General features: G+C 38.8%; 1 protein-coding gene across 1 annotated transcript; it reads left to right on the forward strand.

Moving 5' to 3' along the window:
• The first annotated feature begins 7,009 nt into the window (after positions 1-7,009).
• Positions 7,010-52,705, forward strand: MMP20 (matrix metallopeptidase 20). The gene is made up of 10 exons (XM_032285766.1): positions 7,010-7,273; positions 15,358-15,605; positions 20,157-20,305; positions 22,160-22,285; positions 23,076-23,237; positions 25,492-25,633; positions 36,753-36,889; positions 37,919-38,075; positions 50,604-50,707; positions 52,009-52,705. Exons 1-10 carry the CDS (start codon positions 7,148-7,150, stop codon positions 52,107-52,109), a joined length of 1,452 nt encoding a protein of 483 aa, XP_032141657.1. The 5' UTR covers positions 7,010-7,147; the 3' UTR covers positions 52,110-52,705.
• Positions 52,706-72,089: the final 19,384 nt, after the last annotated feature.

A 72,089-nucleotide genomic window follows, 5' to 3' on the forward strand; every position in this document is an offset into this window, starting at 1 on the left:
CATACTTTCTAAAGCCGTTATCCTTTCTACATTTATTTATCAGTTAGCTTTTTACCATAAGGAAGAGCTTTCTCTTCTCCCCATTATTGCTTGTTTATATCAGTATAGATTCATGAGTTTTTATTTCATTAAATGGACAAAACCCATTACTATCATTATGGATTTTGATGCTCAGAGTGTCTTAGATTAGGCCAGAGAAGGCTCCAACAAGCTGGCTAGTGTCCTTTAAACATTCCTTCATCATTCTACTACCTGGCACCACAATATGCTCCAGGTTTATTTGGGCCGCTATAACAAAATACCATAAACCAGGTGGCCCATAAACAACAAAAATTTACTTCTCACAGTTCTGGAGCCTGGGACCCCCAAGATTAAGGGAGCTTTCCCTGATACATAGATGGTGCCTTTCTGCTTTGTCCTTGCTTGCTGGAAGGGGCAAGGCATCTCTCTGGAGCCTCTTTAATAAGGACACTTACTAAAATCATGAGGCCTGCACCCTCATAACCTAACCACTTCCCAAAGGCCCCACCTACTAGTGCTAGAACCTTGGGAGTGAGAATTTCAACATATGAATTTAGGGGGGACACAAACATTCAGACCACAGCACTGGGAATATGGTAGATCTTTCAAAATAGTCAAATTGATTTTATCTGTAGACAAATTCTTTTTTTTTTTTTTTTTTGCAATGGAGTCTCACTCTATGGCCCAAGCTGTAGTGCAATCTCAGTGGAGTGCAATCTCAACTCACTGCAACCTCTGCCTCCTGGGTTCAAGGGATTCTCCTGCTTCAGCTTCCCGAGTAGCTGGGATTCCACATGCCCACCACCATGCCCAGCTAATTTTTGTATTTTTTGGAAGAGATGAGGTTTTGCCATGTTGGTAAGGCTGGTTTTGAACTCCTGAACTCAGGTGATCTACCCACCTTGCCCTCCAAAATGCTGGGATTTCAGGAGTGAACCACCATGCCCAGCCTACCTGTAGACCAATTCTAAAGGAAAAAATGGACATGTTCAAAAGAAGCTGCCAGGCAAACTATCAGCTTCCAGAATTGCTGATTTGTATACTGAAATAAGTCTATAATTTAGCAAATTGACTCACTAAAATGATTGGGCAAGTGGAATGTGCTCTAATGGGACTTTTGACATCCCTCCCTCTACAGAGGCAGCTGTAAACACATTTACTACCCAATCTTGAACACTCACATTGGTGATCATTGCAATATAGGCCAGAGATTTTACAAGAATAAACAAAATGCTATTTATCCTGACAGCTTGTCTCTCACAGTTCATGACCTAAGATAAACATAGTGGTAAGCCTTCTGACTGGACCTCCTATAACCCTCCTCTCGGTGCACCCGGCAGCCTCCATCCTCACTTCTCTCCAATTCATGCCAAATGTTCCTTTCAGAGCAATCCTTGTGTAACTGCAAATCTCATCATGTCATTGCTGGGGAAAAAGCTCTCCAGTGGTTTCCCATCACAAACCATTAACGTCTAGATGCCTTAGCCTGGCACATAAGGTGCCTGTGACGTTGCCCAGCACACTCCTCTCCAGGCCCTTTAAATAAAACCCCACCAGTCCTCAAAGCCTCTGCTGCACTGTGGCTGCTCCAGACTTGTTCCATGCCATTCTTCCCATCTTCTACCTTCTCTGTTTTGCCAGCCATATTCCAGCTCTGCACCCTGGAGCCTCACTTCAGTCCTGCCCTTTGGATCAGCAGCTTGGGCTGGAAATTGCTCTCTGGCTTTCCCCTTTGACCAAGGTTTACCCAGCAAACAACTCCTGGCCTCTGCTTTTCTGTGTCAGTACCTGAAATTATGGGTGAGAGCCTTCTCCAACAGACCCGTCTCTGCCTTTCTTTTCTGCCCGCCTCCTGTTGGCTGCCCCCAAACTGCCTTGTACATAGCAGTATCTTCAGTTTTTTAAGAACAAATGCTCTTAACAGCTCCTCACCTCATTGCTTCCTCTGCTTGGAATTTCCCCCTCCCCACTACCTGTCACTCTACTTCCTTCTCACCTCACCCTTCTTGCAGGTGAGCTCTAACTCCATTGGCAATCAGCCCTCAGCTAAAGCCCCATCCCCATGGAAAGTTCACCATGGCCCCTCCTTTCCTACGTTTTACTCTCATTCTCAACTGCCCAGGCAGAGATGAGCTTTCCCTCTTCTGCTCTCATTTGGACCTTTAAATACCTTTCTTATTTCACTAATTACACTGTAAGGTATTTTGAGTTTATATCTGAGACTTTCTCTGGAGATTCTGACTGTGATGGGCAAGTACAGGTTTTTATTTGCCTTTTGTACCTCCAGCACTAAGTCTAGTGCCAGCATACAAAATAAATACAAGAGTTCTAGACTGAGCAAATAGAAGAATCACAGCCAAACAAATGAATCAGTTAAATATGCCACTGAGTTCATCATATATGTCTTCTGTTTTCTCAAATACAAATATAAAGGTACATTGATATAGTCTTTCTTTTACACTTTCACTTACTGTTTTTTAAAAATGCATAGTAGTATTAAAGGAAATTTTGTAAGAACTGTTAGGTGTAAGGCCCTACCACCCTCATACTACTGTTTTCCTTATCCCAGGTTTCCTTTTCCTTCTTTTTTAAAATTTTTTTTGGTCTATATACTTCCCTTTAGCAGATATTGAATCAAATGTTGTATAATTTTCGCTTGCTTTTTTGGCTAAAATTGCCCTTTTCATATTTTACACATTGCTAAATCATTTATAATTTTTTTAAAGAAGGATTCTACCAACTTGCAATGTAAAGACACATTTTTTTGTCACTAAGATTCAGTTGATCTTTATCTAAGATTTTACTCCAAGTTCAATTTTATCGCAGCAGTAAATTTTGAGCTCCTAGAGTGTTAAAATAGTGTCTCATATCTCTGTATTCCTGGTGCCTAACAAATAATTGATACCCAATAAATATTTATTAAAAATATGAAAGTATTTTGCTTATTGTATATATAAATTATATTAATAATTATGAATAAAATTTGGGACAGTAATCTAATCTAAGTTCTTTGTACATACCCCAAGCCTAACCAGACAGGCAAAACCTCACTTAACCCAATCTTTTCTAAAAGCATGATGCTCTATCCTATGCTCAAAGACTGCTGAAGACAACTTCACAGCCTTCTGTAATAGCTCATTTTAATGCTAATAATTGCTGAATCAGAAGGCTGTTTGCTTCCTCCTCTCTAACCAAAATTACCTATAGTATAAGTATATTTTTTTCTTTTTTCTTTTCTTCCTTTGCCTTCCCTTTTTTCTTTCTTTTTTTGTTCCTGGTGAAAATAAACCAGTTGGCTTCTGGATATGAGCTTGCCAGGTCCTCTCTGAGCTTCTCATTCTCACAAATGAGGTAAGATCATTCACTTATTTTCCATATGAGATTCTGGGGGTAGTCTTTGGTTTTAAATACACTTTTTTTTTCTTCTATTTTTATTCCATCTGATTCTAGAATATGTGTGCTCTAGAAATTCAGAAGTTGGTTCATGTTATGCATTCTAGTCATAAATTTCTAAACTTAACAAATACCATTACAAAATAGAATATGATATGATTTACAAGTTATATAAATTTTTTTTAGAGTCAGCCATTTAAAGTGGCATATATATATATATATATATATATGAGTCATTTGAAAGAAGGGCCATGGGAAGGCTGGATATAGAATAAAACTTAGCTGGTAACTGATCATTCAGAATCCTGCCTCACTAGGAAGCATCCCTTACTCTGAAAAATCTACCAGGTTGTAACCGAACTCTTTAGAAATCGAGAAAGTTAAACATTTATGAAAGTTAAATTCACTGAAGATTGAAATACAGAAACCAGAGTAACAAAGGAATCATTTTTAGTGAGAAACATCACCAGCCAGGGAGTTTGTGCAGTCTGGCTGGCCCAAATTCTGCTCAGGCCAGACACATGGGAGTGCCAGGGAGCAGCTGGGCAACTGGAATCAGCTAGGGATCTCCCTGCCGGCCAACTCTAGATACGTTTCCAAGGCACTGCTCCACAAAGGCACCAACATATGCTTCCTGTAACTATTAAGAACACAGGCTTCAACATCTAACAGAGCTGGGTGAAAATCTTGGAGTCACCACCTTAATACCTATGTGAAATTAACAAATCATTTATCTTTCATGAGCGCATTTCTTCACTTGAAAAACTGCATGTCATAAAGTTGTGTGAAAAGTGTACATAAGGTACTTGGCTACATGTCTGGCATATAATGTGGGTTTAATAAAGATTTCAGTTTCTTAGGGTGATGCTATACACCTTCATTTTATCCATTATATGGGTTGATTTAAAATTTATCTCTCTGAGGACAATCTTATTTTTCTTCTTTCTGTCTTTAATTAATTCAATTAATCACTCATTCCTACATTCATTTATTCAACAACTGTTTATTTTGTGCTAGGCACTGTTCTATGTACTAGCAATGCTGCTGCAAACAGAATTAGAGTCCCTACCGTTATGGGACTTACATTCTACTGGTAAAAGACAGTAAGCACATAACAAACATATAGCATGTCATATATACATTTAATGTTGTAATGGTTTATTTTTCCCATAACTTATTTAATCAATGATATTTTGCCTTGTGTATTTCTCTGATAGGATCTCTCATTTTATTTTTTTAGTCATTGACTTGCTTTGATGTGATATTTTTAGATTTCAATGATTTGAATTTAAATTTAGAGTTGATACAAGAATGATAGAAAGAAAGCAGACCTTTGCTCCCCTGTGAAGAAAGAAAAATCAGAAATAGGAAATCATAGTAAGAAACTACCAGACATTGATTAATTCTCTATCTGGAAAGGTCAAAGATGTTACCTAGTGCTGACTCTGAGGTGAAGTTTAGTCATACTATTAGGTAAATGACTTATGAGAACATAAATTGCTATTCCTCTTCAAAATTTTTGCACTCGATAATTGAAATGTTGCACTTAGGAACATTGGGATTGACTGCATTTATGTGTTAGAAAAGCGGAAACTGGAACCTTCTAGAAGTATTTAGATTACACCCTACAGGCAGTTATTTACTTCCATGTGCTTCTGAAAATGGAACTTAGAATACTCTTTAGAGTCCTAGAGGTGAGAATATTTTCTCTCTACTGGCCCCAGAATTTCTTACCATCATTCCTTTCACTCCAATGTTCACTTCCATGGCTGTCTTTGCATTGGGGCCATCATAATGAATTGGAACAGTGTTTAAAGGAGAAAAAAAGGGAAGAAGATGACCAATTGAAGGGAAGTTTCAAGGACTGTCTTTGTTCTTCAACTTTGGCAGCTGTTGAAGATAGGGCTCCAGAAGACAGGAGACCATATAAACGCAAATTTTGAAAAATTATCGCAATAACCTATTCCTTTTCTGAAACCAAAAAATGATGATTAGCATACGTTTGTACATTCATTTATTCATTTTTTACCAAACTTTATTAAGTGACATTTTTTAGAATACAGTCTTCAAAGAGCTTACAATTTAGTTAAATGAATCTAATAGATCTGTGGTTTTCTTTTTTCTTCTTCTGAGACACGTTTTGTGTATCTCACAATACATGCCAGAAATTATGTTTGCGTGTGTGTATTAGTTCGTTCTCACACTGCTATAAAGAAATACCCGACACTGGGTAATTAATATAGGAAAGAGGCTTAGTTGACTCACAGTTCCACATGGCTGAAGAGGCCTCGGGAAACTTATAAATCATGGTAGAAGGCAAAGGGGAAGCAGGCACCTTTTTCACAAGGCAGCAGGAAAGAAAAGAGCAAAGGAGGAACTTTCAAATACTTATAAAACCATCATATCTTGTGAGACCTCACTCATTATCATGAGAATAGCATGGGGGAACCATCCCCATGATCCAATCAGCTCCCTCCCTCAATACATGGGGATTACAATTCAAGATGAGATTTGGTTGGGGACACAGAGCCAAACCATACCAATGTGCTACAAACTGTTATTGAGTACCTGGGGTTATTCACTAGATAGCACACACTGGCTGTAACTCCATCACTTTCTCTTCCATGCAAGAAGGTATATCAAATGCAACAGAGTGAGAAAGACTATAGAAATTCACCATATTCACTATAGTAATAACATTGAATCTAGTCTAAAATCAAAATTAGGATTTGAATCCACATCCAATGGATGCCAGGTGGTGCTGGCAGATGTCATGCTCTATGTGTTACTCTGTAACATTGAAGAGTTTATACATAGTAGCAGTATTGTCAGTCTCATGTAAATTAAAAAAAAAAAACTGATGTTCACAGAGATCAAATGACATGCGTAACGTCACACTGCTAGGAAATATCTTTTCAAAAATTTAAATCTTTGTTTGTCTGACTCTGAAGTGCTTTTCTCACCATATGACACCATTTCATCATAATATCTCTGAATCAAAATCCATCTTAATCAGAGCCAGGAAAAACAATATGACTCCAATTAGCCAGAGTGCACAGAGATTGAGGAGTTCTGGCTAATGTTTTGATTAACTAAGATGTAACTCTTGTCTTAATTCATCCAAAAGCTTTCTAACAGTTATCAGTTCACTTTCCACCCTAAGTCAGCACAGTATAATGTAATCTTGCCTTGATGATTCAGGATCTTATGTGTCTCAGAGCCATCATTATAAACAGTTGTTGCTACTGAGAAATTTTGAAGTGAATGCAGAAGATACAGGCAATTGGGCTGAATGCATGGGGAGTTCGGGATTACTTGGAGGACAAATTCAATTATACTGTAATCATCTAACTTTTCTGTAGTCAGAATGGAAAAAGGCCCCGAAATTGAGACTAATCAAATGTTTCAGTTGAGGTGGGTTCTAATCAATCGAGTTTACTTCAATTTGTGTAACTAGCTGACAAACTTCATTAAAAGTGACTGTTTTCTTCTTGCCACTTGGCAAAAAACAGAAAAAAAAAAAATGAAGCTTTCCCTGATTCCTGTGTACAGTTGTGTTACCCCATCATCAGGGAGAGAAATGAACTGTATAATTACTGTTTGAGACATGAATCATCCTTGCTCGGAGGGTCCAGACCTGTTTGACTCTATAAAAGGAGCTCAAGGTCGAAGTGCAAACATGCACTGTCTGTCATCCCCCAGGTTGATATAATTACCAAGCTACTCTGAGGGGATGAAGGTGCTCCCTGCATCTGGCCTTGCTGTCCTCCTTATCATGGCTTTGAAGTTTTCCACTGCAGCCCCCTCCCTAGTTGCAGCGTCCCCCAGGACCTGGAGGAACAACTACCGCCTCGCACAGGTTTGTGAATTTTTGCCCAATTCCTTCTTGCTCCTCTGCCCTAGAAAACCTAAAAGGGCATAGTGAGAAAAAAGAAAAAAATTCAACTGTTCGTTTAAAATCATTTTATCTAAGTCCATTGAAGTCTGATCGATGTTATCTTCTGTCCGTCTAGATTGATATCTGGTGCATATTAGGTGTACCATGTTACATGACTGAATAAATACATGAATATATACCTACCTAGCTATTTTGCTTCATAAAGAATTCCAGGTGGCTTGTGAAAACCATACAATATAAAAGGAAGAAACAAGTACTTCCCAGGAGTGATGTAGGAGGAAAAATTGAAGCAGAAAAATAAAAACTGAGGTATAATCTGCATGCTAGAGGCAGGTTGTGAATTTAGAGCTAAGCTTTAGCAGTCAAACAAAGAGATGTCCTGTGTTTACATTTTTTAGTAGCTCTTATATTCAAGGTAACCCTGATCAAAATTTAAAGTGGAGTAAGTTCTTCCTGGGTGTCAACCCACTTCTCATTTGAGGTCCTTCTCTCCCTAAAGCATATTTCTCAACTAAGTAAAAGTTTATGTACATAGTACATAACTAAGTTTAAGTAGTAAGTACAAAGTACAAAGTTTATGTACTTAAACTTTGTGTATTTTCCTCTCTTAAGATCTCTCCCATATGTCTGCTGGAAAGGGTCTGATAGAAACGATTCATATTAGAATTTTTTGCAAAGACTACTTAACTCAAAATGATTCAATATATATATGCTTCCAAGCGTTTTTTGTTTTTAAAAGAAGGATGGCATCCTTAACCTAAAGAAATGGATTTCTAAGGATGGGATTTCCAACATTAGTGAAAGATATGTAGAGGAAATGTTTTTGCATGCAGGTCTCTCTTTCAAGAGTCTGCCAAAATTATAGCACATCTGTGATTCCCAGCTCTGCCTCAAGGCTGCTTTCCTGCCTGCCAGGCTGCACCTGTGTACTGCTTGGCTGTCTGCATCATAGAGCTGATTTGCACCCATGTGCAATGGCATGTTGCTACCAATTGATTCTGCCACTCATCCTTATAAACTGGTCAGTTCTCCAGTCATGAAACACTTAAATTAACACCCTGAAGATGAACAGTACAGCTGATGCCCAGCACAGGCATGTTGAATTTGACTTCCTTTGACTTTAGCCCACTTTTAGGTAAACTAAATACAAAATAACTCAGGATACTGGGATCTTTATTCAATTGTATTTTGTCCTTGCCACCTAGATTTAGGTCCCTTCTTCCCAAATGTAATTTTCCCCACCCTGCCTTATGGAGCTTTGATTCTAAACCTAAAGAGGTTTTGTGACCTCCAGAAGGAGAGCCATACTGAGGCCGGAATGGATCTGAGGTAGTAGGAGACCCTCCTTCTAATCCATGGTTCACAGAAACTACAGTTGGCCCTGGCCCTTAATTTACAGATTGTCTATGATTGCTTCTGTGCCACAATGCAGAGTATAGCCTAAAAGCCAAGATTAATTATTGGTCCTTTGCAGAAAATATTAGCCACACTTGACCAGTCTGTGAGGGAATAAGGCTAGGCCAGCCAGGGACCAGTTTCATGGAAGACAGTTTTTCATGGACATGGGAAGCTGGGGGCTGACGGGTGATGGCTTTGGGATGAAACTGTTCCACCTCAGATCATCAACCATAAGATTCTCAAAAGGACTGTGCAATCTAGATCCCTCACATGCGCAGTTCACAATAAGGTTCCTGCTCATATCAGAATCTAATGCCTCTGCTGATCTGACAAGAGGCCCAGCTCAGTTGGTAATGCTGGCCCACCCCTCACCTCCTGCTGTGGGGCTGGGTTCCTAATAGGCCACAGGCTGGTTCCTGGGTGCAGTCCAGGAGCTGGGGACCCCTGGGCTAGGCACTCTTCGGAGGAGCAATTCTTGCTGTTGTAGCTGGTCAGGAGTCATCTAGGCATGTTTAGAAATAATGACATGGCCTGGGAATGTTGAGGACTTTTAGTGATTCCTTACTTCTTCCTCTCCGAAATAAATCAGCCCTTCTCTGTCTCCCTTATAACATACTCTCAGAAAGACCTTAGACCAAGGAGCAGGGAAATGTGTCCACATCTCACGTGGGACACAGCACCTTCTGCTTGCAATGGTCTGGGTCCTCAGCTCTGGGCAGGGACACTCATCACTCCTTATGAGTCTGGAATGATCTGGACAACCTCTAATGAGGATCACAATGACAAGAAAGAATTATTTAATAACATCCCACCTTATAATTTATAGAAAGGTTATATAACAACCTCATAAAATCACAAACAAAGCAGTAAAATAGGCAGCGGAAGTTCATGTATTGAATGCTTACAGCATGGCATGTGCTGCAGAAACATGAGGGAGTCAAACAAATCAAGCCCCTGTTCTTATGGTGCTTCCATGAAGATGAGGGAGCTGGTGGGAAGGTGCTGGGAGAAGATAAACAAGTCAACCAATTAGTGCACACGATTATTTGAGAAAGTGATCAGTGAGATTGGAAAGAAGTTAATCAGGATGACAGAGAGTTACTGACTGGAGCAGTGGTCCAGGGAGGGAGTATTTTTAATGTAGTAGTCCAGGAAGGCTGCTCAGAGGAAGTAACCTTTGAGATGAACCTGAGCTGCATGAAAGAGCCAGCCATGTGAAGAACTGGAGTTGGGGCAGTTCAGGCAGAGGAAACAGCAGCTGCTTGAAATGCAATCATCAGGCCCACGTGACTAGAGCTAAGAGGACAGGGAAGAGGGTCCCAGAGGAGTCCCAAAGACAGGTGAGGCCAGCGGGTCCTCTGGGGCCTGGCGGCCTGGGTCACGCTCAGCAGAGAGAGTGCTTAGAGATCCTCTCTGCTTGCTAAGTGAACTGTTAGATCACTAGCTAAGAAAGAACAAATGGCTCCTGGAAACACCAGAGAGTCCATGTTTACAAACACCCTACACCTCTCCCTACCCCAAAAAAATCTACACTTGAAAAGATAAACAGCTTCTTGATTTATTTAATGTCCACTTGCATCCTTTAAATTCTGATTTGCTCATTTGCATAAAGGCTTTGAAAATGATGAGATAACAAAATGCTTACCTAATCTCATAATCCAGGATTGTATTCTGGGTTTGTTTGTTTAAAAAAATTAGTATCAATAAGACATTTAAAACATATTTTTAAAATTATCTTTAAAAATAACAAAAAAATTTAATTACCATATTATGAACTCATAACTAAAGAAAATAAAAATAAAACCTTTCAATACAAACTATTAATTCAGGTGTTTTTACTATCATTTTGTTTTCTATTATAAAGACTTTTTAAAATTGTCATTGTCTTCAAAATGTGGTTTTTACTTTTCTGACTATTATGTCATAAGACAATTTTGATATTATACTATTTTCATAACATTACTTTAAACAGCCAGAAATATTCCAGAATATGAGTTATAATTTGTTTGACCATTTCCTTTATTTGACAAACAGATTACTTCCATATGAATAAGGCTTCTATAAGCATCTTTGTACATACATCAACCTAATTTAAACAATTATTTTTTCAGGATAGGTTTCCAGACATGGATTTAATGAGTAAAAGAGATTTTTAAAGTATTTTGACACATTTAAAAGCATTCACATTGAGGACCTCATTGGATCCTCACACTGGTGTAGCCAGTAAGGCAGAAACCAACCACTCTACAGATGAGAAAGCTGAAACCACAAGAAATTAAAAGAATTGCCCAAGCACATTAGTGACCCAGCCTGGACTAGAACCTAAGATTTTTCAGATAGCTTTAAAAGTTCTCACAAATCTATTTGTGTGACTGTAAGGAACATGGCTGTGCTTCAGAAAAGCAGGCATAGGCTGAGGTAAACATCCTGCATGACTCAGCAAGTTTAGAGTGCAGGCATATAACTCCACTTGTTACCACAGCCATGTAGCCACCACATGGAAAGGCCATCATTTGGCTCTAAGTCACTATTGTCTGTAAAAGGTATAAATGCCCTGCTGACACTGTGCAGGAGTGCTCTCAAACAGAGAAAGAGAACCAAAGTCATCCATCTTGCAGGTGGGCAGGGAGGAGCCAGGAATTGGCTTGTTCCCAGAGAGAGAAAGAGTTAAGCTGCTGACCCTGAAGGGAGAGCCAGCCACGCAGCTGTGTGTGGGAGCAGCTGGCCCAAGCTGCTGAAACAAGGCAGATAGTGTGAGAAAGTAGTTGATGAGAGAACAATGTGAGAAAGCTGCTGATGAGAGAGCTGTTGAAAAAACCATATTCACCTGCCTATGCCCCTCCAACTCCCCTTCCCTGAGGGTTCTTTCAGCTATCAGCCACCACCCACTCCCCTCTGACCTCAACATGGGCTGGAACCTGACACTGAGCATGACATTTGGTGTAGTTGTGTCCCAGAACCTGACCCTGGAACCTGACAGCAACTTAGCCAAAAAAGAAAAATGTTGAAGAAACGTACCTTAAGTTTCACACTGTCTTGGAGTGTACTTAAACTGAATTTTAAACTCTTAAGTCTTAGGAAGGACACTAGGAAAATGCACTGAATGAGGGCTTAGGAGGGAGATCAAAGCTGCTAGCCTGCAGGAATGGACCCTCTGGCATCCACTACTTTTATCTGTCAAATACCAGAAGAGAAGTGGAAAGGGGACCACCTGATAATTGACTCTAAAATTCTATAATTTTAACAATGAGGAAGTGGGGAAGATTGGGGGGAAATGGAAAAACTCTGGTGGATCCTGAATTCTTTGTCCCAGTGCCAACAATAAGCGCTAAGCCAACAGTATGCAAGTGTTAGAGTATCACATGAAAGCAATTCTAAGTACACACCTCAGTGCTTGATAGATACCGTGACCGTGAAAAGTATACCAAAACCTTGTCAGTAACTTTAGCAAGAAAGTACGCAGTTTCGAGCTCTCGGTACTTCAGGATATCTGATAGTTCTTCAAGGGAACATACTTTTATATTTTGCCTAAAGAAAAAGAGCTCAAACATTAACTGAGCATCTACTCTGAGCCTAGAACTGACTCAAATACAAGGCTTGTTACTGTGAAGGCAAAACTGTGCCTGATTGGAAGGAGGTTGCAAACAAGCAGGTGAAAGTGATAAGAAATTGGTAGGAGGTGATGGTTTATAGTGCAATGAGATAGGTGTTTTACTAGTGCAAGAATCACGTCTCATGGAAACACCAACTAGGGAGAGATTTTGTTTGTATCACTGCAGAGATGAATTTTTAAGAAGGAATAGTTTCTAATTTTATTTTTACTTAATTAAAAGGTACTGTTTCAATCCTGCCTATTTAAGATTTAAGGTTTAAGATCAGCCATAAACCTTTCGTGCTCTAACATTCTGTGCATATTTTAAAGGAACAAACGGTTGGTTGTAAAAATTATGCAGATTCATAGTAAGAAAAAATGTAAAAACCCTATCTTTAAAAATACATCATCTTAACTCCATCATTAAGGTTTAACCACTATTAGTCCCTTAGACTATATCTTTCATAACACTTTTCTAGGATTCAGGGCCAGGATTAGTGTGAGACAGCCAAGGCAAAAATACATCCTGTATTTAAAATCTGAAATTTTATCATGGATTTTTTGCATTGATTTTGGTTTTTTCAATTCTGCATTAAATTATGATTTATCTTGATTACAAAGTTTTTGGTAAGCCACCCCGCCACTGGCCTCATCTCAGCCCTGGTGATATGACTGGGATTGTATGACTAGATATCACTTTTGTTTATAAACATAGCTTTTATTGTAATAGCAGTGGTAAACATGGCAAACACATTTTTCACTTAATTTATCATGCACATCTTCCCTCATATGGCCTATTTTGTGAAACAAAAATTAGAATATAGAGTGTAACACATAACCTAACAGACGGACAAAATATTTGAAATCAACGATCCCAGAGACACAGAGCACCTGGTCTTATACATAGAGCTTAACCCTAAGGAGCATAATTGAGACATTACTACAAGCATCGCATTATCACAGCATCAACTTGCACAGACAGGAAAAACTCATCCAATCAACCTCATCCTGCATAAAAGAGCAGAAACATAAATACATACTTAAGGTGGTCTAACTTGAGATGGAATGAAACCAAATAGTTGCAGCTTTGTTTCAGAACACCTAGTCTAGGTTTCAGGGCCTGGGCACCCCATGTTCCCTCTCCCTTTTCCTCCTCTTGGCTTCTCATCTCACCTAAGGTTTTTACAAGGGACAAAACCAGTAAAGTGATCACAAGCAATGACAGCAGGACAGGGAGTGAGGGATCTGCTGATCCTGCAGTGAAAAAATAGAGCACCTTCTCCAAACATATAAGTGAGGCTCCTTTTTATTTTTTCCCCAACAGTAACAGTTCATGCTCATTGTAAAAAATTTCGAAATATAGGAGAAAATAAAAAATAAATTAAATCATCCATAATTTCATTACCCAGATATAATCAACATTAATATTCAGACAGACTTCCTTTTGCTATTTATTGTGTGTGCATATGTGTGTATATGTATAGTTTATTCCAAAAATTTTTATTAAAACCTTATAAAGATTTTTCCTCTTCTTTTCTCAGTATATTGCCATTATATAAAAAGCATTCTTTCATACCATTAAATATTTATTTTTCAAAACTGATCTTAGTAGAGGCCTAGTATTGCCACACACAAATATGTAATAATATATATAACAAATCCCCTGTCATAAGACATTACTTCCAATTATTTATTATTTTTATATGTATGTTAAAAATATGTGTGCATAATATGTAAGTAAATACATTGCATAGTTTATATGTGATAAATATATGGCTAATATGTAGATGAATATGTAATTTATATCTAATAAACATCTCTATACAACATAAATATAAAATTGTATATAATTAAATACAGTAAGTGCTCTGTATCCATAGGATCTGTATACATGGAATCAACCAACTGCAGGTTGAAAATATTCAGGGAAAAAAATCGATGGTTGCATTTGTTTTAGGGCAGACATGTTCAAAACAGACATTTTTTTTGTAGCTTTTCCCTAGACAATACAATGCAACAATGATTTACACAGCATTTATATTATAGTAGGTATTCTAAGTAATTTAGAAATGATTTAAAGCATATAGGAGGCTGTACTTAGGTTGTATGCAAATATTATGCCATTTATATCACGGACTTGAGCACCTGTGGATTTGGTATCTGAGAGAGGTCCTGGGACCAATCTCCCATGGATATGAAAAGATGACTGAACTCTTAGCTGCTCTTTGGTTATTTTCCTGAAATCAGCTGAGTAGGTAAAATTCCTGGGCTAAAGGCAGGCTTCAACCATGTATTTGCATGCCCCTGCATCACTCATTTACCCTAACCCCAGCCCTGAGTCATAGAAAAGTGTTTTGAATAATACATACTGAGGGGCTATATGTCTTTTTGTGCAAATGAAAGATTTATAATTTATGGCTTATTTTATTTGCTTCAAGGGACAAAGAACCTTGCCTAGGAAACTTTTCTCATAGAAACAAACTCCAGCCCACATACTACATACATCTGAACTCATTAAAATCCACAGCTGAAAAACAGGTGGACCCTCTGCCTTTGTAAAGTGTGACAGGCTGGAATACAATGCCTCCAGGAGTTAAAAGCATACTGATCCTGCATTATGTGTAATGGAAAGATGATGCCAATAACTGTTTACCAAAGAAACAAGACAGCCTTTGTTTTGCAAATTGGGTAAAGAACTTCAGTGACAAATAAGTGATCCATGGAAATATGTTCACATCAGTTTCCTTCTATGATTTTTTTTAAATTAAAGCAAAAATTCATGTTTGTTATATTCATTGTAGAAAAACTATAAAATGCAGGTGGACAAACAGTAATGATTAAACAATCTATAATCCTCACTACCCAAAACCAATCATGATTAATAATTTGGAGTGCAGCTAAGCTTTAGTATACAAATATCTACACTTTTTTCATAAATGGGAATATACTCTACATACTGTTTTTAATACATCAGAAATGCTGTACCCTGCCCTACCTGAGCATGAGTATTTCCCAGACTACACTGTAGACATGTCAGCCTGCCTCTCCATTTCAGGCATATGTTGACAAATATTACACAAATAAAGAAGGACACCAGATTGGTGAGATGGTTTCGAGAGGAGGCAATTCCATGGTAAGGAAGATTAAGGAGCTGCAAGCGTTCTTTGGCCTCCAAGTCACTGGGAAGTTAGACAAGACCACAATGGACGTGATCAAGAAGCCTCGCTGTGGAGTTCCTGATGTGGCCAATTATCGCCTCTTCCCAGGTGAACCCAAATGGAAAAAAAATACTTTGACATACAGGTAACGAGATTTCCAAATCCAGAGAGAAGCATCCCCTCTCTCTTTTTCTCTTTTCTTTGAAAAATATCTTCCTTCTCATCTGTATAAAAATCCTGACTCCTCACAACCATAAGAAAGAATAAGAACTTTATACGTCCCTCTGTTAGGCAATGACAACGGGCAATTCGTCAGAAAACATAATCTTATGATTAGCATAATGAATGGCTATTTTAGGCACTCCAAACAATTTTACCAGTTAGAAACAACACAATTATCTTTAGTCTAGGATTAACGACCTGGCAGTATAAACCAGTTTTCTTAAAACATCCTGCTTCATAAGAAAGATAAAAATCACCTACTAATAAAGTAATTTACTTCGATGATTCCAAAATCTTTTATTGATGATTCAAGAAATGCATTCCATTTGAGGGATATAAAGGTGAACAGGTCAACTTTCTTGACCTTAGGGAACTCACAGTCCTTTAAGGAGAGACAGACATGCAAACAGACAGCTGTAGCTCCGTGTGAAAAGTACAAAATCATAGGTCTAAGCAGTGAATTGCGGAACCACAGTTCACATGGAGAGAGCTACCAGGTGTCTCAGGGACCAAGCAGGGACATCTGAGCCCAATTCAAAGGCAAAGTAGAAGCAGGTCCACTCTTAGCCCCATGCTCCCCTCCCTCCCTTCCTCCCTGCACTCTTCCTTCCCTCCCCTAATCCTCTGGTCTCATCCTGTGTAAACCAAAAGGAAACACGAACCAGAACCTCTGTCCCGCCCTGCTGTGCTCAAGCTACAGAGGCTGGAATTCCCTAATCCAGAGCCAGAGGGGCCAGTGCAGACTTCCTCCCCAGGCTGGTCCAATCAAGGGCAAACTATGCATGATACCTAACCCCTCTTTAGAGGTGGATGGTGCCTGCCTGCATGGACCTCATGCATGCCATATGGGTGCAGCTTGGGAAAGAAGAGTGGCTTCCACTCTTCGTGGTCTTGCCCAGGCCTTGCACATGTAAGGAGGTGCTAAGAAGAAAAGTGGGCCAAGCATATAGCAGCAGAGAGTGGACAGCCTGGGAGTGTGTGGGCAGCATTCCCACCACCAGTGCCTACTTCACTCCGCTAGAGGAGAGGGTGCAGGAAGGGCAATGGCAGGAAATGAGCTGGATGGGGTAGCCTGAAGGGCAACTAGAGCATGATGTTAAGGAGTCTGGACTTTATCCCCAGGGCAGTGGAGAGCTAGGCCAGGACTAGGATTGGATTGCATTTTAGGATGAGCACATCTAGATGATAACTGGAGATGGGGAAAGGCTGGACTTGTGCAATGGTCCAAGCAGTTGTGTGTTAGAGCTGTTAGAGCTGTTAGAGCTGCCTCCTAATAGCTCTCAGAAGCCAGTCCTTAAAATGTCAGGAATTTTGAAGCTAGTTTTTAAGTTTCCAAGAATTTTGTGAGCTGGTTGCCAAGACAGCCATTGTTAAATCATGTACATTTACAATTAAATAAATTATAAACAAAGATAATAAAAACATATTACCTTCTATTTCACTTCATTTTATTATTATCTCTGTTCATGAGGCTATCTACATCTGAATAATGTGTATGGTGGAAACACTATACAATAGTTCATTCACGCTCATCCCTTCCCAACCTAGCGTTCAGTGATGGTAAATCAACAGCTTGAATTAGCCATAGTGAGAATATTTGCAACACAGAAATCAGCAAGTCATACAAATCAAGTGAATTTTTTTTTCTCCTTGTAGAGCCACTTAAACTGTTCCAGCACACCAGTGAGTCCGTTTGATCAAATGAGGGTCCAGAACCCAGGGAACAGTCATGAATCCCCTAGGCCACTTGTAACCTGCTATCAGCCAATAAATCCATAAGGGGGCAGGCTTAACAAAAAAATCAAAGCAATTTGGGAAGAAAAACCCCATAGGGAGTTGAACACATTATTGATTCTGACACAGTAAGAATAAGACAAGAAAAATGTGTACACATTGAGAGTCTTTTCATAGTTTTCTTAAAGTAAGCTGTAAGTATAATATCCTTGAGATAAGCTGGGCAGCCCTAAATCCCCCTCAACACACACATTAACCATCCTCTCTTGTTCCTCAACAATTCCACTGTCCCTTCCCCATGAAAAAAGACACTAGAGACTATCACAGTACTCTCCCTGTGCAGCAATGACTTTCAGAATAAATTATTGCAATGTAACCCAGAGGATTACAAAAGGAAAAAAAAAATACAACGTAGTTCTTATATGCATAAGCTTTGGAGTCAGACAGAACTGGGCTCAAACCTGACTAATCATAACATGTAGATGATGATGATGATCTTCATCTTAGGGCTTGTAGTGAGGATTAGATAAATGGCACATTAAAATGCATGCAGCAACAGCATAAGTATGACTTCAAAGAATATTACCTAGCATTACTATTGCTTTATCAAGCTCCAGACCCTGAATCAGGGATTTTTCCATGTTCTCCTCTTCTCTGGTGCTATCCCTCTCTCCTTCCTTGTCTTCTCCAGGCCAACACTCACAGTCAGCTCAAAGATATGGCCGACTATCAATAATGTGAGGGTGTGTCAAAGTACTAAGTCTACCTAGTTGTAGTAAATTGCAGTCTCATACTATGCAGTGGGCTTGGCATACTTTGAAAGCATTAAATAGCCCTATTAAGGGTCTTTTTGGTTTCACTCCCTTCTTTTGGCCCCAACTCCTGGGGTTAAAGAGCCCCTGGTTCCTTCCCTCTCAAGTTCTGAATTAAGCTACTTGTCTATCCTTTCTGTGGACACAGTCCTTCCATTTGGGACCCCAGGATTACTGCTGTTGGTTTCTCATTGACATTGCACCATCTACATCATAATAACCTAGGATACCTTTCAAAATGCAGAGTTCTGGACCATACCTGTATCTTTAACAAGCTTCCTAGGTAATTATCACAGGTCATAAACTTTGAGCGCCTCTGAGTGGGCCATAAAACAGCTAGCTTTTATCCTTTAATTCTTTCATTTATTTATCAAGCAATTGCTGAGCATCTGCTCTGCAAGGCACTAGAATGGAAGCTACAGAGAGAGAAAAAGGAGGCCGGGCTGGTCCCTGCTCCAGGGGTTGGCTCACACAGACATAGCTTCCCACTTTGCATCATATTCCAGCCGAGCCCAAGGTCTCAGGTAGAAGTTGCCCTCCCTGCCTTTCCTTTGTGCACTGCCAGAAATCTCCAGACCCTGGGCTTCAGAGCAGAAAGTTCTAACAATCACCAACTCTGACTCCACCCACAACCCAAAAAGCACTACATTTTTCTGCCTTCAGATGTCATTGTCACACCAGTAATTGCTGGGGGGCAGTGGCTCACCCCTGTAATCCCAGTGCTTCGGGAGGCCAATGAGGGTGGATCACGCGAGGTCAGGAGTTCAAGACCAGCCCGGCCAACATGGTGAAACCCCATCTCTACCAAAAATACAAAAATTAGCTGGGCATGGTGGTGGGCACCTATAATCCCAGCTACTCAGGAGGCTGAGGCAGGAGAATTGGCTCAACCTGGGAGGCAGAGGCTGCAGTGAGATGAGATGAGATCATGCCATTGCATTTCAGCAACAAGAGCAAAACACCATCTCAAAAAAAAGAAAAAAAAATTCATTATTCTGAGGAAAAAAACATCCTTCCCCAATAGCCCTGGGGAAATCCTGATGAGCTTTGAATAAGAATGAGCAAAACTTCAAAACTCCACATTTCTATTTTTTCTTCTTTTTTTCAAATTATACTTTAAGTTCTGGGGTACCTGTGCAAATGTGCAGGTTTGTTACATAGGTATACACATGCCATGGTGGTTTGCTCCACCCATCAACCCATCATCTACATTAGGTATTTCTCCCAATGCATTTCTATTTTTTATAATTGAAAACCTCCAGTCCCTTTGGGGAAAAACAGGTTCTCTCTCAGTGAAAACGACTTTAAGAAAAATGGACTACTTACTACCTGTAATATTACACAAGTTTTATTGATTGATTGATTGATATCTGAGCAAAGTCTCACTCTGTCACCCAGGCTGGAGTTCAGTGGCCCAATCTTGGTTCACTGCAACCTCCACTTCCCAGGTTCAAATGATTCTCCTGACTCAGCCTCCTGAGTAGGGACTACAGGCAAGCACCATCACGCCCAGCCAATTTTTGTATTTTTAGCAACAAGGTTTCACCATGTTGGCCAGGTTGGTCTCCAGCTCTTGACCTCAAGTGATCCTCCTGCCGTGGCCTCCCAAAGTGCTGAAATTACAGGTATGAGCCATCATGCCCGGCCAAAGTTTTATTCTTTTAAGTTAGTGGTAGTATAATAACCATGAAACTCAACCGGGTTTCAGTACTTGATTATCCCAACTGTCTCTCATCTCTCCCTTTCATTTGTCTTGTTGTTTAATATGCAGCAATTTAACATATAATAAAGCAAAATAAGAATTATAACTTCAGAGAAAAAAATCTGAATTATAGATTTATGTTTAACATTTTTTGAACACAACATATAATTCTTGCCTTCTTCAGAGCAGTTACTGAAAAGAAAACATATTCTTTCTATTTTCACAGAATATCTAAATACACACCATCTATGAGTCCTGCTGAGGTGGACAAAGCAGTGGGGATGGCCTTGCAGGCCTGGAGTAGCGCCGTTCCTCTGAACTTTGTTAGAATAAACTCAGGAGAAGCGGATATTATGATATCTTTTGAAACTGGAGGTACTGTGGTACTTGGATTCCATCTACTAATTCCAGGGAGAGTTAACCCAGTACTCTTCCTTCTATATCTTTAATTTGAGTGATCACACTCCTTATTCACACAGCACTGTGATGGGTAGAGGCCAAGACCATGGCAGTCATGATCTTCATCCAGCCAGAAAATAGAACCAAAAGAATTCTTAGCATGTCTTGTCATCATCAGACTCAGCTGTAGAGCAGATTCACTGTAACAAACTTTCATTATGACTTTACCCCACTAGGGAACAAATTCTTGTAGATTTTGCTTTCCCATTGGCCACCTGACCTCATCCATTCCCGTGATGGTGTTCATCACTATATACTCCCTTCCGTATCAGCCAAGAATACCCCACCGTGAATCCTCACTGAAGAAAATACATTCCACAGTGACCTCAATGCAGCTGTCCCCCTGCAGCAATGGTTAGGAAACTGTCGTTCCTGTCTTGCCCAAACTTGCAGACCACCTTTTGGGAGATATGTGAGAGGCCTGCCTCCAACTTGCCCACTTCTTCTCTATTCCATTGCTCACCGTGGTAAAGAGTAGAGGCGTAAGTCTGCACAGGGATTGGTGAGAGCTCTGAGCCCTTTTCAGAGAAGCAAGTCTAGGAAATAGATAAAGGGAGGCCCAAATGGCTCATGAAATTTCTTTCCCTTCTCAGCTTCCTAATAGGGTAAATGAGAACTACTACCCATTCTTCCCCTCAACAGATAACATTTCTAACTGTCCTTGTCATTTCAAGTCCAGATCTTAATTTTAATCTGATATCACTGGGGTGAAAACACGCTTAGGAGTTAGGAGAGAGAAGATCAAGCAAATCCTGAGAATAGAGCCTTTAGAAATGGCCCTGGGTGTGATCTGGCCCAGGGCAGGTCCTGTTCCCCCCAGAGGACAAAGGCCACCCCTGGTGAAGTGGCAGGGAGGGCAGTGTGACTCGGGGAAGCTTTGAAGGCCAAGGAGTGAATGTCTGGCTCTCTCTCTTGATCTTTCAAGCTTGCAGTCTGTCCTCTAATACACATGCCAACTAGGGACTATGCTGCCGTTGCATTAAGTTCTCTGTGCACGCAACCTAAATAGACTGCATTTTACTGAAACCTGAGAAATGGCATACCAGAACTTTGTTCTGTTGGTTTTTTTTTTTTACAAAAAAACCAAAACTGGGTATCCTTACTAAGATTTTTTAAAGCTGTAAATGATATCCCTCATTTTGTTCTTCCTCCTCCTCTTCTATTAAATTTGTAATGAATTGTTAATTAAAATAATTAAATGAAACCATAAAAGGCCTTAAAAGTTAGGATTTTATAGTTTTATGACTTTCATAAGTTTTCCACATGCAAATATGTCAAAATTACAGATTTTTCACACTCCCTTAAACTGTACTGTGCTATAGAAACAGCACACACTTGTTCAGTTCACTATCACTGTCTCAGCTGAATCAAATTCAAAAGGTCATTCTCCCAGCAGGTTCACATTCCAATCAGTGGAGTAGGTTGCTATCGAATGCCCCCCTGTTCATTCTCCTTTTGTAATCTATGGCACATGCAAAGTCCACAGTACCCTATGTGTCAGTTAACAGATGTCGTGATAAAAACAATAACCCAAAAAAGATGTTTTTAAAATTTTTAACACTTACTATCTTTGCAGCATAAATTCGCCTTTTTTATTTTTCACTGGGCCATTATTCATTGACATATGAACTTCCTATTATAAAAAATAAATACTGACATGTAAATTTAAGTGTCAATGCTATTCAAAATGTCCATTTTCTATAATATGATGTGTCCCTCAAAATTACTAGAAGGACTCAATCCTGTTGGCCTTTCTCCCCACTTGTTTAGATCACGGGGATTCCTATCCATTTGATGGGCCTCGGGGGACTCTAGCCCATGCATTTGCTCCTGGAGAAGGCCTGGGAGGAGATACACATTTCGACAATGCTGAGAAGTGGACTATGGGAACGAATGGTATATATGCACAATTCACCATAACCTGGAAAATATTGTACCTTCTTCTGGGCTCCATCATGAAACCTTGAGGTTCAACGTCCCAAGCCACCCTTTAACTAGGGGGGCTGGCTAGGAAAAACAAGTAAGCCAAAAATCCAAAAGGGATCACATAAGGGAAAAAAATCCACCCCAAATTGTGTTGTAGACTTGTCTGATCTGTTTCATAGCATATCATCTGAAGAACCAGTCATCCCCTTCTCAACACGCTGCTTGCTTTTCCTTCAACAATTATTTATGATTTCTTACTTGTTCTTAGAAATAGGCTACATTCAGAAATGACCCGAGAGAATCAGTACTGTCCTGAGAAGTGTGATGGGAATGGGAATAAAGGTTCCAGAATATCATACAGGTCATCTAGAAATCTTCAGTGTGAAACATGTGGATCAAAAGGTGTAGGCTATAATAGCAGGGAACTATTAAGGCATTTGTGGTCTAAATCTATGAATTATTGCCAAATATCGTTGCCACTATTTGCTCCAAGGCCTTCCTTTATCAGTCTACCAAACATCTCTGATGATAAACTAAATGGATTTATGTGCATTTTTATCCTCCCCCACCTCCAACACCAGGGGGAAAGAATTAAAGTCACCAAAGCTAAGTGCCAGAATAGCCTACCAACCATGAATAATCTAGTTAGGAAAAGGAGATGAGTTAACTGTGATGTGGGCATAAATTAACTTATAAAGACAGAAGATGGAGAAAACAAAAACCTGTGTTAATACTGTTTTTTCTTTCTCATATTGTCCAGGTTTTAATTTGTTTACCGTTGCTGCTCATGAATTTGGCCATGCCCTGGGCCTGGCCCATTCCACAGACCCATCAGCACTGATGTATCCAACTTATAAGTACCAGAATCCCTATGGATTCCACCTCCCCAAAGATGATGTGAAAGGGATCCAGGCATTATATGGTAAGATCATTACCTTCTTTGACCACTAACCCTCAAATTGGCAGGCATTCAGTCTCCAATTTAAAGAAAGTACATTTTATCTGCATTGGTAAAAATTAATCTAGAAACCATAGCCCCAACTATGCCTTCTTATGAAGAGCTCATTTGCCAGTTGTAAATATGTGTGTGATGTGTGGTTAATTTTACATCTTCACTTCAGAGCGTAGTAGTACTGGATAGCCTTAGGAAATATAGTCATTTGTCTGTCTTTTTTTTTCTTTGAGTGCAGGTCAGAATGTACACATTGGGAGAGGATGGATATAGTTTATAGTTCACATATGTGGTGCTTACCCATTTGCAGATAAGTGTGACCTTATCTTTCTAAAAATAGCAATCATGACTAAAATAAGTCCACCACCCAGTCATGTAGCCAACCTGCCATTTACAAAACAGGTTCATGTTTGTCGTCTCACATCAGCCTCACAACAAACCTGTGGGCTGTGAAGTGTTTTCCTCGTTTGATAGCTGAGAAAGCTGAGGTTCAAAGGCAGTAAGTATCCTAAAATATCCTAAGATAACTTACCTCAAGTGTTAACATTTCTTCCAAAAGGTAATAAGGGATTATTAGAAACTCTGGATCCAGTTTTCCTTAAGGGAAAAACAAACCAATTAATCCATCAGGAGGAATCCTGAAACATCCTTAGACCTTGACAATGTTTTTTAATGGATAAAAGGCAAAAAGATCTAGGAAACTGCTTTTCCCTTAAGCCCTGGAGAACTGGTTATTAGGCTTCTGCTTATCAGAGCCTCTCCCCATCTTCTCAGTGCCTAAGACCCAGATCTCCCAGCACCTTCGTGGGGTGCTAGGAATCTGGCCCTAGGGGATCTGGATGGTAGAAAGCCCACAGATGTGCCCACAATTCACAATCAGTCAGATTTCACCTGAGGCACAAAAGACAAATTTCATCCGAAGAAGCCTTCAGCCAGTTCTATCCATTTCCAGGAGGGGGAAAGCACCAGATCTACCCCACCCTTGAGGGACAGGAAAAACGTTGTGAATGTCTCCATGTCACAAACTAAGCTCCAGACCCTTGGTGGCAGCATTCCAATGGGAAGCAATTCCTGTGGGCCACTGAGAAGGGCTGAGCTTGAACGCTTGCCTTTAGAGGTCCTTATGCCCTGGAAAGTCACTGCCTTCAGATGGCCACTGTCACTCAGCCAGGAACCAAAGCACATATTTTGGCAGGTGAATGAAATGTTAAAACATGGGTTTACGTTACAAAGGAGCATACATATTACCCACCTGACTGCTCGCTGCTCCTGACCCTTTTCAATTTCCAGCTTCGATCTTCTCCCATAACCTCACCCTGCCTCTGATCTTCACCTTGCTGCTAACCCTACTCCATCCCTGATCTTAAATCTCATCTGAACCTTATCAGAGGCCTGAACCTTTCCCTTCCCTGTGCCTCATTCCTTCCCTGACTCTCACCTGTGGTTATGACAAGGCTTCACCAAAGAGCAGGGACCTGCCAAAGGTGACAGTCCAAGCTGTTCAGGCTCATTCTTCTGGAGCTGGGGCACGGTCCTCAGAGATGCAGAGCAGGAGCGGAGACTCACTGACAGCTCTCACAAGAATTGGGTCTATGTTTTCCAAGAGGATCCACCAGAAGATAGCTGTAAATAGCAATACATTCAGTGTACTTCAATTCCATAAGAATTCACTCAGTTTTCCCTGGATGCCTAGTAAAAGGCATAGCACAGGGACAGATGCCAAGGAATATATGAAAATCATAGGAAAACACACAAGAAAGTTATCATCTCATTGAGAAAAAAGAACTTAATTACAAAGAAATATTCCATGACAATTTTTAAATTACATTTCTAATTTGGAACAGTTGTAGATATCAAAGAAGTTCTGTAATAAAATAATAGTGACCATTGTTAGAAGACTTACTACGTGTCAAGCACCCTGCTACCTGTTTAACAGGAATTATTTAATTCCCACAACAGCCTTCTGAGGTGGGTACTATTATTAGCCCTCCCTTTTAACATGTGAGGAAGCTGAGGCTTAAATAGTTAAATAATTTGCCTTGAATCACACAGCTCAGCAACCAGGAAAGCCAGGATTCAAACCCAGATCTACCTGCCCTCAACAGCCATGGTCATGATCATATATCCAGCGTGAAAGTGTACAGCCTCCCCTGGGGCTCTAGAACAAAAGTATATGAACTCCAAATTCCCAGTACCATTTTGACCAAGTCATTTTGAATCCTAGGACCTCGGAAACCATTCCTGGGAAAGCCCACTGTGCCCCATGCCCCGCCTCATAAGCCATCCACCCCCGACCTCTGTGACTCCAGCTCATCCTTTGATGCTGTGACAATGCTGGGGAAGGAGCTCCTGCTCTTCAAGGACCGGTAAGCCTGAGACTTGCCACCAATTCTCATTGGGTCTCATCTCCACTTCCAGACAAACATTGTCCCACAGATCCTTGTTGCTGCCGTGTATGAAGATCACACAGAAATGCTGTCCTTTGCAGCAGGAGGGTGGGAGGCAGGGGTCTTTGGAGGAGATATAGAACTGCCAAAACTACTGTTTGTGGCACACCTACCGTGGTCTTGCTACAATGCTATGTGTTTCATATATGGACGGTTTTTCTTCTAATACTTTTCACTGTAGCGATTAGAATCCCCAATGTGCAGATAAAGAAAGCAGCTCAAAGAGAGCAAGTAAGTTTCCCAAGGTGACAGTTAAATGGCTGAGCTAGGACACCAGCCTGAATTGATCTGATGTCTGTTTTGTTTAACACTTTATCCCTAGTGAGAGTGCATAGCAAATGCTCAATAAATATTTGGTGAATGAGGGTTGGCTAGCTGAACAGATGGACAGATAGGAGATTGGATAAAAGGAAGGATAGATGATCAGATGGATAGATAGGTGGGAGGAGAATTCTGAGGCCAGCATTCTTCCTAAACTCCTCCTTTTCAATGCCTCTGGGCCTTCCATCTGTCAGGTAGCACAGAGAAGTCAGATCCCTCTTCTCCCTCAACTCTGGTTTCCTGGGGAGCATGCCTGTTGTCTCCATGATGCTAGTTACTCTACTTCTTTCCATGGAGGCAGAGAAACATAACAATGTTCACCCCATTCCGCCCTTTGCTGGAGACAGAATTCGATCACATCAGAATAGGCAGAGGCATCTCAGGAGCATTCATGTGTGGCATTATTTTTTCTTCTTCTTCACTATTGGAAAAGTGTTTATGGAACCCATTGTGGGTGTCAAGCAGTGCAGTCTTTAGGGATACAAAGATGGATAGATACCTGCCCCCTCACCCTTACATACCTCTAAGATGTATGAGAAGGAGACTTCAAAAGTCCTGCAAGGAGGTGAGACATGAGCTCTAAAAGGCAGGGTCATGAAACAAAACATGAAGCAAGTACCTGAAAAGATCTAGAGAAAGTTCCCCGAGGAGGTAACATTTGAGAAATGTGATGTTTCTTATCTTGTATGCTTTGGGGGATATATTATTGAGCTACTATTATAAGAATACTTTTTGCTCATTCAGAACAGAGAAAGTAACAAAATATTTTTTAAAAAGCAAAATTTATTCAGAATCTCACCACCTGGAGTGTATTAGTCCGCTGGAGCTGCTATAACAAAATACCATAGACCAGGTGGCTTAGACAACAGAAATTTATTCCTCACAGTTTTGGAGGGTAAGAAGTTCAAGATCAAGGTATCCGCAAGGTAAGTTTCACTCTGAGGACTCTTTCCCTGGCTTGTAGGAAGCCACCATCTTGCTGTGAGCTTGCATGATCTCTTCATGTACAGAGAGAAAGGGAGCAAGCTTTCCAGTATCTCTTCTTATAAATGTGCTACTCCCATCATGGAGCCCCACCCTCATGACCTCATGAGTTAGAATTGTTCCCTTCCATCACTAACCCTAATTACCTCCCAAAGGCCCCGTCTCCAAATACCATCCTATTGGGGGTTAAGGCTTTAACATAGGAATTTGGAGGGCACATGACACAGAGCATTCCCATTGTTAACATTGTCGTTGTGTTTCCCTCTAGACTTTTTCTCTGGATGGAGAGCTAGATATTGTACATATGGGAGGGGGTGCAATGGTTTCCACATAAGTAGGATTTTACTAGTGGTGTTGATTTATAAACATTTTTCACTCATAAAATTTTATTTTTTCTGTCAATGAATTTTAATTCTCATCCTTTATATGTTATTCCATTGAATAGATATATCATTACTTATTTAATCAATCCCATACTTTTGAATATGTGGATTGTTTCTAATATTTTAAAATTAGGAACAGCTTGAACTACATCTTTGACAATGGACAGGCATTCACACTTCAAAGGCAAATTAAAGCTGAGCCCGGGAAGCCAAGCTTTCACAGCCGACTCAGTGGGCTTAAATTCCGGCCCTACCACTTACTGATGAGGTGATTCCCCAGTAAGTAATGTGCCAGACACACAGTGTCAATAAATGGCAGTTACTATTTTTAAGAGTGAGAATCAAAAAATATTTACAACGGCAGGGAGAGTTATAAACAACTTGAGATATTTAGAGAACCCAATTAATTCTTTTGTATTATTAATTTTCTGACAGTTTTTTTTATTTTTAAGACACTGACAATTGATGTTCTTTTTATTGAGTATTACTTCAGAAAGTACACCAAATGGAATTGGTAGGCAATGGCCCAGGAGTGATGGGGCAGGAGGAGCTTGGAGCACAGATCTAAGTAACCTTGGCTTCATCTAAGGGATGCCATTGTCAGAGTCCATACCCTCAGACACTGAAATGGCATGTAGCACTCATTCAATGATAAAGCAGTGAGGTGCCAGCCATCATGCAGGATGTAGCTTATTCTTTTGGTAAATATCAGAGGTTGCAGTGGGGGCAAAGGAGGCAGTAAAGTCAAAGATATGATACTATTTCATTCAATTATCATTGTTTTCTTTAAAAAGCAAAAAAAAAAAAAAAACCCTCTGTTTATCAAACTGTGAGCATTTAGCAATTGCTAATGACTATTTAAAGTCGATACATCTTTTGACACAGTCTTGATTATAAACACTGAGGGTGATAACAGACTAGTAAGTGAGGCATAGATGCAAGAGATGTCTAGAAATGAAAAATCAGCAGAGGGACTACAGAAGGAGAGATGGCCTGCTACCACATATCTGCTTAGTCACCACCTCTCATCTTCTTCCATTTCAGGTTCAGTGAGCTATCGGGGTAGGGCAGGTGATTCCAAAGAACTAGAACAAGCTATAAGCAGGATAGGGAGTCAGGAGCGCTCCCTTCCAGCACTGGACTTGCCACTAACTCACTGTGGCACCTGGAGCTTCTCTTCCTTTTCTATAAAGTGAGGGAGTTGTATATTAAAAAGTGTTCAGTACTTACTATGCAAAGCACTATGTTATCACATCCTTATAATCCCCCTGTGAGACATGAAGTATTATTCCTTTTACAAGTCATAAAAAGGATAAGCAACTTGTTCAAGAGTACATAGCTAGTGAGGAGTGGAGCTGGAATTGAAACCCAAACTAGCAAACTTCAGAGCCTGTACTACCCTGCTGTACTGCCTCCTAAGGTGCTGTCCAGAGCTGGAATCCCATGACTCTATAGCTCTGATTCACTACCAGCTGCTGCTAAAAGTCCCAGAATACTTGCTAAGCCTGGACAAAGAACAAAGGATTCTTTCAAGCCACAGTTATAATGGCAACCAGGGAGCCACTGATTATGAAAGAGCTCCCAGTCTGCTCTCTCCCACTCACCAGCCTGGAATTCCCCATCACCAACAATAATCTGTTGATGGGACATTTCAAGCTGTGGGCATAATAACCACATGGTTTGTTTCCAAAGCAAGATGGAATGCAGTACCTTTTAAAGTCACTGTGAGATTGTCAGATATTCTCCATAGCATATAAATGTACATTCCAATGTTCTGTGTGAAGAGAAATAAGCATTAGCTATTATAAGTTGAAAGGCATATATAGAGATAGATATACTTAATGAACATACACTTACTTTTTATAATAGATGACAAAATTATTAAAGCATATCAGATTTGCTCTGTCACTTAGGGAAAATAAGAGAGTGAAATTGTAGCCATAACAAAATTATATTTGGAACTGTATCCATACCAAAATTATATTTGCGTCTGTCATATTATCTTGGGTTTTACCCAATATAATTTTAAGAATAAAATCAAGAATATCACTATCATCTATAAATCTTAGAAGCATAATAGATTTTACAAATGGAGTAAGCATAAAGGTTGATCATGTCCAAATCCTTCACTGTAGAGATAAGAAAAATAGGTCCAGGTCTCTTAGCTCCAGCAGACCCGCCAATGAGACCCAAGTCTTCTGACTTCAATCCAGAGTCTATCCTATCACTAATACAGAAAGCTTTCTGGCTATGAAATGGATCTACCAAGAAAAGCACTGAAATTTAACCTGAATGACCATATGCCCGCTGACGGTTACACATTTGAGTTAGTAGGAAGAGCACTTCCGAGCTATTCCTTTGCTTCCATGCCCTCTGCTTGCAGGTGGGGTAACCAGCCGCAAAGATAAGGATGTTCATAGACTCTCTAGGTTTCCCAAGAATGTCTAATAGGTTTCTTCATATTTGTTTTTTTTTTTCAAAATAGGACTCTCTATGTATATATTTTTAATGTCACTAATTGTCACATTTTAAAAGATGTTATGCATCTGAAATTAAAGGAAAAGAAAAATGTTTTTAAGGGTTATGCAAGTAGGAATTGGAGAGAAGAATGGATGTATTCATAAAAGGCATTCTGAGGACTCACCAGCAGGATTAGAGAAGAACAATGGAAAAGGAAGAGTTAAAGCAGGTAGGAGCCTCATGGCTGAGGGTATAATATACAGTATTGTTCACTTAGAAAAATTAAGAGGATTTGTTGGGCACATGATGTAAAACACAGGGTTAGATGTGTCAGATTTAAAGCAATGACAATTTTCATGGAGTTTCATAGAAATAAGCTAGTGCTCAGGGAAGAGGTCATAGCTGGAGGCTTCGTGGGTTTTGAATCTCCCACGTGAAGGAGATGGTTAAAGATGTGGAGATGAAAAACAGCTCTGAAGAGAGACTGAGGAGAAAGAAAAAAGTCTGAAGATTGAGCCTAGGAAATGGGAGAAAAGGATTCAATAAGAGCCAGAGACATGCAGCACTTTGAAAATCATAACAATATTAATAGCCAATGCTTCGTGGTCATTTGCAATGTGCTATGTGTTGTGCTAAGCATTTATTTTACAGACATTCACTCATTTAATCCGCACTAATATTGTCCTAGGCCAGAATTATAACTTAGTTCTGCTTGACATCAGAGACAAAATCCCTGTGGCGGAATCCCAAATAAATCTGGGAAAAAAGGTGTATTTTTTTTTTTTTAAGTGATCAACAGTGGAAAATATTGCCAAGGTCACCAGGTTGAAGACTGAAAAAAAGGGACTGAGTGGCCAGGATAATTTGGAATGTAGTCACAGCAGAGCAGTAAGGAAGAACACCTAATCATGGGAAGGGGTTAAAGAGCAAATGGGGCTGGGCGCCGTCGCTCACACCTGTAATCCCAGTACTTTGAGAAGCCAAGGCGAGAGGATCACTTGAGGTCAGGAGTTTGAGGCCAGCCTGGGCAACATGGTAAAAACCCATCCCTACCAAAAATGCAAAAACAAAATTAGCCAAGCGTGGTGGCAGGTGCCTGTAATCCCAGCTACTTGGGAGGCTGAGGTGGGAGAATCACTTGAACTCTGGAAGCGGAGGTTGTAGTGAGCCAAGATCATGTCACTGCACTCCAGCCTGGGTGACAGAGTGAGATCCTGTCTCAAAATAAATAAATTAATTAATTAATTAAATTAAATATAAAGAGCAAATGGGGGGAAACAAGAGTTGCTATAGATCATTCATTTGAGAAGCTTTCTAATAACAAAAGCAGTTAAGTAGTCGGCAGTGGCAGCAGGGTCAAGAGAGGATTTCAAAGAGGGAATTGTTCATGTTTGACAACAGTGAAGATAAAGAAATACAGAGTACTATAGGAAGGGTAACAATAACAGTAACCACTATTTCTGGGGAGTAGATTTGAAATTGGGAATTCCCAGGATGCCCTGGGTTTGAGGTAAGCCCACCTCGGAACAGGAGGAAGTCTTCCTCCTTCACATTCTCCCTGTGGCTCTGTCTTTTCTGGCTATAAGGTTGCTTCACTGAAAGCAAACAAATAGCATTGTGTCTACTTAGAGTGATGCTTTGTGATCTATTAAGAATTCAGATAAAGAAGCAGAGGTGAACTAAGATCCCTGACTCATTGTCATTTCTTCTGAACCATCTGATTCTGAGAGAGGGGGCCCCTTTACATGTTTACAGATTATGGTTTATGAATAGAGATTTTCACAGGCTCTTCAGATGGGTACAAACACTCTTAATTTAAGGACACTATGCACAGCTTTGACTATCAATAATCCATACCACTGGCTGCACTCGGGTTTTTAGTTTTATAAGTTATATTATTCTTGGGTTCAGTGAGGTGGATGATGCATGATTGCTTTCTTGGCTTCTGACGCATCCTGAACTAAGCGGCCCTAGTTAATGAATCCCACAGAATGAATGGCTTCTCAGCCAATGACATGACAATTTGAACTTCAAAGTTTCCAGTGAAATAAACTAAGAAAGGAACTTTGCTATATTGATAAACTCTAAGTTTATATTTTGCATATCACCAATTAATAAATTTTATAGAATAAAAACATGTCTTTTCAAAGTATCTACATTATAAAACACTTTCATATACATTATCTCAATTGGTCTTTTGAAGTATTCATGCAGATCTTATTCCCACTCTTATTTGACAGTAGGAAATTGAATCTCAGAAAAATTGAATGACTCACACAAGGTCACACAGCAAGTTATAAAACAAAGTTTCAGGCATTCCTTGTTTCATTCACTGCAGCACATTGCCTGATCTCAGGGGAGTGAGCAGTAACTAAACAGAGCATCAGAAAGATAGAGGCCGGCATGGTGGTTCCTACCTGTAATCCCAACACTTTGGGAAGCCAAGGCAGGCAGATCACTTGAAGTCAGGCATTCGAGACCAGCCTGGCCAACATGGTGAAACCTGTCTTTATTGAAAAAATACAAAAATTAGCTGGGCAGGCGTGGTGGCACGTACCTATAGTCCCAGCTGCTCAGAAGGCTGAGGCAGGAGGATCGTTTGAACCCTGGGATTAGAGGTTGCAGTGAGCCAAGATTGTGCCACTGCACTCCAGCCTAGGCACCAGAGCAAGACTCTGTCTCAAAAAAAAAAAAAAAAAGGAAGAAAGACACCTCTTCTCACAAGTAGGAAAGAGGATGACAGAGAAGAGCAGAATCTAGGAGAATGTGAAACTAAAGAGAATGAAAAATGGGCCACTCATTCAGCTGGTGCTGAATTGCCTTGATTGTCCAGCAAGTAAAGGGTGAAGGCATCTCCTGAGAGTGAAAGACTGATGGGATCAGCTTAGGTAGGTGGGGAATGAAGATGGTTGAGTATAACAAAAGAAGACCCTTAAGGCTTGACAACATGCATCAAGTCCCTGGATGCGCCAGGCACCAGGGCTAAGCCCAAGGATAAAAAGATGAATAAAACATGATGCTGGCGGAGGAGTTTAAGGGACTAGCAAAGAGCTGCAGGAGCCCAGATGGTTACCAGGCACTGAATTTCAAATTTGATGAGTTAGTTACTTTTCTTTGGTAAAAGTGAATGAAATGTTCAAAGAATATGAAACTTGTGAATCAATTAAGTTCTGCTTATCTCTCTGGCACCCGTTCATTTAGTCAGCAAATATGTATTGAACCTCGACTATGTGCCAGCACCGCATTAAATAGTGGGTATGTGAAGATAAATAGTGCAGCTAAATATCTAATCAGCAGATCTAAAAAATCAATAAACTCCATTGTTTTGCCTTCCTTATCAAAGATATTATGGACTATTGATATAATCTGTTTATTTTCATTCCTACACATCCTGCAGCTGTTCTTTTCTAACAGGCTTATAGATTTATTTTTGTTTATATTTTAAATCCATTCACAGATGTATAAGGAAGTTACTTGCTATTATTGTTTCTGTGAGTTTTACTTCACTTATTACTGCAATCTATAGCTCTAAGGATGCAAATTCTTTGAATATGTTACTGTTTTATTGCCCATAATGCATCATTTTTTCATTAGTTTACTGACATTTTTCATGACTAAAGATTCTTTATGAAATTCATAATAATTTATGTAAGTGATGGATAGCATTTATTCCTATCCTATGTGTACACTATATACATTATAATATGTCATAGTGGTGTTTAAAGCAGGGTTTCTTAACATTGACACCACTGTTATTTCTAGCCAGGTAAGTCTTTGTTATGTTGAGCTGTCCTTTGCATTCAGATGTTTAGTGGCATCCCTGGCTCTACCCATTAGACTTCATTAGCATTGCCCATCCCCAGCTGTGACAACCAAAATTGTCACCAGATATTGCCAAATGTCCCCCAAGATGCAAAATCACATTTGATTTAGAATGACTACTTCAATTTAGTCCTCACAATGTCCTACATCTAAGTTTTTTCAGTAAGAAATCTAAGAGTCTACCACTTGTGAAAAGTTTCAAAAGTATGGTTTTCCTTTGCCTGAGTTCTTACCACTATACTTTACTACCTCTCACATTGAGTAATTCAGGACATCACTGTCCCACAACTTCAAATAAAAAGTAGGACTTAGCTTTGCCTAGAGTTGCTTGTTGATTTTTAAGTGAGAAATGAAAGAAAATGCATCTAGCTTTACAGTGATCAAAGAGAAAGCAGCTGGAACCCAACTACACCTCATCAGAGACATAATTCAGACAGATCCCAGTTTGAGGAGGGCATATCTGCTCCTCTACCTTCCCACTTTCCCCACATGGTCTCATCATTATATTATCCTAAAATGCACACTTTGTGTCTTAGTACAGTGACTTATACAGAGACAACATTTCAGAGCTACGTATATTGAACTGCATTAATTGGAATACACTTGCTATTCAGGTTTCATCCCAGGTTCCCAATTAACCCAAGAAGTAGTTGCTGAATTTCGGATACCCAAAGCTATGTTCATTGTGAGGTGGTGGAGAGAAAAGAGAAAAGGGAATCAGTCCCTCTGGCTTTCAGAAAAGCCCAGGTCTGATTGGACAACGGGACAAAGTACAAACAAAGAAAAACCAGAGATCATAAGACTGAGCATGAGCAAGTAGGTGAGATTGGGCATGTGACTTTCATCAAGGCAACTGGAGCCTGAGCTGGGTCCTCTCTGCCCCTCATCACCCGGTGAGCTTGGAGCTCAGAAGCCTTTCTGGACCTCAGTTTTTCATCAGTTAATACATATGTTTTAGATAAGGCTGTGAGGTTTTGGGTCTGTATATTGTCTATGGTGGGTGCCCAATTAGTGGGTAATTAAGGCCTAAGCAAATAATACCATTTCAAACAAACAGTATCTATCTATACAGCACCTTACAGTTTATAATACACTTTCATATTCATTATCTCATTTGATCCTTATAATGATCTCAGGATATTGACCAGGAAATTATTTTTCCTATTTAAGATGATTAAACTGAGGCTTGTAGAGGCTGGTCAGCAGTGGAGTTAAACCCTAGCCCACATCTTCTGAAACACAATGTGCTTTTCAGAAGCACACCATGCTGCCTCTTATGAAACATGAGGAAATATTTGTCTTTTCTTAATATCTCCCTTTTTTGGATTTTATCATCAGCTTAAGTTGCCTCAATGGGAAGATCATTGGGGATACCTTTATTAAGCCCCCTAAATGCAATGGGATATCCTTCTTCTGTGTTCTCAGGGCATCCTAAACTTAACTCTTCATAGCGCCAATCACTCTGATAATTACTAATCAGTCTCTACTACTAGACTGTAAACATATTGAGGGCAGGGCCAACATCTTCTTCAGTATTTCATCCTTTATGTCCACCACAGTGCCTGATGATAGGTGCTCCATAAATATTCATTAGATTAACTGAATAGGAAAACTCAACGTAAGATTTGTAGAATTCCTAAATTTGCCACTAGGAAAGTTCAATGTCAAAACTTTATTACAGTTTCCCAGTCCCCAAATAATCCTATGCATTAATTCTGGGCTCCTAAGAAGCCAAGTTAATCATTCATGTTTTATAAAAATGATTTTCATCTTCAAACTATAAAATGGAGTACATTTACATTGTCAGTTTTAATCCAGTACCCTCATGGGTATACTGCCACAATTTTATGACTATAACATTGGGTAACTGGATAGATGAATCACTAAACCTTAAATTAATATGTGTGTACTAGATTTTCTGTTAACCAGCCATCAGACTCACAGATGCAAACACTTCCAGCAGACAATTATGTAGGTGACACCATAATTTATGATTATTAATGTTTTCACTATTTTTACAGGGTCTAATCAGCATGGCTCAACCACAGACTTTTGGTTCCTTTACATACTATTCATAATGTCCACCTTCTGGATCACAGTTACTTTTGTAAGATTTTAACTTTTAAAAGATCAGAATAGGAAAGAGAAATTTGTATCAAGTGATATTTGGAATGAGGATACGAATACCTTAAACTTTGCTATATTCTTTCATATTTTGTATATCCTTAAATAAAGGAGAGGGGATCACAGAAATGCTAAGACAAACAAAAGGGAGTAGAAATTGTTTACCAAGGTCCAAAAAGTTGTGTTTTTCTTAAAAATAAGGCAAGGGTGGGCCAGACACAGTGGTTCATGCCTGTAATCCCAGCACTTTGGGAGGCCAAGATAGGTGGGTCACTTGAGGTCAGGAGTTCAAGACCAGCCTGGCCACCGTGGTGAAGGAAAACCTTGTCTCTATTAAAAATACAAAAATTAAGGCCGGGCGTGGTGGCTCAAGCCTGTAATCCCAGCACTTTGGGAGGCCGAGGCGGGTGGATCATGAGGTCAAGAGATCGAGACCATCCTGGTCAACATGGTGAAACCCCGTCTCTACTAAAAATACAAAAAATTAGCTGGGCATGGTGGTGCGTGCCTGTAATCCCAGCTACTCAGGAGGCTGAGGCAGGAGAATTGCCTGAACCCAGGAGGCGGAGGTTGCGGTGAGCCGAGATCGTGCCATTGCACTCCAGCCTGGGTAACAAGAGCGAAACTCTGTCTCAAAAAAAAAAAAAAAAAATTAGCCAGGCATGGTGGCGCACAGCTGTAGCCCCAGCTAGTCGAGAGGCTGAGGCAGGAGAATCACTTGAACTGGGAAGGCAGAGGTTACAGTGAGTGAAGACCATGCCACTGCACTCCAGCCTGGGCCACACAGCAAGACTCCATCTCAAAGAAATGAAAAAGAAAAAAAAAAAGGCAAGGAAAGGGCAAAGGGCATTTAGCAAGTAGCCTCTGAGTACATTTCAGCCCAAGTGTTATTTTATATCTAAATCAATCGTTGATCTTGATTTTTTTTTTTTAATGTCCCATAGGATTTTCTGGAGACGGCAGGTTCACTTGCGGGCAGGAATTCGGCCCAGCACTATTACCAGCTCCTTCCCCCAGCTCATGTCCAATGTGGATGCAGCTTATGAAGTGGCTGAGAGGGGCACTGCTTACTTCTTCAAAGGTACCCTACAGATCCCTCAATGAGAGAAATGGCAGGGCTGCAGTGCCCCATCCATTTGACATATCTAGCCCTGCCAGCATTTGTCCAGCCATCATGGAACACATTTCAGTTGCTCTTTGTCCTCAGTTTGTGTATGAAATTCCACCCTACATTTGTTATACCCTACACTGTGTAACAGTGAAAGTGATGGCAGTGACCATTAACCAGAACCAAGCCTGTTAGCCTAGTAAGGCACTGTGTTAGGTGGTAGTGCCCAAGGAGCTAGAAACCTGGTCTCTGCCTCACAGGGCCTCTGCTCAGAGTGACAGTGTATACTCTAGTGAGACCCTTTAATAAATAAAAGCCAACATGGAACTCAGTGTCAGGTAAACAATACCCTTACTTCTATGCCGTGGTCAGAAGCAGCCAGGACAGGAGGATGCCTTTGAGCTCAGGAGGTGGACACACATACCAATCTCTGGCTCTAACCCTTTACTATTTGAGTGACTTTGGGAAGCTATCTAACTGCTCTGAGCTCCACTGTTTCCTCTGTAAAGTGATTATAGCAATATAAACCTTGAAGATGCGTTGTGACAATGGTAAGCCAATGGAAGTTATCCAGTAAGTGATAACTATCAGTTTTAGCTTATATTTTCTTGATGCTGAGGGATAAGGGTAGAAAGCAAGTGCCAATTTAAGTAAAAATCATAGCATTTTCATGTCACATGCCCATTCTCTCTCATAGATCTATGAAGGTGAAATGAGATTAGAAATGAAGGATATCTTGAAAGATGTAATATGTTAAATGTAAAACACAATTCTATAAATGTTAATGCTTTCTTAAGGCATAACTAGGGACTTCTGCCTCCAGGGAAGTTTGAAGTCTTTTATTGAACTGCATAGTTAGAAGTTTATACCTCCTGTTGGGTTATAGCCATGGCAAATATCCCATAAACTAACCCCATTTATGATCCTTCATAGAAATCTTTACGAGAGAAGTGTATCGCCAAGAAGTGCAGAGTTTTCATAAACTTAAATTTCTGTTTGCAGGTCCCCACTACTGGATAACGAGAGGATTCCAAATGCAAGGTCCTCCTCGCACTATTTATGACTTTGGATTTCCAAGGCACGTGCTGCGAATAGATGCTGCTGTCTACCTCAGGGAGCCACAGAAGACCCTTTTCTTTGTGGGAGATGAATACTATAGGTATGGCTTTTTTCCTTTTGACTGTCTATATGTATTCAATGAAACGGATTAAAAAAAAAAAAAAAAAAAAACCTTCCATGAAAGAATGCAAGGCAAGTTTGCAATAACCCGTTGACTTTTTTCAGCCACTGGGGTGCCACTTACAGATGGTTGACTGTCTTCAAGATATGGAACCATCCAAATGATGAGTGAAACCTTCATTCAATAATCCCATTGTTTGGTATCTAGAATATGGCACATCTTGATCTTTCAATGCACTCATTAACTGGACCCCTAGTGGCTTAAAAGAGTAGATGCAGCATCACCAAATCCCTAACGACCCACTGAGAATGCCTGACTTTGCCGTTATGTGAGCATCAAATGCATTCCACAATACTTCATGATTTGGGGCAAAATGTAGATGGTCCTGATCATGGGGCTCTTTGAAGGATATTTCTGCTGGAAGGAAAAGGTCTTTTGCTTAGTCCTTTTATCCAGCTGAGAATATGAAGATTCTTCTTATCCAAAGGAAACCATATAATTTCTATCCCTGTCCTCAGGGGCTTCATATGAGCAAATCTGAATCAGATGTGATCTGTCATCCAATCAATGCACATAGCATCACATCTCATCTCAGCTACTGAGTTTCTAATCTTAATTGACTCATGTTGAGGAACAAGTGAAGCTCCTTCAAAGATCACCTCTGCTTCTGCATACCTTCCCTCTGTTCCAGTTTTCTCCTTTTACCTGTTTACCTAAATATCTGAAGAGAAAAGCAAAAGCAGATTCTAAGCAGGTGACAATGCTAGACAGCTTAGGCTCATGATAGGGTCTTGAAGGAAGCAGAAGAGCACCTAACTTTGTTCCAAGAACTTTCATTTTATTTCATATCACCTATTTTAAATAACCATTTTCATAGCATAAAAGAAATTTAAAAAGAATTTATATGTCATCTTATTCCATCTGACTCATATTTTCTTCCCCAACTTGGAACTGAGAAAGTAATACAAGTGACACACATATATATTTCATAAGAAAGCAAATTTCTTTTATAAAGAAAGAACTGCAAATAAATATGGACTCTGCTGACTCTTCTGGGTCACTAAGAGCCCTGGAAGCATTGCTCAGTGTCATGTGGTGTCATGAGCTGTCACTTCCAGACCAGTGTTTAAACCATGAGGCCAGGTATTTTTATCTCAGACCTTTCAAAAGCATGATGCTAGGAATTCACTTATTGAGGCCCTAATATCTGCAGGACAGAATATGATTCTCTAAAGTCTCTCTTTAAGATAAGGTGGCTGTAGTCACAGAGCTGACATACAGGAAGACAGGTATTGAGAAATCCAATTCCCCTGGTGAATTTTCAGAGAATAAAATCAAGAGAAGCATGCATCAGCATGTGTGTTGGAGTATGAGGGCATTTATGTTATGATTATTCAGTTCACGTTTTAAAAGGTGTTCACAGTGTGATTCTCATAGGCGGAATTATCCACTCTCCCATTGTCTCTCTTGCTCATATTTCACCTGGTCTTTCTAATCTATCACCCACAAGCACCTGCAGTAAAGTATATATCTTCAGTCAGGCTGGACTGAAGCTTAACAGCTAAGACAACATATGTGGGTAGAGATTCAAAATTCTCTGTAAGTTTTAGGGTGGGAAGGTCAAGGGTCTCTGATTTTAGTGATGCTCATTCCCCCCAGAGAAAATCTTCCTGTACATTTCCAACTGGTCCTCTGTGAGTATCTACTAAAAAGAAGTTTTTCATAATCTAAATTTAAACAGATTCATTAAAAAGTTGGTTTAGGGCATTAACTAAAATGTTAACAAGCTCATTTTGCTGGTTAAGAAAGGAAACCATGGTAGGCACTTATAACCTTCCCAAGTTACCAAGGGCGTTAAGTGATATAAAGCATGCAGATACAGACACCTAGCAGTGTCTGCACAAATAAGGTGCTCAAAAAGAGTTATTCTTCAGCAACGGTAGGAACTTATATAGTAACTAACAAATAATTTCTTAACAAGTTGTGATGCTTAAGAAATTGCTTAAACTCTGAGCAGTGATTCAGACAAAATTGCTTATTTCTCTGAGCGGTGATTCAGACAAAAATCTGGTCAAAGGGAATTTCCTGTTTAAATACCAAAGGCCCCAAACACTGGACTTGAAATTACTGTTTTTGGCAAAACATAGATAATCCCTTCAGCAATGGGAAGCTTCTACTTTACATATTCCAACACACACACTGGTGTATGCACCAAGGAGTAAGACAACCCCAACCTACAGCTCGAAAGTTCAGAGAAAGCTATTGTACTGGCCGTATTCAGAAACACCCCTGAATTCTCCACAGTATGCTTTGCAGGGCCTCCTGTGTGTGACATCTTTTTGTCATGTGAAGCCCTATATTGATTAGAAATTTAATTTAGCCACTAGTATCAGAGACCCCAAAATAATTGTGGCTTAAACACATGAGGGTTTGTTTTTCTCATATATGTAAAAAGTCTGACGGTTTAGAGCTAGTACGGCAGGTTGGTGATTACTGGGGACCCACATTCCTTTTAACATTTTGCTCTGCTATTCTTAACACATACTTCCATTCTCATGGTTGCCTCATGACTCGAGGTGGCCAAGGGAGCTTTAGCCATTATGTCCCTGCTTTAGAAGGATGGAATTGAGAAGAAAGAACAAAGGACATAAATGAAGTTTTGTAGGTAAGCACATGGCCACATTCAAAAGTATGGAAGGTCCCAAGCCTCAAGTTATAGAAAAAGAATTTCACTACATTGACATCCACTGAAAGTGTGTTAGGTCTTATTTCTCTTAGACATTTCTCAGGTTCTTCCTTGTTCCTCATGCTATTTCAATCTGTGACATGAATAATGTGCCAAGGGAAGAAAAGCCTCTGGAAATTCTCCATGAACTCCCAGAGTTTGGACCCAGTTTAGTAAATAAAATGCCATGAGAAAATAACCGAAGGACTTCTTCACAGAGGATTGAAGGTTGGCTTGGGGCCCGGTTGGATTAGGCTCTAAAAGGGAGAATTCATGTGTCTGTGTAGTAGTTACTTACAGAGGAGCAGCACACAGGGGACCACAATGTCAAATCCAAATAGGAGGCTCTACCGTGTTGATGTCGTTACATGCTACGTCAGCAAATGACATATGGGTTAAACTTTGCCAACTAGAGTCACTTCCCCTTACTTTTATTTCTTCCTTTTCTCTTTATATCAGGCCCTAATGGTTTCATAATTTTTCCATTTTTTACATTATTTCCCCTACCTATGGCTAACTTCTTCTTTTAGATGTTCTTCCTTTCCTACCAGTAGCAGAGCAGTGGCTACATCAAGGGATATCTGGGGCAGAGGGGTGCCACCACCTCTATAATTCTTCAAGACAGTCAGTGATTTCTGATTTTATGCAAAGTGGCTTGCAAATCTACATGTCCTGCCCTTTTTCAATCACATTGCCCCTCCACTCCAAATTACTCTTTCTCTACAGTCAGACCCAGGGCATCATTGCTGCAAAGTAGAATATGTCTTCCACATTCTCTTCTTCCTGAATGCCTCAGAAATACTAGAAATAGATGTTTTTATTTGATGATTTTATAGTCACCATAAAGAAATAAATAATAAGTAATAAAAGCAAGTAAGATAAAATAGAATTCAAAATCTTGTTTTCTAATGTTTTAAATTTAAAAAAAATTATTACTAAACTACCACATTCAACCTACATTTATTAAGCATATTATGTGTCAGCTTGTGTGCTAGTGACATTCAAGAGAAGGTGTGGAGTTTGCTGGTTAAGAATGGGCAGAAGTAAAAGAGTCCTAGTGTTACTCTCAACTCTACCAGCAATTATCTGGCAATTTGAATCACCTTTCTGTCTCAGTTTCATCATCTGCAAAATGGGAGTAGAAATAGTATACACTTAATAGAATTATGGTTTCGAATGAGAAAAATGTGAAATGCTAGTCACATAATAAGCATTCAGTTCATGTTAGGTGTGGTTAATGCCCTCAACAGGTTTTACAGTGGAGAGTAAATACATAGGTAAATAACTAACAGAAATCCAAGTGGCAAGTGTGCCCTGATACAAGACTTCATGGAGTTCAGTGGGCCAAAATAAAGAGGAAATGGCCAACTTAGCAAAATTATCAGGAAAGAATTCTTAGAGGAAGTGATGGCTAAGCTCCATTTTGAGAGTTGTGTAGGAGTTTCCCAGACAGAGGGTAAGGTGGGGGTGGCTGGCTTCCAGGCAGAGAAAGCAGTTGAAGCAAAAGCACTGATGCATGAAAAAGCATGTAAGCATGGGGAAAACCTCAAGCAGCTCCGTATGACTAGAACATAGACTAAAATGAGAAAGGTAGCCCAAGGAAACCAGGGTACAGATCATGTCGGGTCATCGCCTTTCTAGGGGGATAAGTGTTTATTCTTCAGAGAAGAGGGACATGTTAAATATCTTCAATAAGGGAGCAACTCAATAAATAAGATTTATGGTATAAAAATAACACTCTGCCAGCAATGTGACTGAATTGGAGGGAAACATTTTTAGGCCAAAAGGCAATGGAAAGCATACTGAAAGTTCTCAAACTAAAAACTCAACCAAGATTCCTATATCCACAAGAGTTATCTTTCAAAAATGAAGGGGAAATAAAGACATTCCCAGAGAAACAAAAACTGAGAGAATTTATTGCTTGCAGATTGCCTGACAAGAGATACTAAAGAAAGGTCTTTAGCTGAAAGTAAGTGAGCCTAGACAGCAATTCAAGCCCCTTCAAAAAGCCAGAGAGCACCAGTAAGTGTAATTATGTAAAAGACAGTATAAATGCATATTTCCTCTTCTTCTTTCTCTTAATTTGAAAATGTAAAATCAATTATATTAAACAATGTACATATAATTGTATAATTATATTGTTAAGGCCCAAACATGTGGCAATATATTTGTCAATAACAACATAAAGGAAGCAGGTGGGAGCAAAACTGTATTTGTCGAAAAAAATGACACCAGGTGGTAACTAAAATTCACAGGAACAAAAAAACAGAACCAGAAATGGTAAATAAGAAAGTTAATATAACAAAAGTTACAAATATATACATCCTCTTTTTTATTCTCTCAGCTTCTTTAGAAGACATTGAATTATATAAAATGATAATTGTAACAATTACTTTGGGGCTTCAGATGTATATAGATATATGTATAACAATAATAACACAAAAGGAAGGGGAAAGAAATAGAGTTATATAGGAGTAATGTTTCTATATCTCACTGGAATTAATTTAGTATAAGTCTTAAGCAGATTTTTGTAAGTTAAGATGTATAAGGCAAGCCCTACATCAACCACTAAGGAAATCACTTAGGAAAATATAGTTAAACAATTATAAAAGAAATTAAAATGTTATATTAGAATAATTTTACTAATGCAAAAGAAAACAGTGAGGGACGAATAGAGGAACCAAAAAGACATGAGTTATATAGAAAACACAAAGTAAAAAGGCAAGCATAAATCCAACTTTATCAATGACATTAAATGTGAATAGCTTAAACACTCTAATCAAATGGCAGACTGCCAGATTAGATTGTTTAAAAAAAAAAAAAGACCCAACTATATGCTGTCTACAGGAGATACATTTAGGTTCAAAGATACAAATAGATTGAAAATAAAAGAATGAAAAAATATATCATGCAAATGGCAACCATAAGAAAGCTTGAATGGCTGTACTATTATCAGGCAAAACAGACTTTGAAATAAAAAATATTACTAGCAAGAAGAAGGACATTTTATAATGACAAAAAGTCAATATGCCATAAAGACATAATCATAAACATGTGAATCTAACACGGGGCCACAAAAATGTATGAAGTGGTAATTGATAGAAATGAAGGGAGAACTCAATAAAGAAACAATAATAGTTAAAGATTTCAAATACCCCACTTTCAATAATGGATAGGACAATGAGACCAACAAGGATTAAAAGACATGAACAATACTATAAAACAACTAGACCTAACAGATACCTATAGAATGCTATACTCAAAATAAGCAGAAGACTCATTCTTTACAAGTGAACACGGAACATTCCACATAATAGATTACATGTTAGGTCACCACACAAATCTCAACAAAACTAAAACAACTTAAGTCATACAAGTATCTCTTCCGATCACAACAGAATAAAGCTAGAAATCAATACCAGAAAGAAAACTAGAAAACTTACAAGTATGTGGAAATTAAACAACACACCATTAAACAACCAATAAGTCAAAGAAGAAATCACAAGGGAAATTAGAAAGTAAGTAGAAATAAATGAAAAGTTAAATACAACATACCAGAACTTATGGAATGCAGTAAAAGCAGTGGTCAGAGGAAAATTTGTAGCTATAAATGTCTATATTTAAAAAGGAGAAAAATCTCATTTCAATAACTTAACCTTCCACTTTCAGACAATAGAAAATCAACAACATATGAAATCTAAAGCAAGAAGAAAGAAGGAAATACAAACATTACAATGGAAATAAATAAAATAGGCAATAAATAAGCAATTTGAGAAAATCAACAAAACTAAAGGTTGGTTCTTCAAGAACATAAATAAAAGTGACAAACTTTTTACTAGATTGACCAAACAAAAAAGAAAAAATTTAAATTATTTAAATCAGAAATAAGAGGAGACATTACTACCCACCTTCCAGAAATAAAAAGGGTCTAATGGACTACTATGAAAAATTGTATACCAATAAATTAGATAAATGAAATAAATTCCTAAGAAGCCACAATCTAGTAAAAATGAGTCAATAAGAAATACACAGTCTGAATATACCAACAGTAAGGAAAGAGATTAAAGTAGTAATCAAAAACTATCCACAAAGAAAAGCCCAGGCCCAGAAGGGTTCAATGGTAAATTCTACCAATACATTTAAAGAAGAATTAATGTCAATTTTTTACAAACTACTCCAAATCTTAGAAGAGAATAGAATTAATACCAATTTTTCGCAAACTTTTCCAAAACATATAAGAAAACACTACCTAACTCACTGATGTCAGCATTATCCTTATATCAAAATCAAACAGAAACATCACAAGAAAATAAAATTTCAGACCAATATCTATTGTGAATATGGCTACAAAAATCCTCCAAAAACACTAACAAACTAAATCCAGCAACATATAAAAAGAATTATACACCAAGACCAAGTGGGATTTTTTCCCAGGAATTCAAGGTTGGTTTAACATTCAAAAATCAATTAATGAAATGTACCATAGCAATAGAATAAAAACAAAAACCATATGATTATCTCATTCAACAACCTAGGATTAATTTAAAAAAAAAAAACCTTCTCAACTCAATAAAGAGCATCTATGAAAACCCACAGCCGATCGCATTGTCAGTGGTGAAAGACTAGATGCATTCGTCCTAACATCAAAAACAAGACAAAAAATCCTCATACACTGGTAGTAGAAATGCAAATTAGTATATCCACTTTGGAAAACAGTCTCCTACTCCTCAAAAAGTTGAACATAGAATTTTCATTTGACCCAGAATTCCACTTTCTCTTGGGGATATGCCCAAGAGAAGTAAAAACATAAGTCCACATAATAGCTGTATACAAATATTCATAGCAGCATTATGCATAATAGATGAATGGTGGAAACAAACCAAATTTCCATCAAATGTTGAATGGATATATAAAATGTGATAAATTCATACAATGGAATATTATTTGGCCATAAAAATGAACTGCTGGTACATAGTACAAGATGAATGAATCTTGAGAGCAATATACCAAATGAAAGATGTCAGTCATGAAAATCTGCATATTATATGACTCCATTTATATAAAGTGCTCATAACAAGCAAGTTTAAACAGACAAAAAGTAGATAGTGATTGTCTAGGTCTGGTTGAGATGGAGAGATGGGGGTGTGGGATATGGGGACTTAGAGTGAAAAGGCATAAGGTTTTTCTGGGGCTGGGTGATGGCAACATTCTAAAACTGATTGTGTTGATGGTGGTACAATTCTGTGAATACAGCCATGCATCACTTGCTTAACAATGGGGCTATGTTCTGAGGAATGTGTCATTATGTGATTTGGTCAGTCAGCAAACATTATAAAGTGTACTTACACAAACCTAGATGGTATTGCTTACTACCCACTTAAGTTATATAGTATACCCCATTGCTCCTATAGCTCCTACAAACCTATACTGCATGATGCTGTACTGAATACTGTAGGCAATTGTAATACAATGGCATTTGTGTATCTAAACACAGAAATGGGACAGTAAAAATACAGTGTTATAATCTTATGGAACCACTATCATATACATGGTCTGTCATTTCCTGAAATGTCAATATATGGCACATGACTGGGCACTAAAAAACCACTGAATTGTTTATATAAGAGAGAGAACTATTGCAAGATTTTTGCCAGAGATGATAAGTTTAGGGGTTGGGGTAGTTTTGATTGTTTTTCAAGCAGTAGAAAGCATAGGTTCGGGTGACTGACTAGTTGGGGATCATTTCTTTAATAGATGAGTTTCCAATTTTGGCATTTACCAAGACAATAAACTTAAGAAATGAAGCAGAATTAGGGGAACAAGAAGCAGTTTCATTTTGTACATATGGAGTTTGACATTCTAGTGAGAACTGAGAAGAAAAATATAAAGAAGAGAGTTGGACATACAGGTCTTTAACTCAAGAGCACTCAGGCTAGAAAGATAAGTTTGGAATTCATCATGTAATCAGGTGGTGATTGAGGTCATGTGAGGATATGAGACTGCCAGGAAGATGGGGTTCAATGGCAGCACATGATGTTTGTTATAGAAAACACAGAATACATGAAAGTAAAAGAAATTCTTCCAATTGGCAACATTTGCTACATCTTTTGATACTCATTTAATATTTTTCTTCTATTTTTTTCCCTTCAGTTTTCCCCATTTTTAAGTAGTTATGTATTTTTTGTCCTGACATTCTTCTACTTAATATTATAAAATATATATTTGTCTATGTTGTTACAAATTCTTTGTCCCAGAATCTCCTCACAGTCATTTTCCTCATGGGGTCCTACTTCTTGACTCTCTGGGATTGTACATGGCAGCTTCCGCCTCTCTTGCCTTCTCTTTGTTCCTGATCACTCTCCCATCTGCCCTTCTCTAGTATAGATCACAAAGGCCACTTCATTCATGAAAGTCACGTGATTTCTGGCTGAAAGTTGATCATTAACTTCAAAATGGAATTTCAGATTTCTATTTCATTGTCCCTCCTTACCCACACTGGAAAGGTCACTTTGAGGAAACTTCCTGAAACCATCTCAGAAAGACTTTATCAGTAAATTCTCCTTTTTGCCATCTTTTTTTGCATTCTCTTTAAGCATCTTTTAGCAGACTCAGCTCCCCATTTAGTGCTTCCAAGAGGGTAGAATGCACTCAGGTATGCCATTGCCATACAACTGGAATTTGCACAGTCAAAACACCAAAAATGCCTTCTAAGCTCTAAGCATACAGGTTAGGTTAAACAAAAATGCAGGCATTTTATCAAAACAGTCCCTGAGCCCATAGAATACAAATGAAATGTGGAGAGTAAGATAACAAACCTGAAAAATTACATCAGATATCTGTTGTAGGAAATGATTTATTTAATATATATTAAATGTGGCTACCTTGAATCAACATTAAATGATGAAACAAAGGCCCATAAAGGAAATAAACATAATTACAGATCATTATTTCTAGTTTGGTATTTAGGTTTCACAAACAAGGCCTCAGTGATGAGAGGATATATGCAATGATTTTAGGAGATACTCAAGATATAGTTGATTCTCAATAAAAATTGTATTTCTTTCCTTAATATTGAAATTCAGCTTCTATTTATTGATGGCTGGCTCACTGTGCCAGGAATCATGCTCAGTGTTTTCTCATACTTTCTCATTGTCCCATCTACCTTTTCAACAATCTTGAGAAGTAGGTATTTCATTGAACATTGTGTCTCTGAGAGGTTACATGATTCACTCAAGATCACACAGCTACAGTGGTCCATCTGAAGCTATATTTCATGTCCTCCGAATCCAAATCCAATGGGCCTTCCCATCCACCGCATATGTTCATTCTTCAATTCTCTTCACCATTTATTTATTGTTAGTCAAAACGCCTGTGATCTTCATCCTATTGCATAATCTCCTTTTCTGTTCTTCTCTCAGCAAAATCCTCACCACACCAGCAGAACTTCTTCATCTTAATCCTCTCTCTGACTTGGTTCTCTGGACTACCTCCAACATTTTTTACCCCTCCTTTTTCACCTCTTCTCAACTTTGCCTACTACTGCAAACATTATCTTATAAAGTAAGTTTAAAGATTAAAGATTAAACTCCTTAATGACTTAGGATCCCAGATCAAACCACAAAGTTCACTCAACCTTACACTGACAAGTCAGAGTTAATGGTTCTTGGTGCCAAAATAAATGACAAAGTCTGCTGGTTTGAGCCTGCTCTTGGTGCTACATGTGCCAGGTATGTGTGTGTGTGTTGTGTGTGTGTGTGTGTGTGTGTGTGTGTGTGTAAATTGTCTCTTTTCCTCATGACCACTGTTTTCCAGATAAGAAAAACCAGGGCTCGGAGTTCAAAGTACGTTCTCCTGATCACAGAATTAGCAGGTAACAGAGTTAGAAATTCAAACCCAGTACCAACAGACTGTATGTGTTGAGCTCTTTGCACTATAACAGAAATTCGTAAATATCTGTTCACACACAAAGGGCTAGATCATCACAAAGTTCTTGCCAGTTCATGGCTAAATAAAAACAGCACAATATTATAAACCAGGGAGCTACAGTCTGTGTCACCATAAAAACAGATTATTGTCAAGAACCATTCTGAGTTTATGTCCTTTCTGCCTTTTTGGTGTTAACATTTCTTTCTCCTTGTGAAATGATAATGAAAACAGGTGGTAGTAGTTCTTTTGATGGTTAAATGGTAATGTTCTTAGTAAAATGAAAAGTAGGTAACCTTGTGTTAGTTATGCAGGCCCCTGTCTGCATGTCTATGCATAAAGTCCACATGACATATTAATGGTTACAGTTAATATGGATAAAATGCTGGGAGAGTTAGCTTCCCCCCCAGGCCCAAACATTCTGTAAAGCAGCTCAGTCCTGCACTTAGTTTTAGCCTGAATAATCTTTTTCAATGTTTGCCTCTGGCTCAGTATCACTAGAGAGTTGTCCCTGGCCTATGTAGTCACAGCCACATGAAGCACATTTCAGGAGACGGTGGGTGTGACCTGCTGCCACGGGAAATTTCTCAGCAGCCCAGGTACTGGGAGAAATTATCTGAGCTTTTGGTGGGAAAGGAGTGGGGTATCCACCTGGGAATGTCCCCATTTGGAGCTCTGTGCTAATGAAGAAGGGACTTTCTCACACTTTAAATGAAGTCTTAGTCTCATACATATCACGCTGACTCACACAGTCACAGTCTTTTTTTACAATGGGTAATTTAGATCACAAAGAGATGTATTAATCAATCTTCAGAGTTATCTTTGAATGCTGGCTGCTGGCCCAGAAAAAGAAAGCAGGTCTACTATTCAGTCAGTCATATAAGCTTTCCAAGAAACAAAAACAATGGAATTCAAGTAAACTGGTTTAAAAGGCAGAAGTTCAATTATTACATATTCCTTGGATCTGATTTACTTATTGTTCACACATTTATTCATTCAATGTGCATTATTTGTTCAGCCCTTTCTTCATGGATACATAGCACTAAGTTCATGAATAAAAGCCCCTAGGAAAGGCTTTCATTGTTTGATGAACCAAAGAATGGATACACAGAGAGAGAAATAATTACAAGAATAAACAAGGCAATAAAAATATATAGAGTTGCTTTTGAAAGGCAAGTGTTTTTTTAAGTTAACAGAATGTTTTGCTATAATATATAGAATGAATAATTCTAAACAATATATGTAGAAATTTTTTGGAGACTGCTTAAAACAAGTGACCTCCAAGTTTGTGGTACCAGAATCTCAGGAACATGGGAGCATAGTGATAAAGGTCTATAATTGCTTTTAGGTATTTTAAGAGTCCAATTTAAACAATAAAAAGTGCCAAACCCAGTGGCTTATTCCTGTAATCACAGCACTTTGGGAGGCTAAGATGGAAAGACTGCTTGAGACCAGGAGTTTGAGACCAGCCTGGGCAACATGGCAAGACCCTGTCTCTACAAAAACTAAAAATTAGCCAGGGTGTGGTGGTATATGCCTGTAGTCCCACGTACTCAATAAGCTGAGGCAGGAGGATAGTGTGAGCCTGGGAGGTCAAGGCAGTGGTGAGCCATGATGGCACCACTGCACTCCAGCCTGAGCAACAGAATGGGATCTCATCTCAAACAAAAACAAAAACCCAATAAGGAAAAAATAAACAACAACATAAGTGCATGTGCATGTGTACATGAGAGAGAGAGAGAGAGAGAGAGAGAAACACCTAAATAAGTTGCAAGTGTGCATATGCCTGACCATATAGTGTCATCTACAACAGTAAAAACCTCTTATTAATATTATTTATGAAATAATACTTTTTCTAGCTACGATGAAAGGAAAAGAAAAATGGAAAAAGACTATCCAAAGAATACTGAAGAAGAATTTTCAGGAGTAAATGGCCAAATCGATGCTGCTGTAGAATTAAATGGTGAGTGTTCCACTGAAAACTTTCTTCATGAAAATTATCATAAGAAATCTGAGCTCTGCTTTAACACAACAGAAAATGGATTTCCAAGTGGGAGTCATTGGTTCTTACATTTGGTCCTAAGTCCTTTCATAAGTTTAACCAACCAGATTATCCACTAGAAAGAGTAACTATAAAAGGTCTGGTATTGTAGTTCTCTCTTTCCTAATAGAAAGTTTTTAAACTATAGCTTCAATCAATTAGACAGCTAGATCATACAGTCTACCTGGGTCAAGATTACCTTTTCTATCTTTAAAATACACATAGTCTTGGCCAGGCACAGTGGCTCATACCTGTAATCTCAGCACTTTGGGAGGCCGAGATGGTAGGATCGCTTCAGTTCAGCAGTTTAAGACCAGCCTGGGCAATATGGTGAAACCCTGTCTCTACAAAAAACATTAGCTGGGCATGGTGGCACATACCTGTAGTCCCAGCTACTCAGAATGCTGGGAGTGGGGATCACTTGAGCCCAGGAGGTCAAGGCTGCAGTGAGCTGTGATTGCGCCACTGCACTGTAGCCTGGACAACAGTGATGATACCCTCTCTCAAAAAAAAAAAAAGTCACTCAACCTTCCATCACCCAACTCCTACAATTTAACACATAGCTAGGAAAGTTGAATAGAATTTTGTTGAATAAATTTAATTGAATCTTCTGAATCAATCAGTTAGCATAATCTTCTTGAAAAAATTGCACAGGGCTGGACAATGTTCAGAAGTGCAAAGACCATTCCAGATGTGGCCTCTGCTCTCATGAAATGGTTCATCCAACACAGATGAAATGACTGGAAAACAGACAATCTATAATTTCGTATTGAGTCATATGGTAGACTTCACAATAATTGCAACAGCTGATCTGAGAAATAAAAGATCAGAATCAGCAGCAGTCATTGGAAACGTTATAGTGAGACTTTAGATGGGTTTTAAAGATTGGCCAGAGGCTTCACCAAAGAAAGAAAAGTCGGGGGGCTTCCTGGAGGAGAACAGCCTTAGCAGAAGCACAGTGCATGACTGAGCATGGCACATTGGATGACCCCAAGTAGAAGGCCTTACCCTGGCTGGAATAAGGGGAAAGCTCAGAAATGACTGAGAAGTTGAGAAATTGGGTTCTAGGGTAGGGTGGAGCCATGCAGAAGACAAGTTAACTGCTGCCTGACAAATTCGCAATTCCCCTTTGATGACACCTTAAGAAAGTGACAATTACAAATTCCATTTATAATTTTGCTGGTCATCTTCAGTAACCACATTTTCAACTTTGTCTCTTTTAGGCTACATTTACTTCTTTTCAGGACCAAAAACATACAAGTATGATACAGAGAAGGAAGATGTGGTTAGTGTGCTGAAATCTAGCTCCTGGATTGGTTGCTAAATAGAAAAGCCTGGTCTTCCCAACAATGAGGATGATGGCAAGCAGCTTCTAACTGTATCTTAAGGACTAAAGCAGAATGTAGGATAGGGATTCTTCCCATGGCCTTCAAGTCAAATTAGAATTCATTGAAAATAATGTTTCCAAATTTTTTCATAGTTGTATATTCGGAATTTTCATCCACATTAGAAAGTGTCTATATGGGCAATTTTATACAAAATCCAAATCAACACAATGCACTCTCCAGTTAGACACCATTACTTTTTTCTTACCTAATATACTGAAGCAGATCAGTTTGATTTTTGTTTCCAGGAGGAAGCCTAGTGGTAAATTCCATGACATATACTATAATTCTTTTTATAGGAAATGTTGTTACTATACAAATTATAATTATTTTGCAAGCAATGGCTTTTGTGGCCATGATTTGGCCATCATTTGTTATAATGAATACAAATTTCCCAATTTTTACTTAAAAGACATCACAACAAAATACTGTATAAGATTTGTTTCTAGTTTGTTTAATTTGTGTCTACTCACTGGTCTCTGATGTAGGCTTAGGTGGATAAACCTATTCAAACAAATTTTCATAGGAGGCAAGAGATGGGTACTTTGCAACAGGAAAATTTTTAACAAAAGCTAATAAAATGTTTGAATAGAACAGTTCCTCATTTCTTTTTTCTGTTAATATTTACTAGCTTCTATAATACTTTATTTAGCCACCCACAAATTCTGTGTACCCATAGAAAAATTAAACCATAAGATAGCATCATAAGTACACAGACCCAGAAAAAATAACAGTAACTTGTTCGACTTCCTTCTTCCTGAAAATAGACTCAGTGAAACTATCTTTGACCCAGCTAAGTGAGTGTCTTTTGAATAGTCTTCCATTCAGGGGAGTTCACCTTTTTGTTTTAGTTATTCTTACTTCAAGCTAAACCTTTTTTCCCCTACCTAGACATCAGTATAGGTAAAACTATGGCTGTCTGTCATTCTTATAATTTTGCCCTAATCTTACTCTCTAGAATGTAAGGATTCTAAAATATTTTAATGGTTCTAAAATTGAATGATAAAATACTTGGAATACTTTATAGACCTCCTGGTACATCTACAGTGTTTAACAGATGCTACCATTGTTACCACCATTTATGACATTTGGTTCATACACTCACTTAAAAGACCTGATATTAAGAAGGGATGGAGTAGTTACTCAAGGTTATTCCATAATTTTGATTTGATTTCTGTTACTGAAAGTGGCCATTTATAGCCAACCAGATGTTGCATATTTGTTGAAGGCAAAGTCTGTCATCCTTGCCTTCTAACGTCAAGGTGCTTCTATAGAGGTGAAAAGTCACTTTTGCAAAAACTGCTAAGATGGACTTCTTACTATAAATAAGCAAGGAGGAAAACAGGCTGGCAATTTCTTTAAATGTTTAACATAGATTTATCTTATGACACAGCAATTTCACTCCTAAATATATACCTATGAGAAATTAAAATGTCTACACAAAAAACTTGCACATAAATATTCATAACATCATTATTTATAATAGCCAAAGCATGAAAAAATGTCCATTAAGTAATAAATGAATACATAAAATGTGGTAAATTCAGACAATTGAATGTTATTTGACAATAAACAGAAATGAAGTCCTAACACATGCTATAACATGGATAAAGCTAGAAAACATCATGCTAAATGAAAGAAGCCTGACACAAAAGGTCACATATTGTATGATTCTATTTATATGAAATATTTATACAGAAAGCAGACCAGTGCTTGTCAGAAGTTGGAGGAAGGGGTTAAAAAGAGTGACTACTAATGGGTATGGGGTCCTTTTTTTGGGATAATGAAAATGTTCTAAAACTGACAATGGTGATAGTTTTACAACTCTGTGAATATACTGAAAGCCATTAAATTGTACACTTTAAATGAGTGAATTTTATGTTATGTTAACTATATCTCGATAAAGCTGTCACATTAAGAAAATAAACAAGGAGATCAAAGTGGTGTGATGATTCATGGAGGTCATGCATTCTGGCAGCTGTGTCAGGGACCACATGACAATGGAACACCAGCCTGAAGACATCTAGTGCTGCACACAACCAGCCAGATGTTCTCCTCATTTCTGGCACTAACCCAGAACTGTGCATAAAGAAGACACTTTACTAGTCAATGAATTCACTGAAAGCAATAAAGCATATGCTCTCAGGTCTGGCTGATGGATTCAAACTCCACATCTTCTATTTTCAACTGTGTGATATTGACCAAATTCCCTCATCCTCATCCTTGTCTCAGTGTCTTCTTTTATAAAAATGGAATAATGGCAGTTTTTACCTCCTAAGGATATTCAGAGGCTTACAGGTATGAGTTAAAATATGCAAAGTAGTCCCTGGCACTCTACAGAGGCTCCATAATTATTGTTGTTGAAGCCATTAGAGTTCATTTTGTTTTGTGATATTTTGGAGCATTTGTATATATCCCTTGAGATAACTAAAGATCTGATGAGCTATAATATCACAAGAATTGATCATCAATGATCTGAAATTTTTCTCTTCCAAATGTTAAATTAAATCAAATAATTTAAAAATACTATGTTTAGCCCCCATCTCCAAAGTATAATTCTTACAAATCGTCATTTTATTGAGTTAAAGAATTCTTGGCTCTTAGGCCAGGCATGGTGGCTCACACCTGTAGTCCTAGCACTTTGGGAGGCCAAGGTGGGTGGATCACTTGAGCTCAGGAGTTTGAGACCAGCCCAGGCAACATGCTGAGACCCTATCTCTACTAAAAATACAAAAATTAGCTAGGAATGGTAGCTCATGCCTGTGGTCCCAGCTATTTGGGAGGCTGAGGTGGGAGGACTGCTTGAGCCCGGGGGTCAGAGGTTGCAGTGAGCTGAGATTGTGCCACTGCCCTCCAGCCTGGGTGACAGAGAAAAACCCTGTCTCAAAAAAAAAAAAAATCCTGGCTCTCAGATTTAAAATTTGTATATATTTTGGAAAGATACAGCCCCTCTCAAGCATAAGAAGGGGTGATTGTGTCATAATACAGTCAGAGCACTTATCCTCATATGATATAAGAACTTTGTGCAGAAATAATTTATAAAATATTCTACTCATTTGGCTTCAGAGTAACTGAGTGCAAACACAACTCATTAAATAACAGTTTTGGACAAAGTGTGGTTGAAGTACTCCTTTGAGGATCAAGAGGTAGCAAAATAGAGTTCACTTTCTGATGAATTCGGTGCATTATCGTATTAATCTCAGTGATGACTTTTTGTGAGCAGAGACCTCTGAAAGAACTAAACAAGCTACTAAGGATGAATGGATTCACCTCAGTGGGGAGCTTTCCTAACAGCTCCATATTAAATTTTCTGTGGTATAAACCAAGCCCTCTTTTATTTAACCTAGTGCTAAATGGAAGACCGAAGTTTGTCTTTTGGGTCTTCTGTTTCTTTTCAAATGTTTATTGGGAAACACCTTAGATGTCCATTTCACAAAGCAGATGGCAAACAAACTAAGCAGTTTTTTATTTGGAATTCGGTATGTAATATTTTTAAATGGTCACAGGGTCTTCAGGGTGCTTTTATTTATATATTATCCAGATCTTTTTCTTTAATCCTGTTATTTTTCTCCTACAGACAATGAAATTGAAGGTTCTTGGTGAATATTCATAGCTAAAATTACCCAGTGAAATGCGATTTGAGAGGAAATGCATAATGCTAGCCAACAGGTTGGTGTTTTAGACTACTATAATGGAGCTTAGATGAGTCCAGGCCAAAAGATTGTCTGCATTTCTCCCCAGTAGGTCTGGGTAAAAAGTAGAAACAGCATCTTTTGATCATCTTTCATCTGTCAAGCCTCCTGTCTTTGGTCTCATTCCAATCCCTAAGTGGTTTGTCAACATGGCTAGTTTAAAAGGTATCCTGTTATACTCAAAATGTCATAATCACAGATTTGTTCCCAACACCTAGACCCTTGGAATTGAACTAGGGAGCAGAATTGGGAAGCTTGTTGGTAAATAAATTACAATGGGAAATTAGTGAATGTCTTTGGGATCCAAAAGAGGACTTCTTTTTTTTTTTTTAATGAAGATCTCTTCATTTTAATGTCTTCTCCATTAATCTTAACATTCTTTCCTTTAATTTAATCTATCACTTAACATGTTTGGAGATGAAAGTAAAATTTTGTTGCACAATGCAGCATGTTGCTCTGATAAGAGATTGAGGAGAGATGAGAATAGAAAAGCATGGGAGGGAGTTAATGGGAAAATAATTGCAAAACATTTGTTGAGAAATGTTAACACTTAAGTCCATCTCGGATCACTTGCAGTGGAAAAAAAAGAGTGTCTGTATAAATAGTTAGCAATGTGTTTATTCTTGGAAAGTCCCAGGCCTGTAATGCAGTGATAAACAATGTGAGTTTTTGAGTTGGATATTAAATGTGTTGAGAGCTGCCTGTATAGAGAATGGACGTCAAAAGTCCATTATAGCACATTCCACTTGAATTGCAGACAGCTCAATGGTTATAGTGTGTCACTTTGCCGGATTCTAAATGTATTTCCATATATGAATTAGAAATTTCTGTGAATGATTTTATCAGTTGTTTCTTTTGAAACAATCTCTAAAATTAGTTCTTTACAATCAATTCAGCCCTTTTGAAGGATCTATCTACCCCACCATCTCTACCCTTATTATTCATTCTTAACTCACTAGAAAATATTTATTTAGCACCTACTTTGTACTGGCACCAACCTATGCTCAGCTGCTTTGTTGCATAAACTTCTGCCCTCAAGGAGTTTACATTCTATTATTGAGACACACAATATTCAAATGAATAGAGATCTATAATGAAAGATAGTGAAAGTGCTTTGAAAAAATAAATAAAGCAGGGCAGGTAATAAAGAATGTTGAAGTGCCATTTTATAAAAATATATTTGGAAAAAGGTCATACTGGATCCAGGGTATTCATGCGGAATGACTGAAGGGAGGGAGGAAGCTGTGCAAGTCTCTAGACGTTTCAGGTAGAAGAAGCAATAAGTGCAAGACCTTGATGTAGGTAGGAAGAATTTGCACATGTTTGAGGCACAGCAGGAGGGCCAGTGTGGCTGGAGACAGTGAGGGAGAAAGAAACAGATGGGATCAGAGAAGCAGCTAACCAAGCCATGGAAAGCCTTCTGGGTCCCAGCGATAAGAAGGGTTTTGAGCAGGTGCATAACATGATCTGACTGCTGAGTAGTAAACAGATTATAAAAGCACATGAGTGGATTCAGGGACATTAGATAGTGCCATTTTCCAGGGTAGAAATGATGGTGGCACTGACCAAAGAAGTATCAGTGAAAATGCTAAGATTGTCAGATTGAGTAATATTTTCCAGGTAAAGCCAATTGTATTTGTGTCTAAAGTGCACACAGAATTTAATAAAAAGAGAAGGGTCCGCAATGACTCCAACGTTTTCGGCCTAAACAAGTGAAAGAGTGGTGGTGAAATGAGAAAGACTAAAGGAAGAGCAGGTTTATGGGGGCTGGAAATCAAGAGTGCAATTTTGAATTCATTGAGTTTGAGATGCCTATTAGACATCCAAGGGGAAATGTTCCTATATAAAAAGCTTAAGTAGGTAGATAGATATTAAAAGCCTGAGTTCAAGGAAGAGTTTGAGACCCAAGATAGAAATTTAGGAGTTAAGCCTTAAATTGTTATCTACATTCTTTTTGATTTCCCCCATATACTATGTGGAATTTAGGGCAACGTGAATTATTACAATATAAGAAGGCAGATGAAAAATGATCTCAAGTTTTTTGAATTACTGTCCAGCATTTTAGTAAACACATTATTTCCCACCTCAAGAACATAGTTTAGTTTTCAGCAAAAGTTGCACACTTTTTTTGAATTTTTTTTTTTTTTGGTCTTCGTTTTTGTGTTTCTTGTTTCCAAAGTCAAAGAAGAAATTAGAAAAGAAAATATAAAATCTTAAAGACTGCTCTGAATGAAAGTCATTGAAAATCTTAAGGATTGTTTTTCAGGAACTAACAAGATCCTATGCTAATAAGTATTACTTACTAATACAGCAATAAGTAGACTAGGAACTCACAAAGAAGGATAAAAGAGCTCTTGAGATTTAAAACATCTATGTTATTCTCACAATAAAAACAGCTCTGTTTGTAATCTCACCAAGCCTTATAGAGAAAGTGACTAGCAAGGCCCCTTAATAAAGTTCTCAAATAAGGCAATGTTTTCAATTAATTTTTTTTTTTTTTTAGATTTCATCTTCTATTTATTCAACAAACTTTTATTGAACATTTACTACATACCAAGAAATTTGCATCACCCAAAGGTGATTTAGACAGATTTGTGACTTTATTTTTTTATTTTTTATTTTTTTCCCCTTTATTTATTTTATTGCATTTTAGGTTTTGGGGTACATGTGAAGAACATGAAAGATTGTTGCATAGGTACACACGTGGCAGTGTGATTTGCTGCCTTCCTCCCCATCACCTACATCTGGCATCTCTCCCCTTGCTATCTCTCCCCAGCTCCCCACCCCCCACCGTCCCTCCCCTATTTCCCCCCGACTGACCCCAGTGTGTGGTGCTCCCCTCCCTGTGTCCATGTGTTCCCATTGTTCAACACCCAACTATGAGTGAGAACATGCTGTGTTTGATCTTCTGCTCTTCTGTCAGTTTGCTGAGAATGATGGTTTCCAGGTTCATCCATGTCCCTACAAAGGACACAAACTCATCGTTTTTGATGGCTGCATAATATTCCATGGTGTATATGTGCCACATTTTCCCTGTCCAGTCTATCATTGATGGGCATTTGGGTTGGTTCCAGGTCTTTGCTATTGTAAACAGTGCCACAATGAACATTCGTGTGCACATGTCCTTATAGTAGAACGATTTGTAATCCTTTGGATATATGCCCAGTAATGGGATTGCTGGGTCAAATGGAATTTCTATTTCTAGGTCCTTGAGGAATCGCCACACTGTCTTCCACAATGGTTGAACTAATTTACACTCCCACCAACAGTGTAAAAGTGTTCCTATTTCTCCACATCCTCTCCAGCATCTGTTGTCTCCAGATTTTTTAATGATCGCCATTCTAACTGGCGTGAGTGAGGTGGTATCTCAATGTAGTTTTGATTTGCATTTCTCTGATGACCAGTGATGATGAGCATTTTTTCATATGTTTTTTGGCCTCATGTATGTCTTCTTTTGTAAAGTATCTGTTCATATCCTTTGCCCACTTTTGAATGGGCTTGTTAGTTTTTTTCTTGTAAATCTGTTTTAGTTCTTTGTAAATTCTGGATATCAGCCCTTTGTCAGATGGGTAAGCTGCAAATTTTTTTTCCCATTCTGTTGGTTGCCGATTCACTCCAATGACTGTTTATTTTGCTGTGCAGAAGCTGTGGAGTTTGATTAGGTCCCATTTGTCTATTTTGGCTTTGTTGTCAATGCTTTTGGTATTCAATTAATTTTTTAATTAACTTCTAATTTAATTGCATTGTAGTCTGAGAATGTGGTCTGAATGATACAAGCTATTTTAAATCTTTTGAGACTTACCTAAGTTTGTCTTTTGACTCAATATGTGATCAAATTTTTGTTAAGCAGTGTGTTCAGATATAGGTTTTCAGTAAGTGAACTTTCTTTTGCACATCTTTTTCTCCTCGGATGTCTCACTTATTTCACCTGTGAGCTCACATTTCCATGGGATCATCAGTGTCCCCAGCTAGGAGAGGTGTGAAGGCCTGGGTCTTTTTTGTTCCCTGCTTGATGAGCATAGAGGCTGGATGGGACTGAAGCACCTCAGAGCAGCATTCTTGGTAGTGAAGTCTGAACTCAACCCCCCTCATTCTCATTGACTCTTATCAGTAAATCCTGCACTCAAGGACCCCTCAGAAATTCAGTCTCAGGCTTTGAGTATTTCTGGGGGCTGCTACTATGTCTATAATGGTGTAGTCTCCAGCCTGGGGAGGAGTGAAGGAAGGGATCTCTCAGGAGCTGGTGAGGTTGACTACACACCTTGTTACAGACATCCCATCTCTGCTGACATCCAACATCAACTCTGCATTAATTTATTGAAAAATATTCATTGAATGCCTGTTTGCTCTTGGGCTATATCAGGAAACAAAACAAAATCCCTTGCCTTTCTATGACTTCCAATGTACAAGGAGAAGACAGGCAATAAGCAGTAGACATAGTAGGTGATCAAATTATACCGCATGCTAGAAAATAAAGTCTATAGAAAAATCATAACTATAGGGCAGTGCCCAGACATTTAGGAATCACAACCTGGGGAGGCAGGTTGCAATTTTAAGTAGATCAGTCAGAAAAGGCCTCACTAAGAAGGTACAAAATATCATCTTCATGAGAAAGAAAATCCATTTTCTTTTCTGGGTGGCTCTGTGTTCCCACCCAAATCTCATCTCAAAATGTAATCCTCAGGTGTTAAGGGAGGGACCTGGTGGGAGGTAATTGAATCATGAGGGTGGTTACCTCCATGCTGTTCTCATAATAGTAAGTGAATTCTCACAAGATCTAATGGTTTTATAAGTGTTTGGCAGTTCCTCCTTATTTTTCTTTTTCTCTCTTTTTCCTGCCACCTTGCAAAGAGGTGCCTGCTTCCCCTTTACCTTCCACCATAATTGTTTCCTGAGGCCTCCCCAGCCATGAGGAACTATGAGTCAATTAAACTTCTTTCCTTTATAAGTTACCCAGTCTCAGGTATTTCTTTATAGCAGTGTAAAAATGAACTAATACAGCAAATTATTACTGGTAGAGTGGGATATTGCTATAAAAAGATCCGAAAATTTGGAAGTGACTTTGGAACTGGGTAAAAAGCAGAGATTGGAACAGTTTGAAGGGCTCAGAAGAAGAAAAGAAGATGTGGGAAAGTTTGGCACTTCCTAAAGACTTGCTTTGCTGAATGGTTTTGACCAAAATGCTGATAGTCATATGGACAAAGAAGTCCAGGCTGAGATGGTCTTAGATGGAGATGAGGAAGTTATTGGGAACTGGAATAAAGTTACTCTTGCTATGCTTCAGCAAAAAGACTGGTGGCATTTTGTCCCTGCCCTAGGGATTGTGAACTTTGAACTTGAGAGAGATTATCTGAAACTAGAACTTATGTTTAAAGGGGAAGCAGAGAATAAAAAGTTGGAAAATTTGCAGCCTGATCATGCAGTAGAAAAGAAAACCCCATTTTCTGGAGAGAAATTCAAGCCAGCTCCAGAAATTTGCATAAATAACAAGGAGCTGGATGTTAACAGTCAAGACAATGGGGAAAATGTCTCCAGTGTATGTCAGAGATCATCACAGCAGCCCCTCCCATCACAAGCCTGGAGGCCTAAGAGGGGGAAATGGTTTCATGAGCCAGGCCCAGAGCCCCCACTGCTGCTCTATGCAGCCTCAGGATTTGGTGCCCTGCATCCCTGCCACTTCAGCTCCAGCCATGGCTAAAAGGGGCCAAGCAACTCAGATCATTGATTCAGAGGGTGCAAGCTCCAAGCATTGGTAGCTTCCATGTGGTGTTGGACCTGGAGGAGCACAGAAGTCAAGAATTGAGGTTTGGGAACCTCCACCTAGATTTCAAAGGATGTATGGAAATGTATGGATGTCTAGACAGAAGTTTGCTGCAGGGATGGAGCCCTCATTGAGAACCTCTGTTAGAGCAACGTGAAAGGAAAATATGAGGTTGGAGCCCCGACACAGAGTCCCCACTAGGGCACTGCCTAGTGGAGCTGTAAGAAGAGGGCCGCTGTCCTCCAGACCCCAGAAAGGTAAATGCAACAGCTTGCACCATGCACCGGGAAGAGCTATAGGCACTCAATGCCAGTCCATGAAAGCAGCTTCTGAGGCTGTTTCCTGCAAAGCCATGGAGCAGAGCTGTCGAAGGCCTTGGGAGCCCAGCCTTTGCATCAGCATGCTCTGGATGTGAGTCATGGAGTCAAAAGAGATCATTTTGAAGCTTTAAGATCTAATGACTACCAAGCTGGATTTTGGACTTGTATGGGCCCTGTAGCCCCTTTGTTTTGACAAATTTCTTTCATTTGGATTGGGTACATGTATCCAACATCTGTATCTTGGAAGTAACTAACTTGCTTTTGACTTTAGAGGCTCATAGATGGAAGGGACTTGCCTTGTCTCAGATGAGACTTTAGACATGGACTTTTGGGTTAATGCTTGAATGAATTAAGACTTTGGGGGACTGTCAGGAAGGCATGATTAATTTTGAAATATGAAAAGACATGAGATTTGGGAGGGTCCAGGGGCATAATGATATGGTTAGGCTTTGTGTCCCCACCCAAATCTCATCTGGAATTATGTTCCCCAGGTGTTGAGGGAGAAACCTGGTAGGAGGTGATTGACTCATGAGGGTGATTTCCTTCATGCCATTCTAGGTATAGTGAGTGAGTTCTAAGGAGTGTTATTAGTGTTTGGCATTCCTGCCTTCTTTTGCTCTTTCTTACTTTTTCCTGCTGTCTTGTGAAGAGGTACCTGAATCCCTTGATCTTCTGCTATGATTGTAAGTTTTCTGAGGCTTCCCCAGCCATAAGGAATGGTGAGTCAATTAAATCTCTTTCCTTATAAATTACCCAGTCTCAGGTATTTCTTTATAGCAGTGTGAAAATGGACTTATGTATATATTATACCTAATATTGATAAATCAAATAAAAGCTTCGGCTATGTAAAAAGAAAAAAAAATTACTAAAACAGTCAAATCTGCCAAACATTTCATATTACTATGTGAACTTAAAGTTTTATCATTTTTCTGAAATAAAAGTCTTTGTAAAAAGAATTTTTTAAAAAGTCAAGTACATTTAACATTAAAAATCCAATGTTCTTATTTTCTGTGAATTGGGGAAAATTAGAATTACATAAGGGCTTACTTATCTCTATAAATAAGATGACAGCTTCTTTAAGAGACATTATAATTTAATTTATAAATACTTTCTAGAATTAATACTTTTCAAAAGCTGAAGAATTTTTCCAACTCTTACAATTAAAGGGCAGTGTCTTTCCCAATGACAAATACTAATACATATAGATGCATCAGTATGTAGAGAGCTTATTTCAGTCTTTTAATTCTGCCATGAGTCAAGAATAAATACAGAAATACAAACACTAACTAGGGTTGATATCAAAAATCTAGTCTCCTTCCCAGTGGACACAATATTCTATATTGATTTGAGTTCACAAACATAAGAACATAGAGAAAAACAAACAAAAACCTTCCAGATTATCTGTTGCATTTACCCAACAAAAAAATCTTCTCCATTATTTAGAGAGATCACCAAATGGTTACATTATAAAACCAAATTCCCAATTATTGCAACAACCAATTGAGAATAAGTTGTTGACTATGAGCAAACCAGAAACAAGAACTAAACACAAAATTACTAAAGAGGGCCAAACTAGATAAACAGAGAGTAAGTAAGCAAAGCCAAAGATCTACTATTACTCAGAATTTAGTCTGAAAAATAAAGAAAAAATATGCCCAGGTTAAGCAACAATTGGTAAACTTCTCCAGCAACACCGTATAAGGTAGGAAAACCATCTTTTCTGTACACATCCTGGGTTCACAGCTGAGTTCCCTTAACAAAATAGATTCTCAAGAGAAAAGTATACAATTCATTTAATACAAGTTTCACATGACACAGAAGCTTTCATAAAAAAAAAAATGAAGACCAGAAAAAAATAGTAAAATCTGCATAGGTTCACTTGTCATCAAACCTAACGTTTGATGACAAGTGAACTGTCATAAAGAAATACAATTGGACAAAATGTATGATCTAGAAGTAATACAATGGGGAAAACAGCAAACCTTTATAATCTCCTGATGAGTTCTTCCTGCCTGCTGCACAGACAAAACTGATTCATGGAGACCATGTCATTGCAGTAAAGAAAGAGTTTAATTGATATGAGGCTGACCATGCCATGCAGGAGACAGAGTTATAATATTACTCAAATCAACATCCCCGAAGGCTCAGTTTAGGGTTTCTAGGGAGTTTGGTGGGCAAAGGGCTAGGGAATGGGTACTGTTGATTGGCAGGGGATGAAATTATAGGCATGTGGAAAACAATTCTCAAGCACAGAGTCCACTTCTGGCTGGGGCCACAGGTTCAGTTGAGTCATGAGTCCATGTTGGGTCACTCTGAAAGATATCTCAAAAACACCAATCTTAAGTGTTACAATTGTGATGTTATCTATAGGAGCAATTAAGGAAGTCACAAATCTTCTGACCTCTGGCCATATGATTCCTGAACAGTAGAAGATTGTAGAAATGATCCCTACATCTTAGCAGCGTTCAGGCCCCTCCCATAATCCTATTCTTTTGGCCTTTCATTAGTCTTACAAAGATTGTCTTTGGTTCCTAAATAAGGAGTGGATTCATTTTAGGGAGGGATTATTCTCATCCTTGCTTGGAAGTTAAATTATAAACAAAATTCTGGGCCAGTCATGGTGGCTCACGCCTGTAATCCCAGCACTTTGGGAGGCCAAGGTGGGCAGATCACCTGAGGTCAGGAGTTCAAGACCAGCCTGGCCGATGTGATAAAACCCTGTTTCTACTAAAAATACAAAAATTAGCCAGGTGTGGTGGCAGGTGCCTGTAATCCCAGCTACTTGGGAGGCTGAAGCAGGAGAATTCCTCAAACCTGGGAGGTGGAGGTTGCAGTGAGCCAAGACCACACCACTGCACTCCAGCCTGGGCAACAAGAGTGAAACTTCATCTCAAAAAAACAAAAACAAAAACAAAATTCCTCCTAAAGTTGCCCTATTCCCAGCAATGACCAAGGTCAGAAGCAAGATGGAGTCAACTATGTCAGATTTCTCTTATTGTTATAATTTTGCAAAGGCTGTTTCATTTTGTTTGTACAGATTCTTGTCTGTGTCATTTTATTTTAAAAGATAAGGACTTTCCTTTCTTCCAGGTATTGGGAGGGCACCCAGCCTCTTTCTTCAGGGAAAGATCAGAAAATACTTTCTAGGTTTTATGGTCTGCTTCAAGGCAGAAAGACTGGGGTGAAATGGAGTGAAATTCCTGCTTCTCAAATTTCTCTAGCTGAAAATAGTTAATATGCCAAGGTACTGTTTTTGGGGTAGTGTGTCCTAAACCCCATTAGCAGTTTACTTTATCAGGAAAGCCCACTTGGGCTTTTCAGTGGAACCTTCAAAATTGCTAAACTATAATTTTTTACAAAGTAAAATCATGACTCAAACAAAAGTAAAATGAACATATGTCAAATAATTTGTTGATTTAATTAATGAGGAGACTTGCAAAAGAATTTGGAGAATGTGGGCCGGGCGCGGTGGCTCAAGCCTGTAATCCCAGCACTTTGGGAGGCCGAGGCGGGTGGATCACGAGGTCAAGAGATCGAGACCATCCTGGTCAACATGGTGAAACCCCGTCTCTACTAAAAGTACAAAAAATTAGCTGGGCGTGGTGGTGCGTGCCTGTAATCCCAGCTACTCAGGAGGCTGAGGCAGGATAATTGCCTGAACCCAGGAGGCGGAGGTTGCGGTGAGCCGAGATCGCGCCATTGCACTCCAGCCTGGGTAACAAGAGCGAAACTCCGTCTCAAAAAAAAAAAAAAAAGAATTTGGAGAATGTATACATGCAATTAGGAACGCTAAAATGATCTTGCTAATAAGTGCAAAACTGGTTGATATCCCATAAGTCTGTAAACATTTTAAAGTTTTATCTCTACAATGTTTTATAAAACATAATAAAGTTTTATCTCTAAAGGCAATATGCCTTTGCATTTCTATGAACAAGAGTCATTTGCATTACTGTAGACAGGAAATACTTGCATTGTTATCAGTTTTCTCCAAAGTAGTCTCTATTTCTAGAGAGCTATAAATATAGCCTAGTCATCAGAGAAAGTCATAGGTGCACACCCTGTAGAATCAAATACTCTCAGGAAGATAAATACTTTCATGTATGTGTCAGGATGATGAAAAACCAACACAGATACATTATAAGCATTCCACTAGAGTTAGCCATTATTTGAAAGTAAGCTCTAATATTAGTTCCTAACATTATGCTGGGACTTGGGATTTCGATTCTTTAATTTCCTTTTGAAGTAACTTCTACAATTAAAAACAACATATTGAAAGTTAAAACTAAACAGAAGAGAGTCCTCTAAATCAAAACACTGCTTTCTCTTCCCAATTTGAAAAACACTGTTCTTCATAAAACTGATTACTGGGTGAACCTACTGAGAGAGGGGACGTCTGAGAGAAGGGATATTTCCTGGGTCAGGGCTTTTGAGGACAGGTGATATGACCTCCAGAAGTTCATCTGAACACTTAACAGCAGTGCTTGGCACCTGGTAGCTGCCGCTCCTTCATATCTGGGAAAGTGCAGGTGGGTCCAGAGCCTCCAGGCAAGAATTAGAAGATACTCCCTATCTGTATTCACCCAGAAACCACCCTTTAAACCCATATCTGATAGGTAATTGGAGATGACTACTGAGGTAGTACAATGCCAAAATAACGGGCTAAATAAAAACTTTTCACCAAGTACTTTTGGGTACAACCACAATTTAAACAAAAGCATATGAAACTCTTGGCATTTGAGGTTTTGACAATTGAAATTTCAACTTTTTGCAAGCACAGGATGTACAAGGACAGGAGTCTGCCATTTTGCTAATGTGAAAATTTGGTGCACTTGCAACATGAGGATGGTATGGATGGGAAAAGTACTTGAGCAGTAAACCCCCCGGCCACTCGGCATTCACATCCACACAGCTTCCCTCATCCGTGTCACTTCTGCTTCATTTTAACTATCTTTCATACACTCTAGGGAGCAAAATACCATATAATTGGACGGGAGGTTGTTATTTAAAAAAAAAAAAAAGCAAAGAAAGAAAGGGAAAAAAGAGAAATTTCTTACCATTGAAGAATGTTCATTTTCATTGGGAAGACAAGGTAAAATTAATAAAATGGTCAACACCAGAGATAACATAGCCAAGAGCTGAAGTAGCTCTATAAGAAAATTCCAGAAAAGTCAAGAGGCCCATGAGTGATTATGGAGGAGTGCGGTTTTGAATCTCATCCCGAAGGAAGTATACAATTTGGGCAGATGGAAAAGGAAGAGTGGGCATTGCAGAAATAAATAGGGGAGTTGGAGCAGGAAGATAGTATCAGGAAACAAAACTCGTTTGAAATGTGCATGGTGTAGAACAGGAAAAGGATAGACTTTGGTGTCAGAATTAAAGTAAATAGAAAGTAAAATTTTTTTTCATAGGTGACTAGAAGAAAATAGCATCGAATAAATTTTACATTGTGCCAGGTTCTTTCACCTCATTATTTAATATACCCTTTTTTAAAAAATCATTTATGAAGGAAAGATCAGCATCATCCCCACTTTACAGATGAGTACACCAAGGAGACCCAAGGAGTTAGGGGTCATAACCAGCTGGTATTTATATCCCAGTCCCCAAGCCCTGTGATTCTCTGCTCTTCGACTATTGTTAGTGCTTCCTTTTTTTTTTTTTTTTTTTTTTTTTTGAGATGGGGTCTCGCTCTGTCTCCCAGACTGGAGTGGCACAATCTTGGCTCACTACCACCTCTGTCTCCTGGGTTTAAGGAACTCTCCTGCCTCAGCCTCCTGAGTAGCTGGGACTACAGGCATTTGCCACCATGCCCAGCTAATTTCTTTGTATTTTTAGTAGAGAAAAGGTTTCACCATGTTGTCAGGTTGGTCTCAAACTCCTGACTTCAAATGACCTGCCTGCCTCAGCGTACCAAAATGCTGGGATTACAGGTGTAAGCCACCATGCCCAGCCATGCTTTTTCTGATCACATTTCTAAAGAAGAAATGTGCTTTTTTCTAATGGAGACATTCCTAAAGAAGAGGTAAGTATTTGACTATGTTCTAGATATTAAACTCCTGAGTGGCAGGAACTCACTGCCCAGCATTTAATTGATGCCAAATATTCATTACATGGGTGAATCAAATAAGTCAGCAGAGAATCTGTTCTTAGAAGATAAATGGTATAAATATACAATAAAGGGGAAATCATCATAATTTTTAAGGGAATTATGAGGAGTTAGGATGGTTATACTGTGCTTACATGGGAAAGATCCTGAAAATCAAGCTGAAGAACTAGAATTTATTCCATAAAAAATGTGGGTTACAAAATGCAGTTTTTCAATGGAGCTATAAGATAAAGGTGATGTTTAAAATAATATTTCAAACTAATAAGTTATCATCAAGTTAACTGAAAGGAACAATTACTTATGTACCTTGTATGAATATAATGTACTTTCATATCTAGAGGAAGAGGACAAGGGAGAAGAAGAATTAGAATGAGCAGGAGGAGGAGGAAAAGCAAGACAAAAAACCACATTCTTCTCTTAGAAAAACATTACAAGTTTATTCAACACACATAACAGAAATTGCTTACAAAAGTTTAAAAATACTTTCAAGTTCTGCAGAAATCTCGTTACAGACAGGTAGTAAACAGTTTGCAGACAGGCCCTGGTCCATGGACCACATTTTGGGCAACCCTGGGCCACAGGGCATACCCATTTAAAATAATGTACCTTCATTGCAAACTTGTCATTGTATGAACAATATCATTTAGCAAGTTTTCAAACTGAGGATGCTGTAACTAAAAGTTATCATCTGTAAAGTGTGTTGATATCATATACACTACTTTTCTGAAATATTTTAAAACACCACAGAGGAGGAAAGGAGGAAAAGAATGAAGAAGGAAAAAGTAGCATTGACTATCAATTTCATAATTACAGCAAAAATTATTTCAGTAAGGGCTTTTCAATAAAATATCACAACCAAATGTCAAAATTCCACTTAGGAGAGAATAAAAGAACATTGGGTTAAATTTACCAGGTGAGAATTTAATGAGGTACAGTAGTCCCCCCTTATTCACAGGGGATGCATTTCAAGACCCCCAGTAGATGCTTGCAGTGAGGGATAGTACCACATCCTACATATACTGTTTTTTCCCATATATACATACCTAAAATAAAGTTTAATTTATAGACACAGCAAGTGATTAACAATAATCAATATTAAAATAGAACGATTAGAGCAATTTACTGTAATAAAAATTATTTGAATGTGGTCTCTCTCTCTCTGTCTCTCTCTTTCAAAATATCTTATGTTTATAAAAATAACCTACTGCAGTGACTGTGAGTAACTGAAACTGCAGAAAGTGAATCCACAAATATGAGGGGACTACTGTATAAATAAGAATGTTCTTTACAATGAAGATGGTCAAATACTTTAATGTAATCGCTGTTATGCCAAGAAACCCTGCCTAGTAGCCTAGTGTCATGAGACTTACCCTTGCCTATCTAGGAAGTCAGCCAATTTCTGCCTAAGATTCAATTATTCTTCTAACAGAACCCAAACTCCAAAGCATGACCACATGGCTTATCTGCCTATGGTGTGCCAAGAACTTCAAGCCAGTAAAGCTTAGGAATTTAAGTACCAGAGAACACCAAACCACAGACTGACAGTCCTCAAGTTAAAATCAGGTGTGTTTCAAAACTTTCTTCATTGGCTTTTCATAAGTCACAATATTTTTCTCATAATGATGATCTTATAAACTAACAAAAGGCTAATACATGTGTATGTAAGAGAAGTACTGTGTACTAGGAATAAAAAATTATAGAAAATTGTGAAAGTATGAATTTTAATGTTAAAAAATACATATTTATGAAAATACATAATAAGCATGTTTCAAATATTTAAACTTATTAATGGGGGAACCATTAGGATGGTAAAGGTGGTTTAAAGAAGTATATGCAAGACTGGCATATAGAATTAGTAAAAGAAAAGATGCCAAAATAAGATTGCCAAATTAGATATGGGGTAGAGTAACAGCTCAAAAAAGTGGTGTAAAAATTATTTTAAACTGAAAGCATCTTAATCTGCAATCACCAAAAAGTAAAAATAAAACATTATCTACATTGATGCAGGTACTCCTAAGTGTAGATATTGACATTAGATATTGACTGCCATTGACAGTACCCACAGCCCCTCACCCAGGGAGTTTCTTGTTTCAGAAAGTACTGACCCTCAGCTCCAGGAAGTATAAATTTAGCTCTTTATTAGCATCAAAAACTCAAATATAGACTTTCATACTTTCCTGTTGATGCCCTAAACGTCTCCTCCATTTTTGTTAAATTGGAATACAAACCTTTTCATCTGGCTACTAAACAAGTTACTCATTACTGAGTACTTCGGTGCACACACAAACTTTTCTCCTATTAATATATTTTTAGCTAATCCAAAGGCCTGGACCATTCAAACCTAAGAGGGTTAGAGGAAAGTTTTCCTCCCAACAGAGCAAAACTGGCTAATGTCCTAAAGAGCAATAAAAAACCTCTGGATTATCTTTTCTACTGAAGGGGTTCAGAACATGCTACCCCCAAAATATGCCACTTGGCATATTGCTTATTTCAAGCTAAAGTAAACTGAGAACCAGCCAATGCAGAAAAAGCTCTTCATCTCCCCCTCACCTGCCTAAAATAACATATAAATTTCCCCTTCTGTAAAGAAAATTTACATTTACAAAGAAAATTTCTATTAGTAAAGGTATCTTACCAGGAAGAGAACAACTCCAAGACAACTTTTATTGCTTGAGAGACTTGTATCCGCATAAGAAGGTAAACTATATTCACCCTACATTTCCTTCCCTCAGCTTTCCATCATTTGCATCTACCACTCCCCAGAAGCCCCAAACACCTATTTTTTCTTATAGCTTAGACAGACATATGTCTCAGTTATCTGGCCACTTTTTTGAGTCTCCTCTTTAGTGGGATTCCCATGCATATGTACATAATTGAAATTATTTTTCTCCTGCTAATGTGTTTTATGTCCACTTAATTCTTAGACCAGCCACGGGACATAGATGGGTAGAAGGAAGCATTTTTCCTCCCCTACAGAATCACACAGAAATCAATTTCGTCTCTACCAAAAATTATTTTCAACTCTGTAACATTAGATGTTAATTCCTAGAATCTAATCCTAAGCAATAGTAAATAGTAATTTAACAAAAGAAATGACAGGATTTTTAGGTGCCACTTTCCAGTTGGGAATTTCTGCAGCTGGTGGCCTCCTGCCCCAGCTTTGCTCCACTCAAGGCTCACCACTGAACTCGCTCCATGCACTCAGGTGAGCAGGCTGCACTGTGCTCATGCTGCTGGCCTGGATGTCACGCCCACCAAGGGCAATCCAGGAACTCCAGCTGCTACAGCAGCAGGGGTGGCTCCAGGCACTGGCTTTGTTAAGAGGCTACAGCTGGACCAGGCATACCACAAGTGGCTTCCACCTTGGGTGTCAGCATCTGGATGAGGAGAACATGGTGATGGCTGAAACACTCAGAGAGGTCAGCAACCGTGGAACCCAAAGTGGGTGTTACAGCTCCAGTTTGGGAATTCCTGAGGTCTGGGCTCCAGAAGGATTGTAGCTCTTATCTCCCATGGTCCAGAAAACAGGAGTGTGTCGCTGCTCGAAGCTCAGTGAACCAGCCAGGAACATGTTACGGTCCTTTTTGCACATCATTCAGGAAGTCCCAGGTTCTTGTCCCACATCCAAGAAGGATGAGGTTATGCAGACAACCAGAGGGTGAGAAAGGCAGAGAAGAGTTTTATTCAGTGGCAAAACAGCTCTTCATGGAGAGGGGACCTGAAGTGAGTAGCACCTACCCAAAGTTGGGGGTAGGCCCTCCATGTGGCTGAGTCTGGGGTTTTTGTAGGTTCAGAGTGGGGGAGGTATGGGCTGTAGGTAGCCTTGGAAAAGGCAACATTTGATTGAATGAAAAGAAGTATTCAGAAAGAACCAATCAGAAAAGAGCAGGCAAACAGGAATTGTTCTCTCAGGTCATGGACTCCAACTAGAACTGCAGCCCAGTTTTCAGGTTTCAGGCTGTTTTTGGCTTGGGGGTCAGGTTTCGCTGGGGACATAGGAATATGTCTGCGTCCTGCTGTTACAGTAGCATCATTCTAAAGCA

The sequence above is a fragment of the Sapajus apella genome, unplaced genomic scaffold, assembly GCF_009761245.1.
Source record: "Sapajus apella isolate SASKATOON/1434 unplaced genomic scaffold, GSC_monkey_1.0 scaffold16, whole genome shotgun sequence".
NCBI classification, from domain to species: Eukaryota; Metazoa; Chordata; class Mammalia; order Primates; family Cebidae; genus Sapajus; species Sapajus apella.

What these genes read in the sequence shown, in the direction of transcription:
- MMP20 (XM_032285766.1), top strand. Translation starts at nt 7,148, where the DNA reads ATGAAGGTGCTCCCTGCATCTGGCCTTGCTGTCCTCCTTATCATGGCT. An exon ending in GATATCTTTTGAAACTGGAG is followed by an intron (nt 20,306 to 22,159) that starts GTACTGTGGTAC and finishes CCACTTGTTTAG; the next exon opens with ATCACGGGGATTCCTATCCA. An exon ending in TGCTGCTGTAGAATTAAATG is followed by an intron (nt 50,708 to 52,008) that starts GTGAGTGTTCCA and finishes TGTCTCTTTTAG; the next exon opens with GCTACATTTACTTCTTTTCA.